Source organism: Miscanthus floridulus, chromosome 5 (genome assembly GCF_019320115.1).
Source record: "Miscanthus floridulus cultivar M001 chromosome 5, ASM1932011v1, whole genome shotgun sequence".
Lineage (NCBI taxonomy): Eukaryota > Viridiplantae > Streptophyta > Magnoliopsida > Poales > Poaceae > Miscanthus > Miscanthus floridulus.
Window position 1 is genome coordinate 15,200,662 of NC_089584.1, and position 71,541 is coordinate 15,272,202.

At 46.0% G+C, this 71,541-nt stretch overlaps 4 protein-coding genes, 1 long non-coding RNA gene and 1 pseudogene across 6 annotated transcripts; 3 read left to right on the forward strand and 3 right to left on the reverse strand.

The window, feature by feature from the left end:
- The first annotated feature begins 15,443 nt into the window (after window positions 1–15,443).
- On the forward strand, window positions 15,444–16,234 carry LOC136449570 (histone H3.2). Its single transcript, XM_066449624.1, has one exon. The coding sequence runs from the start codon at window positions 15,509–15,511 to the stop codon at window positions 15,917–15,919; it is 411 nt and encodes a 136-aa protein (XP_066305721.1). The 5' UTR covers window positions 15,444–15,508; the 3' UTR covers window positions 15,920–16,234.
- A 512-nt stretch (window positions 16,235–16,746) lies between these two features.
- On the forward strand, window positions 16,747–18,796 carry LOC136449572 (uncharacterized). Of its 2 annotated transcripts, none has more exons than XM_066449626.1 (2): window positions 16,747–17,634; window positions 18,659–18,796. In XM_066449626.1, exons 1-2 carry the CDS (start codon window positions 17,318–17,320, stop codon window positions 18,687–18,689), a joined length of 348 nt encoding a protein of 115 aa, XP_066305723.1. In that variant the 5' UTR covers window positions 16,747–17,317; the 3' UTR covers window positions 18,690–18,796. The 2 variants fall into 2 exon arrangements, with proteins under 2 accessions (XP_066305723.1, XP_066305722.1); XM_066449625.1 differs by lacking the exon at window positions 18,659–18,796 and adding an exon at window positions 18,101–18,143.
- LOC136449573 (uncharacterized) lies at window positions 18,371–19,803 on the reverse strand. Its single transcript, XM_066449627.1, has 2 exons — window positions 19,095–19,803; window positions 18,371–19,012 (listed from the first exon to the last, which is right to left on the reverse strand). Exons 1-2 carry the CDS (start codon window positions 19,680–19,682, stop codon window positions 18,371–18,373), a joined length of 1,230 nt encoding a protein of 409 aa, XP_066305724.1. The 5' UTR covers window positions 19,683–19,803.
- Window positions 19,779–21,007, forward strand: LOC136449574 (uncharacterized). Its single transcript, XR_010758050.1, has 4 exons — window positions 19,779–19,907; window positions 20,065–20,278; window positions 20,367–20,528; window positions 20,625–21,007. It is a non-coding gene; the product is annotated as an uncharacterized lncRNA (long non-coding RNA).
- Window positions 21,008–21,661: 654 nt separating this feature from the next.
- On the reverse strand, window positions 21,662–23,065 carry LOC136454296 (uncharacterized). The gene has a single exon (XM_066454762.1). The coding sequence runs from the start codon at window positions 23,063–23,065 to the stop codon at window positions 21,662–21,664; it is 1,404 nt and encodes a 467-aa protein (XP_066310859.1).
- Window positions 23,066–23,965: 900 nt separating this feature from the next.
- On the reverse strand, window positions 23,966–26,374 carry LOC136454297 (G-type lectin S-receptor-like serine/threonine-protein kinase At2g19130; annotated as a pseudogene).
- Window positions 26,375–71,541: the final 45,167 nt, after the last annotated feature.

Sequence of the window (71,541 nt, forward strand, 5' to 3'; positions counted from 1 at the left end):
CCCTACTGGACTTTTATTGATTTTGAAATTTACAGAATTTACAGAGTGCCAACAACTATACTTAGGATACATGGAAGGAAACAAAGAAGATCATGAAAATTATACAAAGCTGTTTAACCATTGGTCTAATATTGGTTGATAATTTCCTTTAGCTCTAAGCTTAACTAGTGCTAACTCCTTTCGAAAAATGAACTTGCAGGAGGCTAATGAGTGCTGAATGCTTCTGAAGATATTGTCATTCCTGGAAGACCAGATAGCCCAACACATAGATATAATTATTTCCATGAAGAAAGGTCTCTGAAGGTGATCTCTGAAGACGGCAAGGGTTTGTAGCAACTCAGACTCCACAAGATGAGCTAACCACAAAGTATTCCAACAAGCCAATGCAAAAGGACAGTGGAAGAACAAATGCATTAGTGTTTCATCCAAAAGACACAGTACGCAGCTGTAGCATTCTAAGGCCATGTTCTTTCTTCTGAGTAAAGATGTACTGATTCTATGTTTGAGTAAAGCGCCTGCCAGCGTAGTCCGATCATCCCGGAAGACCGTGTTGTTCCTGCGTTTCCAGATGTGCCAGCAGCATGAGAGCAAGAATGTTCCAAAATGAGCTTGTGGTATGTGTGGTGGTGGCCTGATCTATTGAATTAGAGAAAGCAGCTGCAATAATTCACGCAAAAAATCAATATCATCATGTTGACTCATCATATACAAAAGATAACTCTATTAAACTTCTTACTTGCCATGAAATCGGCTCAATTATGAGAATCTTCAAATTATAAAAGGAGCTTCAGATATTACATCCCAACCACATCTGTTTGTATCCATTCATAACAAGAATCACATCCGGAACCTCATGTACTTGCCATTCATCAAGCAGCTCCTTAAACACTAGTTGACCTATTCAATTCAGCAGCTTAACCTTCATAATGCAGCACCAGAGGTGTTTGACATCATCGAACAAGACAGGTGGCATGCATAACAAGACGAAATCAATCAGCCTGTTCGTTGGTTGGTTTCTGGGCTGATAAGCCCGGTTGGTGCTGGTTTGTTGTGAGAGGAAAACACTGTTGGCTAGCTGATAAGCCCTGGCTAAAACCAACAAACGAATAGGCTAAATATATCAAGCCAACGGAAGAATCTGCAAGTTTTTTTAAGGAAAAAAGGCAGGAGCATTGATACTGAATTAAGAAAAAGATAAGTTCAGTAGAAGGACATGACGCACTTGCATACCACACAACACCCGGGCCGCTAACACTTGGGGACAAAAACATGCAAAAGATCTGTAAGTTTTTAGAATGGAATGTATAATAAAACTGTGCTTGGGGGTTTTATCTGCAATGCTGCCTGCGTTAAACAAATATTAGATGCATCACACTCCAAGGATTTAAATGTGCAGGCCAGAACCAGAAATTCTATCAGATAGAGACTGCCGACGGCCTATCTCATATATTTATGCAAATCATGAATGGCTTTACGTCATCCAATTACAGGACAAAGTTGTATATAATGCAGGGACAGACAGAGGATCGATTCTATGCCACGAGGGAGAAGAGAAAGGAGGGTGTTATGGCTAGGAAGGATAAGGTGCCAAGAGGGTTCATACCAGTTCTGATAGGACAGGGGGAGGAGAGGGAGAGGATCCTCGTGCATATGGAGCAGTTCAAGCAGCCCTACTTCCTTGAGCTCCTTGATATGGCGGTGCAGGAATTCGGGTATGAGCAGCAGGGAATCCTCCACATCCCCTGCACAACCGAGGTCTTCCGATCCATCATTGGTGCCATCAGAAAGCCCAAGTCCTGACATTTGCTGCTGCTGCTCTCCATTTTTCCTCTTGGTTTCTCTGCAAATGTATTAGCTTAGTTGTGCAGGTTTCTGCTAAACTGTGGTTGTAGGGAGGTTGACCTCCAGCCCTCCACTGTCCACTTGTACAAGTACAAGCAAGGGATGTAACTCATATCAAATCACTGCAATAAGTTGCTATGATGAGATTTTGCAAAAATTATGGCTATTGCACCCATTTCATCAAAAGTGTGCAAAGATCCAGAAAGGGCTAGAAATAGACTTCGGTTCCCTGTACAGGGAGTAGCTACTTCCCTTTATGGCATCTTGTGTTCCCTGTAAGTGTATTTCGTTGCGGCGGTTTAGTCTCTCGTTCATGGCATGTGTATCAGTATGATGAATGGTCGTCATAGAACTTCTCTATGATGATGAAGTAAGCAATCTGCCTGCTGAAACGCTACATCAGGATTTCGTCGAGGTACAAAACTCCTGTCATGCTCTCTATGATTCAGACATTCAGTTAACCGTGGTCGGCTACTCGGCTGGTCGCGGCAAATTTTGTTGTCACTTGTCAAGGAGCTTCTGTCCAGGTTGAGTTTTTTTTATATAGAAATTGTCTAGGTTGAGTTAAGAAGCGCTTTTTTTTGCGACGAAAAAGAATTATATTAGATGAAAGCTAGGTACATTAATACGTTATAAGCACTCTGGATTACATAAATATCCAGAAACTGATTGTCATCTAAATTGTACCCACGCTGTGAATAGCTCTAGATCTCAAAACAAACCTATACGACGCTTTGCAGCATAGATGACCGCACAGGCAAATAATCGGCAAAAAGTATGAGAATAAATACCCAATGAACGACGGCCAACATTTATGTAGGCGGAGTTGAGAAACTTTTTCTTTCTGGTGTCTTCCTCCTTCTTGCTTCTACCACTTAAGACTGAGGAAGACTGATCTGAAACTTATTCTCTTTATATATGTCCATGTAGTTCGCAGCACGACAGCCCGGCACGAAGCCCGTTTTTTAGCCCGACACGAGCATGGCACGACCCGGTGGTGAGCGGACTTGGGCCAGCCCGGCCCGGTGTACAGGATCGTGCCTAGGCAGCTGCTTGGGCACGACGGGCGGCACGACACGGCCCGGTAAAAAGAAGAAGGCCCTGTGGCGCCCCGTTAGATTGGTAACTCCTGGAATTTAGAATTTGGCCTAGCCCATAACTCACATATATAACCTTCTACTTCCTAACCATAGTTTCTCACTTTCTCTCCCCACCCGACCAATGACGTCCTCCTCCTCTCTACTCCGCGAGTCGCGTCGCAACTTCTTCCCCCTCCCCCCCGCGGATCTGCTCCTCCTTCCGCCTCCGACTCTGCGAGCCGCGAGTCGCGTCACAACTTCTTCCCCTCCCCCCACGGCTCTGCTCCTCCCTCCTTCCCCGGTGCCGATCTCCGCGCCGCCTCCCTCGCGGCGCATCTCCCTGCTCGGCGTGGAGGATGGGTGGTGGCGGCTCTCCTTTGTAACACCCCGGTGTTACGATCTTGTTTAGCACCGCGTTTTTTACCTAAGTAAAAATTTCAAAAACGGGTTTCTCGGGTTTTCGATTTAAAACGTACTTGATGCGATGAACGAATCCTGTGCGACCCAGCTTTGTGGACTCGAATCAACGTCCAGGATAAATTTAAGTGCGTAAGAATGTTTAGAAATATCGAACGATAATCCTGACAAATAAATAGCGAACGGTTTGTTCTATTAGCTTAAGCGGGAAAAGCAACTTTTATAAATAAAATAAAATCCATTAATAAATAGAACGATCCATATATATATATATACATACATATATATGTCCGGGTTTATGTTGATAAGCACGAAATGAATGTTACATTGCATGTCACGTTATATTATTTGGTGTCCTAAACGGATTTTTATTTAAACAAAAAGGCTAATAAACGCATGCATGCGAATTTGCTCTTGCTTTCATGTTTGCACGCAAAGCCACGCAAAGTTGTCATCACGTTATTTTGGACGGTGGCCGGCCAACCATTTGAGATGGCCATCTTTATTTTTCATGCACGTGTGAAGGACGAACGGAAGTACAGGCGGTGCCTAACCCACCACTGTGCGGTAGTACGATGCTGGAGCGTCCATGCAAGTTTCGTCATCACTGGCCGCTTTAAGTTCCGAATGCGGTCGCCTCTGCAAGTAGCCTAGCAGCACTCCACTATTTTTCCAGTTAGCCATACTTCCATCGCGCTATTCGGCATCGAGCTAGTAGCAACGTCGACGAACTCCACCGCACCGCGTCCGAGCAAGAAAGCAGAGCAGCTGGAGGTGCGTACTATTGTTGTTAGCTTGTTGACATCAGCATGATGTCATCCCTACGTCACACCTATTTTAGGGCTGCTTTCGTGTAGGAAAATAAATCCAGAATACATTAGAAATACGTTGCTTTGGGCTGCATCCGCGGCCACCTGGGCCAGCTCCCCGCGCCGGGCCACGCTGCCGCGCTCGCCTGCCGCGCTGGCCTCGGTCCGCTGCCACTGGCCTGCGCTCCAGCCTGCCCACACTCGCGTCCGCGCTGGGCGTCCACTGCTCGCGCGCTGGGCCACGTCGCGCTCGCTACTTGTGCGCTGGGCCGCGCCGCCTGCTGCGCGCTGGGCCGTGCCGGCCTGCCCACACTCGCGCTCGCCAGTGGCCTGCGCCCGCTGCTGGGCCGCGTCGTCGCGCTGGGCCGCACCCGCGTTCGCTTTTGCGTTGGGCCACGCCCGCGCCCACCTGCTGCTGCCGCGCCGGCCTGCTCTCACTGCGTCTGCTAGGCCTGCGCATCGCCGTGGCCTACTGCCGCCGCACTGCCATGCCGGGCCGGCCTGCCCGCGCTCGCGTCGCTCGCGCGCGCCCTGCCGCGCTGGGCCGCGCCCGCACGCCCACTGCCGCTGCTGCGCTGGGCCACGCTCGCGCCGCTGGGCCACGCGCCCGCCACTACTAGGCCGCCAGCGCTGTGATCTACGTTTGGGCCACGGCCCCCGCTGGGCCCTCGCGCGCCCATCCGCGTGGGCCACCGCCTATCCGCCGCTGGGCCTGGCTGAACGGGCCACTGGGCCGGCTGATGTCTGTTGGCCCTTTAGTTCTAAGCGATTGCTAATTTAGTCTCGGGAATAAAAATTGTAAAATCAATATAGAATAGTCTAGGGATCCAAAAATGGTGAAACCAGTTTTGTTAGTTTCCTAAAATCAGGATCTACCTGTTAGTATGGTTTGTTCACATAGTGTGATAATACTCTTGGAAGTTATATAATTAAATTAAGATACTTAACATTATAAAAATATAAACCTTGTAGGAATTGTTGTAATCAATTGGTTATAGTGTTAGATCCGAAATTGGTACAGTAGGCTCCTAGAAATATTAGGTACTCGCTGCAAGTTTTGCAGCTCCAAAATAATTAGTTTGCTAAATAGATACTGATGGCTTTTTGCGAATAAGGATTAAATCGATAGAATGAGGTAAAGAAACAACTGTGGTTTATATAACTAAAATAATTATTGGGAAATAATGTCTTATCCGACAACATGTATATGAACCTATGTACGGCCGTCGTTAAAACTAGCTCGTTAGTTTGAGAGGCATAAATCGTATTTTTACAAGTCACCGTTGCAATCGATTAATTATGTCTTTGCATTGCATCGCATTGCATATCATATAGGTACGATGATGGATCAACGGATCGATCGAAGGATGATTGGGAATCCGCGGATGGTGTACTGGTATCCCCTCTAGGAGATGATGCAATGGGCTTGTTATCCAGATGATGGTGGATGATCTGAAGATGCAGATACTAACTTTAAATATACCTTACACAGGCAAGTCCCGGTGCATAACCCTTACTTTTCTACAGTTTAAATTATATTTATGCGTTAAGTTTTAAGGAGTTGAATGAAACCCACTTGCATATATATCTTTATCCTATGAGTCTTACTAGTATGACAGGATCGTGTAGAATGCTATGCTATAGGATTCCGGTAAAAGTCGAGTGATTGCCTGTCACTCGTGAGATATAGGAAATATGTTACTATATTACTATCACTTGGAAAATATAAATGTTGGGAGAGGTAAACTGGTGATCGGGCAGGGATATGGTTTGGGTATTGGTGGGTGTAAGAGGTTGTGTCGCCATGGACGCGGGGCATGACTTAGTTACACTGCTTTCCCTGTCTGGTCGGTTAAGGACCAATCGTTGCATAAGCCATCGAGGCAAGTCACAGATCTTATTATCTTGAGCACATACTTGTGTATGGGCGCTTGGAATACTTGTTGCTCTCTTGTCGCGGATTTGGCTCTTTCCGGACCGACTGTCAAGGTTTTATTTTGGTGGAGGAGGTCCTTGCACCGCACTGAGTCCGGGACTCAGGGGCGGGGGCTTAGAGTCCTAGTTTGGACGGGGACCTGGACACCCAGGACAGGAGAGTGATGGGTTGGTCCTGCTTGTGCCTGGGGTACAAGCGGGGCGTGTGTTTTTGGGGTACCCAGCTAGGGACATTGGTTCACGAATCGCCGCCGAGTCGGTACGGCTTGTCTTATGCCTAGCATCTTAGTAAGAACTGAAGACGAAAGATGGAAAAGGAAATCTGATTGCTTACCACCTACTTGAAAGTAGCACAGGTGCTTACATAGAATGGTTAGTTAATGAACCAATACGGCTATTAATAAAAATCGAACATAAGGACACACGCTTAGTAATGCTTCCTGCAAATGTAATAAACCCACAAACCAAATAGCCTTGCATATCCTTGGAGTCTTTTCTTTTCTCCTATCGGGTAAGTCTTGCTGAGTACAATCGAGTACTCAGAGTTTTATTCCCCCTGTTGCAGGTGACAGGTGGATGCTGGAGCTGACCTTTGTGTGTGGATTCCTCCTGGTGGACTCAGCGAGGATTTCCTTTACGCTGCGATCGTAGTCTTTATTTATAACTCTCACTAAATGCTTTTATAAATGAAAGTTTCATAATCTGTTGTCGTAGTTTATATTTCAATACTTCCTCATGTCATGTTTATATATTTATTTCTGCTGTAACTCTATTCACATGTTTATATTCCGCTGTTTAATTGAATAATTCATAACTCTGATAATATGATTACATTCCGCTATTATAATAATAAATGTTATACTCTAATGTACATGTAAAGTGATGTAAGAACTGGTTAAGAATGATGTAAGCTTTATTCTCTCATTTGTGATCTTGAGGGAAAAATGTGGATTTTTGGGTTCTCCCCTAGGGTGTGCCCGATGGAATCGAGTAATTTGGTGTTCTCCCTTGAGTGCTTAGTGTCTAATGGAAGACGAGCACTCCCGTGAGGCATTAGATTAGGCGGTTCTGACATAGGTGGTATCACAGCTAGTTGAGAAAATACAGCTTTGAAAACCTTTTCTAAGCTAAAATTTGACAACCTGTTTTTACAAAAAGTTGGGGCGTATGTTTGCAAAGTTATATAAGTAGCCCTATTACTATGGTTATGTATCCAGGATAGATGACACTCTGCTAACTTAGGTAGGCTTAATCAAGTTTTCTACAGGTACACTGACTCGAGCATAGTCCGATAGTATCGCCTAGTTACAGGGAGAGAACTATGTGCCATAAATCTGAGAACGGTTGCCCTATATGTTGGCAACAGTGAAAGGGCGTATAGGACGTGCATTCATGCATATCCTGTTTGTGAATTATAGTGTTGTATTGCTGGTAGATACGTCATCCATAAGTGTCACGCGTGTCGTATTGTGCACGAATGACTCGTCCCTGTTCCAGAGTTAGGTCTACACTGTGGCTTCATGTTTCGCATTCGTCCGTGGTTCACGCCGGTTGTGACCCACGTCTCCCCGTACCCCTTTTCTATGCTCTTGTCGGACCCTTGCCCTACAGTCGTACTAGTCAGTAATGGCATCGCACGTCGCTCGCCTCGAATGCGCGGGAATTGGTCGATTCGTCGTAGTGACCCCGCGCAGGAACCCTAGTGAACCGTGCCAGGACCACTGAACGCTCCGCCTTTATAAGTAGAGCCTAGCTTAGCCATTGGTACCACCACTCGGCGCACTTTAGCTCGCTTAGTTTTTCCTTTGAGCCAGCTTTTCGCTCAGCCTTCCTTGCAACCACCGCCAGAGATGGCAGCAGCCTAGGTTAGCACCTACTGCCTGAATGTTGAGGGGTTTCCCAAAATCCTGCATGCCACCCTGCAAAAGCTCGGAGTCAAAGATCGTCCCGAGTATGAGGGCCGTGAGTATGAGAAGCATGGCACTGATCAGTGTGAAGTTACTATCTACATTGGGAAGAGTGAAGAGTTCCCCGATGTCACTGAAGCCTAGAGTGTGACCGCAACCGGGTGTAGCTTCGCCGACACCTATCAGGTTGTGGCCCGTAAAGCCTTGCGGTACCTCTGCCAGATCTATAAAGAGCCCATTGCCCATACTCCCATGCGGTTCTTTCCACCTTTGGATAGGAATCGACGGGCATGGAAGGCTCGCATGGAGGCTTTGCAAGGGCAGGTTGCGCAAGAGGATAGTCCAACCGTGGTGTCCTTGACCATGTACCTGCTTGCTTTGGATGAGCAGTATGACCGACAAGCCTTGGAGCTGAGGGCGTGCCTTCGGCGTGCCGAGGAAGTCGAGATCTTCAATAGGATGCTCCAGGTGCAGCTTGCCGAAGCACATGCCAGTGCTATAGCTACTGAGAGCCGAGAGGCTGCCATGGAGGAAGCTCTGAAGGAGGCTAAAGATCGGCATGTCCATCAGCTACGGGTGGCCTATCTTGTCACCAGGGCCGAGCGGAGGACGTTGGCTGCTAAAGGGCAGGATGCCCTAATCTTGGAAGGGATCCCTATCCACCCGTCAGAGAGAAGAAGAACCGGTGTTGCAGCACCGCCCGCACCTCCACCCTCGGAAGTGTCAGAAGAAGAACCCTTGATTCCTCTCGCTCAGCCGTTGTCTCGCGAGGATGTAGACTAGTTGCCTTGGGGCGCTGTACCCATAGTAGTAGTGTTTTTCGTTGCTGTCCCCCTATATTGTACTCTTGCCGTTGTTGTCGTCCGTAGTTGTTGAGATCGTTCGACCGTAGGTGAATGCTATGCTGTGAATGTGAGCCTGAATGCTTGTATGTTGTACCCGTATAAGACCGTTGGAACATGCATTTTATTTATTCACTGTGTTTATTGCGTTCATCTACCTTAAGTTCATTAGGTGTGCTTAAGAGTTTCATGGGTGATATCAAGTGGGTTACAAGAGAAGTTGTCACTTAGATACCAGTAGATCAGCCATGATTAGATAATATAGGACACTGTATCGGCTAATTGTGGATGTCCCAACAGAACACTTGAATCTTTTTAAAAAACAAATCCATCGTTGGATTTGAATTCCTTATCCCTTGTTGTGGAGGGAAACCTTTGTTGTTGATTTTTTCCCTTGCGATACCCCCTTACTCTGTGGTCTATGACCCCACCGCCTTCATGGTGTATAAGTTGGTAATAGTTGCCTGGTTAAAAGCTTATGGTGTCGTGACGAAACCGAGGGCTCCCTATGGAACAGCTGCCACATGTGACGCTGCTCGGCATGCACTGGTATCGAGGTTTTTGGCCAAGTACCTTTGCCGAGTTACACCGCCGTACCATTTTGTTTTAAAAATTTTCTCCTTGGAAATGTTCAGGTGTTCACATGGGAATTCCACAACGGGTTGATGCAGAAGTGTTCTCTCAAGGTAAACAAGAGATGGTTTGGAGAAAGAAAGTATGACATGGTCTCAGTCTACATGAAAGACGGATGTGGTCGAGTAAAGGAAAGAAAAGGAAGAGTAGTAAGGAAGGTTAACCTTGGGGAGCCAGGAGTAATAGAAAAGCCTGAGTGGACGTCATGCTCCAACCCTGTTTTTAGTTGACCGTGCTTCGCATGCTGGGTCATTTCACTGCGTGCCCTGCGAATGCCGCCTGTGTCGGGATCTGTAGCACCCCATTTTCGCGTGGCCGCGGCATCATGCAGTGCTCACCGTCCTTGTGCACTGTGCACTTTTCCTTTCCTAGCGTCCGGTCGGCTCTCTGCCCCGCACCGTCGTTCCCCGTACCAGACCACCCCCCTCATTTCCCCTTCCCTCTCCTTCTTTCTTCTTTTGGTGACACGACCGCCGCACGCCTGCCTCGTCGAGCGGACCCATCCCCCTCTCCTCTCCTTTATTTCCCCCTCTGCCGCTCACGTAGGAAGCGCACCATGTCCGACCTTATCTCCACAGTATGCACCGTCTGTGTATCCCATCCCCACCGCCTCCGCCATCGGTGTATTGCTTTCCCCTCTCCGTTTGCCTCTATAAGTTACCCTTGGTCCTTGCTCTTCTTCTTCATCCCCATTCCTCTCGCTTTCACAGTAGAACTACGAAGTCTAGGCGACGTTGTAAAGCTCGGTTCGTCTATCTGAGGTGATGGTGTGAGCTAAGAAGAAGAAAGGATCCGGTGCGTCGAAGAAGTTCAAGTTCTCTTGGTTAGTTGGCCTTAGGATTCACGATGTTTTACTTCCTAGTCGACTGTTTCTGGATTTGTTGGTGCTACGCCATGTTTTGGATAATCATCTTCTTGTTGATTCTCCATTGTCCTCGTCTATCCCAACTTTGGGAGTAGGTCTTGGGTGTATCAAGTTGCTCTTAACCAGGTATCCCTAGATCCCCGTGTGGTTTAGTATTCGAAGTCGTGTAATCTTTCGTGTAATCCCTAATCTACGAAATGTAATCACGTTTCCCCTCTTTTAGTTCTTGCTTCGAATCTCGGGACGAGATTCTTTTTAAGGGGGGTTGATTGTAACACCCCGGTGTTACGATCTTGTTTAGCACCGCATTTTTTACCTAAGTAAAAATTTCAAAAAACAGGTTTCTCGGGTTTTCGATTTAAAATGTACTTGATGCGATGAACGAATCCTGTGCGACCCAGCTTTGTGGACTCGAATCAACACCAGGATAAATTTAAGTGCGTAAGAATGTTTAGAAATATCGAACGATAATCCTGACAAATAAATAGCGAACGGTTTGTTCTATTAGCTTAAGCGGGAAAAGCAACTTTTATAAATAAAAAAAATCCATTAATAAATAGAACGATCCATATATATATATATATATATATATATATGTATATATATATATATATATGTATATATATATATATATGTCCGGGTTTATGTTGATAAGCACGAAATGAATGTTACATTGCATGCCACGTTATATTATTTGGTGTCCTAAACGGATTTTTATTTAAATAAAAAGGCTAATGAACGTATGCATGTGAATTTGCTCTTGCTTTCATGTTTGCACGCAAAGCCATGCAAAGTTGTCATCACGTTATTTTGGATGGTGGCCGGCCAACCATTTGAGATGGCCATCTTTATTTTTCATGCACGTGTGAAGGACGAACGGAAGTACAGGCGGTGCCTAACCCACCACTGTGCGGTAGTACGATGCTGGAGTGTCCATGCAAGTTTCGTCATCACCGGTCGTTTTAAGTTCCGAACGCGGTCGCCTCTGCAAGTAGCTTAGCAGCACTCCACCATTTTTCCAGTTAGCCATACTTCCATCGCGCTATTCGGCATCGAGCTAGTAGCAATGCCGACGAACTCCACCGCACCGCGTCCGAGCAAGAAAGCAGAGCAGCTGGAGGTGCATACTGTTGTTGTTAGCTTGTTGACATCAGCATGATGTCATCCCTATGTCACACCTATTTTAGGGCCGCTTTTGTGTAGGAAAATAAATCCAGAATACATTAGAAATACATCGCTTTGGGTTGCATCCGCGGCCACCTGGGCCAGCTCCCCGCGCTGGGCCACGCTGCCGTGCTCGCCTGCCGCGCTGGCCTCGTTCCGCTGCCGCTGGCCTGCGCTCCAGCCTGCCCGCACTCGCGTTCGCGCTGGGCGTCCACTGCTCGCGTGCTGGGCAACGTCGCGCTCGCTACTTGTGCGCTGGGCCGCGCCGGCCTACCCACACTCGCGCTCGCCAGTGGCCTGCGCCCGCTGCTTGGCCGCGTCGTCGTGCTGGGCCACACCCGCTCGCGCCCGCGTTCGCTTTCGCGTTGGGCCACGCCCGCGCCCACCTACTGCTGCCGCGCCGGCCTACTCGCACTGCGTCCGCTGGGCCTGCACATCGCCGTGGCCTGCTGCTGCCGCGCTGCCATGCCGGGCCGGCCTGCCCGCGCTCGCGCCGCTCGCGCGTGCCCCGCCGTGCTGGGCTGCGCCCGCACGCCCGCTGCCGCTGCTGGGCCGCTACTGTGCTGGGCCACGCTCGCGCCGCTGCGCCGCGCGCCGCTGCCGGGCCGCGCGCGCGCTCTCCCGCACTGGGCCGCTGCCACTACTAGGCCGCCAGCGCTGTGATCTGCGTTTGGGCCACGGCCCCCGCTGGGCCCCGGCGCGCCCATCCGCCTGGGCCACCGCCTGTCCGCCGCTGGGCCTGGCCGAACGGGCCACTGGGCCGGCTGATGTCTGTTGGCCCTTTAGTTCTAAGCGATTGCTAATTTAGTCTCGGGAATAAAAATTGTAAAATCAATATAGAATAGTCTAGGGATCCAAAAATGGTGAAATCAGTTTTGTTAGTCTCCTAAAATCAGGATCTACCTGTTAGTATGGTTTGTTCACATAGTGTGATAATACTCTTGGAAGTTATATAATTAAATTAAGATACTTAACATTATAAAAATATAAACCTTGCAGGAATTGTTGTAATCAGTTGGTTATAGTGTTAGATCTGAAATTGGTACAGTAAGCTCCTAGAAATATTAGGTACTCGCTGTAAGTTTTGCAGCTCCAAAATAATTAGTTTGCTAAATAGATACTGATGGCTTTTTGTGAATAAGGATTAAATCGATAGAATGAGGTAAAGAAACAACTGTGGTTTATATAACTAAAATAATTATTGGGAAATAACGTCTTATCCAACAACGTGTATATGAACCTAAGTACGGCCGTCGTTAAAACTAGCTCATTAGTTTGAGAGGCGTAAATCGTATTTTTACAAGTCACCGTTGCGATCGATTAATTATGTCTTTGTATTGCATCGCATTGCATATCATATAGGTACGATGATGGATCAACGGATCGATCGAAGGATGATTGGGAATCCGCGGATGGTGTACTGGTATCCCCTCTAGGAGATGATGCAATGGGCTTGTTATCCAGCTGATGGTGGATGATCTGAAGATGCAGATACTAACTTTAAATATATCTTACCCAGGCAAGCCCCGGTGCATAACCCCTACTTTTCTGCAGTTTAAATTATATTTGTGCATTAAATTTTAAGGAGTTGAATGAAACCCACTTGCATATATATCTTTATCCTATGAATCTTACTAGTATGACAGGATCGTGTAGAATGCTATGCTATAGGATTCCGGTAAAAGTCGAGTGATTGCCTGTCACTTGCGAGATATAGAAAATATGTTACTATATTACTATCACTTGGAAAATATAAATGTTGGGAGAGGTAAATTGGTGATCGGGCAGGGATATAGTTTGGGTATTGGTGGGTGTAAGAGGTTGTGTCGCCATGGACGTGGGGCATGACTTGGTTACACTGCTTTCCCTGTCTGGTCGGTTAAGGACCAATCGTTGCATAAGCCATCGAGGCAAGTCACAGATCTTATTATCTCGAGCACATACTTGTGTATAAGCACTGGGAAGACTTGTTGCTCTCTTGTCGCGGATCCAGCTCTTTCCGGACCGACTCTCAGGGTTTTATTTTGGTGGAGGAGGTCCTTGCACCGCACTGATTCCAAGACTCAGGGGCGGGGGCTTGGAGTCCCAGTTTGGACGGGGACATAGACACCCGGGATAGGAGAGTGATGGGTTGGTCCTGCTTATGCTTGGGGTACAAGCAGAGTGTGTGTTTTCGGGGTACCCAGCTGGGGACATTGGTTCGCGAATCATCGCCAAGTCGGTATGGCTTGTCTTATGCCTAGCATCGTAGTAAGAACTGAAGACGAAAGATGGAAAAGGAAATCTGATTGCTTACCACCTGCTTGAAAGTAGCACAGGTGCTTACATAGAATGGTTAGTTAATGAACCAATACGGCTATTAATAAAAATCGAACATAAGGTCGCACGCTTAGTAATGCTTCCTGCAAATGTAATAAACCCACAAACCAAATAGCCTTGCATATCCTTGGAGTCTTTTCTTTTCTCCTGTCGGGTAAGTCTTGCTGAGTACAATAGAGTACTCAGGGTTTTATTCCCCCTGTTGTAGGTGACAGGTGGATGCTAGAGCTGACCTTTGTGTGTGGATTCCTCCTGGTGGGCTCAGCGAGGATTTCCTTTACGCTATGATCGTAGTCTTTATTTATAACTCTCACTAAATGCTTTTATAAACGAAAGTTTCATAATCTGTCGTCGTAGTTTATATTTCAATACTTCCTCATGTCATGTTTATATATTTATTTCTGCTGTAACTCTATTCACATGTTTATATTCCGCTGTTTAATTGAATGATTCATAACTCTGATAATATGATTTCATTCCGCTATTATAATAATAAATGTTATACTCTGATGTACATGTAAAGTGATGTAAGAACTGGTTAAGAATGATGTAAGCTTTATTCTCTCATTTGTGATCCTGAGGAAAAAAATGTGGATTTTTGGGTTCTCCCCTGGGGTGTGCCCGACGGAATCGAGTAATTTGGTGTTCTCCCTCGAGTGCTTAGTGTCTAATGAAAGACGAGCACTCCCGTGAGGCATTAGATTAGGCGGTTCTGCCACATCCTTCATATGAGCATCTCCATCGCGCGCGGCGGCGGCGCTCTCCCACACCTCCGCTCCTCCCTTGTGATGTGACGGTGATGCTTCCCCGCGTCTCAGCTCTCCTTCCTCCTTTCCGATGCGGCGGCGGAGCTCAGCGCAATGGAGATGCGGGCCTCGGGCTGGCCCGGCCTGCTGAAGAGGCCGTGTTTTTCGGGCCAGCTCGGCCCAAAAATTAGGCCGAAGGGCCGTGCCTGGGCCGATGGCCAGGCACAAAGCACGTCCTAATCCTAAATACTCGATCTACTAGAAAAAGTTATTAAAAATAATGGATCCGCACTCCCTCCGGCCTCCGGCGATATCACCGGAGGAGGAAGGGAGGGGACCAACGGTGGTGGAGACAAGGGCGGCGGCGCTCGGCTCGAGTCGCGAGACCCTGTTCAGGTCAGGGGTCACTATTGTATTGCATCACGTGTCACGATGTGCTGTACTCCATGGGCCCCAGTATTTATCCCCCTAGTGTTGGGCTTCATAGAAGAGAGCGGCGTGCCTAAGCGGGCTACCATTTCGGCCGCAAAGTCTCTAAGGTCCGAATCACGCTCCACGATGGGCTGTGTGAAGCCCATCACACAGCCTGTTAACATTCGTGGAACTGACTGGTGGGAATTGGGCGCTAACCGTGACCGAAATCACTAGGTGGGGCCAGGGATCCTCACCGAAGCCATCCCAGCCAATCAGATCGCAGATCACCGAGCACGCGGATCGTCCCCGCCAGCATCGCTACCCTCACCGTCCATCCCAATCCAACGGCCCCAATTTCCCCGCCGCCCGCGCCAGCGCCTCCCGAAAATTTTCGGCATCCCTCCGTGGCCGCCCAAGAACACCCTCTATCACCAGTATAAATAAACGCAAATCCTCTTCCCACGGCAGACCGCATCGCAGCTTGCAATCCCCCATCCCCCGCCCAAATCCTCCTCCAATCTCTCAAGCCGGCACCGATGGCCCGCACGAAGCAGACGGCGCGCAAGTCGACAGGCGGCAAGGCGCCGCGGAAGCAGCTGGCGACGAAGGCGGCGCGCAAGTCGGCCCCCGCCACGGGCGGCGTGAAGAAGCCGCACCGGTTTCGCCCGGGCACGGTGGCGCTGCGTGAGATCCGCAAGTACCAGAAGAGCACGGAGCTGCTGATCCGGAAGCTCCCCTTCCAGCGGCTGGTGCGGGAGATCGCGCAGGACTTCAAGACGGACCTCCGGTTCCAGTCCTCCGCCGTGGCGGCGCTGCAGGAGGCCGCCGAGGCATACCTCGTGGGCCTCTTCGAGGACACCAACCTCTGCGCCATCCACGCCAAGCGCGTCACCATCATGCCCAAGGACATCCAGCTCGCCCGCCGCATCAGGGGCGAGAGGGCCTGAGCTGCTGCCCCTGTTGCGTTTCCTTCGGGCCTTTCTGGTTCTGCAGTGCGAAGAACTACTGCTGTAGCCTGTCGATGGGACAATCGTTCGTTCCTTGTCGCGTCCTATCTTGCAGTAGAAATGTTCTGGATGATGTGTTGGTCTCGATGCAATGCAATGTGATTGGTTTCTGATTCTTACAAGAGCTGCCATGTGATACTGTCATCCGTGCTGCTTGTTCTGTTCTTACTGCTAAGAATGTGATTGTTACTATTAATGCATTATGAACTGGACGGGTTGTACCCGCTAATTCAGATTTGGGATTAGTGGTGCGGCTGATTGTAAACATCTGCCTGCCGAACTGACGGTGTTTCAGACTATCAGCGTTTGTTTCTGCATATCTGCTTCTGAATCGAATCAACGCTCTCCAATGGTTTAGTGGCTGTGAAACCACACATCTGCCTCATCTAGTTTACTGCTTTATCTTTCAAAATGATACAAGTCTGCTACTGTGCTATGCTGGTAAAATGAAACCGTTTAATCCATTCTCTCGATTATCTTTTCTCCTTTTTAAATCAAAGCCTTTTAATTCAACAAGGCAGTAAACCACAGCAGGCAAAGGTTTAGTTGCAGACACGTGAACTCACACACGACTGTAGAGAAACTACTTTTAGCTAATTCTCGATGGTGTTCTGGGGCTGGCTGGCTGGACTATTCACGTGAACCAGCTAACAGTACTCTTTCTCACATAAACGAACCAGCAACGATATGAACCGGCCAACTCTACGAGGAGTAGCCGGAGTCACGATCCCTGGTAGGAGTAAGTCGCAACCGTTTCCACATACTACCTCCGTCCCATGAAAAAACGCAATTCAGGAGTTTAAATTTTTTCTCACAAAAAACGCTAAAGTAGCCTACCAGCCTACTACACCAGGGAGGGGGACCCACACAGACTGCTGCTAGCTTACTGCACGCACCAGACTTCTCATCATTAAATAAAAAAAAGAAAAATTCATACCAAACACGCTTTCACTCTCCTCCACTCGTTTCGGCAGGAGGCCACCAGCAGCAGCCGCATGCCCGCATCCTCCACTACCGCACAAGCACTGCACCGGAAAAAAAGAAAGAAAGAAATCGACCGCACCTTTCCTCATCCTCACGCGCAGGCGCCCTCTCCTCATCCACTCCTTTTCTCTGCTGCATCGCATCCTCCGCCCAAGCCTCCCCCACCGACCCTGTTCAGTCTCTATCCGGAGCTCCCAACCCTTCCCATATCGAGCCCCATCTCTCCAGATCTGGTTCCCTCGTTCCTCTTCTAGTCTTCCTGTTACAGTTCTCGTCCTTGTTCCGGCATGTCTGGTGGTGGCAGGTGCCCGAGGCATCACCGGTGGAACCGCCGCCGATGGAGGCGCCGCCGGCATGAGGGTGGCCCGCGACGATGATGATGGTGTGGAGTGTGTGCTCGACTCCGAGGATGAAGACTCTGGCATGGAGGTCGACGCGGACGGCGTAGGGGTGGCCGCCGAAGGTGCCGCGACCGCGAGCGGGGCGGATCTGTCCATGGAGAGGCCCCCGGTGTCCGGTGCCGGGGCTGCCGGCGAGGATCTGCCCCTCGGCCCTCCGGTGGTGGCCCCAGACGACGCTTCCGGGATGGACCTGGCCCCAGAAGTGGCTGCACGTTTGAAGGAGGTGCTTGCTAACATGGATCCCATCTACTATGAGGTCTTCATCAGCATGTATAAGATTTTGGTACCTATTTTCTTCCGTCTCCAGTTTATATGGCTTTATTTGTGTCATAGAATGCTTATGATAAATGCTCTTGATGTGGGAATGCTTTTGTTCTGGGATTATGGACTCCTATATAAGATTTAGGTTAGCTGTGACATATCTTGTTATTTAGGTGTGGGATAGTACGTTGAACTGCTGTACAGGTTACTACTTGTGATACTGAACTGTGGTTTAGGTGTCGGATGTCATGAACTGATGTGTAATGGTACCTATCGTAAGACTTATCCTAGCTATTGAATTTGTTGTTCTTATAAATCTGTACGACATTATTTGGTTATGTCTAGTTTAATGCCCTTTTTGCAATCATTTAACAGTATAATGTCATGCCCAATTTAGTTTCTGCGTATCACTAGTACAACCTATTATGTGTACGAGGGCTGATGCTACTGTTGCGTGTTGTTCCTGTGCGTGCAGCGAACAATGCAGAGCGAAAAAAGCCGATGTTGCTTCTCCTTAAGCTGCAGCGAACACTCACTTTGTATCTCTATATGCAAACTACACCGAACTTGTCAATATGATTAATATTGGGATAACCATCATAGTCAATAGTAGCGACTAGCGACACACCATACAAAGTTACAACTTCATTTAATTAGAGCAGTACCAAATGGTCATGACTTTATATTACATGACTAGCAAAATGCTCATGACTTTATATTACATCAGCAGCTACATACTCATTGCTTATATTACAGCATCACCAAAATACTCGTGAGGAATATACGGGTCCACATGTACATGATTGTGTCCCAAGGATGCGACCACATCCTCATATAGCTGTCGGTCACAACTAAGGGTTTTAGGGAGTATGCTTAGCGCCTCCAGCCTGTCTTTGTCCATGTGTGGAATTTTGTATCTGTTTCCTCCTCCATCTTTCATGACCTCAATCATACACCCTTGTAGTGTTAGGAACACCCTATTTAAAGTATTTGGATCATAGTTATCAAACTCATTTTTGACATTCTGAATCAGGTCATCCAAGTTCCTAGAGATCCTTTCATAGGTCAAGGACTGAAGAGAAGCAAAGAATCCTAGGTCTAGTACATTCAAATCTGGAGAATTTGCAGGTTGGTTGATGAGTCGTATGTCCAGCCCTGTATGTGCTATAGCCCTAGCAAATTCTTCATCATCTTCTGGAACATGTGAAGGGGCATTGTCTTGCTGAATGTATATGGTTTGTCCTCTAAGTTCTCGTGGCCACTGTCGAACAATAGCTTTTAGAACTTTACCAATTAGGTACGACCGCATAGTTGCTCGATCTACCTTAATAGGCTTGGTGACTTCGGTCCCTCTCCCCCTATTACGGCTTCTTCTTTTTGCTTGCTCCTAGAGTCAATGAAAAGAGAATTAAGGATCAAAAGTGTTAGCACAAACTAATGTAAGAAAGTGAAACAAGTTGGTGATGTACCTTTCTAACAAATGGCCACAATCCTATCTTCCCATCAAAGATGCAATTAGCTGCATCATCGTATATAGGTCTTCCTAATGCCGACAAGAACATAACTTTGCCAATACGATTCTTATTTTGCACGGTCCTATGTGGGTCGTCCTCTCCTGGAAGCATATAATACTTCGTGTACTTTGAAGTGGTGTTGAACCACTTCTCGTCCATGTGGATGATGTTTTGCATTGCCCTGAACTTGGGTTCATGTGGTAGTGTCCGAGGATCTAACATGGAAAGACACCATTGGAGCCTGTCTCTTTTGTTTTGTTCTGTCAATAGAGGCTTTAGTGTGCTAGAGTGACGTCGTAGTAGCCCTTTCTTGAACCACCTATGCAGAGTGCTCTTTTTGACACCAATGGCTTCCGCTAGAGATCGAATAGTGCTTCTTCTATGCAACGGAACACTAAGAACCTCAGATAGGTCTATTTGCAACTTTTTGCGGCCACTTCTCTTAGGCTTCCTTGATCTAACATCAACTGGAATTCCTTGGGCACGACATTGTTTTGCTCGCTGCCAAATGCGCTGCACTTTATACCTGCTCACCTGGAACATTTGTGCTACTATAGTTGTAGCTTTCCTTTTTAGTCTTCCACGATCACTTCTCTCAAGCAATGCTGCATAGATTTGTTGTCGTTCAGTTTCTGTCAAATTTCTGGACTGACATGCATTGTTTTCATTTGCATGGTGATCTTCGTCGACATCCGAGCCCTCCAACTCCTCGAGCGTAAACACCATAGTCATGCATGTCTTCCATCATGCCTACAAAAGAATTAAATGGTGAGTTTTGGAGCAATTGGTGCAGATTTGTAAGTGTTATTTTTTTTAGAATTGTGGTTCAACATGAGTGTAAGAATCTGGGTCTACAATATTTTTTATATGGTAGACAGACATTAACTAGTTGAAAAATCTTTTGTTGAATGGACTATAACCGCAGGCCTTTTCATCCATTAAAAAGGAAAAGGGTAGCTGGTCGTTAGTTTACCGTGCATCTGCTGCTGCAGATCAGAAGGTGCAAAGTTTAGATCAAATTGATGTGGTGGACCGTCAAAGTTGAGACATGCAGCCTGTGGATGCTCTTCCTCTACTCCAATTACTGCAATGACATGAGGCACAATATTTAGTTCAAGTTTGATTTTAGTTGGAAATAGGTAATTCGAACTGAGCTTGGTCTTACTGCTGTCCAGATGCAATGAAGAGAAAAAGAATCACCTTGATGATGTTCTTGTTCTCCCGCAGAACCAGCAACATTGAGATCAATGACATGCAAACCAAGGTGTTCATTGTGATCAAGATGTACGGGCTGACCTTGGAGATGGGCTTCGTCTTCATAAAGTTGATCTTCCTGGAGATGAGTGATTTCATCTTCTTGCTCATACACAGGGTTTTCATTGAGATCAGGTAAGAGGTGTCCATGTTGATCTTGGAGATGGGCTTCATCTTCATAAAGTTGATCTTGCTGGAGACTCATGATTTCATCTTCTTGCTCATACGCAGGCTGTTCATTGAGATCAAGTAGGACCTCTCCATGAGGATATGAAAGAGTGTTTAGATCTATGGGCATGGCTGATGATGGAAATGGCTTCCAGGCTGATGGAGTGGGTGGTCTCGTGTGTCCTGCAATTATATGAGGGAAGGAGGGGTGTGGCACAGGCGAGAAATCCCCTGGCGCGGTGGTTCAAATTTTGCATTCGTTGCCGTAAACTGTGGGCAAGCTTTCTGTAATGACGTGTAATGGACGTGTCTCTAGAGTGTTCTCTGATTACACGTGTAATACCGGCTGCAATTGCTACTGCCAGACTCTTGTTGTTTACAATGATTACAAACAAGTCAAATCAGTTCATAGAGGTATTCTGGTAATTTTGTATGCTGCATTGGTATATGTGTCCGGTCTTCCGATTGCATTTTTTTGTGGGACGGAGGGAGTAGGCACAAGGTGACTACAATGTTTTCAACGGCTTTTATTGTGGTCTCCCAAAGATTGTTTCAATCGACGACCTGGGCAACGGTGCCATGTTGCGACTAGTGACATTTGGTGGGTCCAGGGAAAGTTAAATTGGATTTTCTTTGTTCCATTAATTAGTCTTTCTAGTTCATGAACATTGGATGAAATGCAATCAGATCATTTTTTTAATGAGACTCAGCCAGCACAATGAGCTTTTCTCCGTAGTAACGGGAGCTTTGTTTTACGCTAAAAACTAATTTTGTGATGAGAAAATTTCTTCATTGCCATTGAAAACTATAACAATCCCTTCCTTGCCATTCAAAATTACATCTTCCTTGCCATTCAAAATTACATGTTTCCTTTACTGCCATCAGTTTTAGATTTTTCGTTCCCTCGTTGCCACTGCTGTGACAGAGCAGTCACGGTGTGACTTACCCAACGTCCAGACACCATCCGATGGTTAAAAAGTACTTCTCTGTTCTCGGCAGCGCATTCACTCATCTCCCCGTTTCCCAACCGGCCTCTTACTATAGCAGCGCATTCACTCGCTCCTCCGGCTGTCATCGTTACCCAAGCAGACCACCTTAGCTCATCTCCACGCCTCCTCTGTCCAAGGCAGGAGGAAGCTTGGTGGCGGCGGCATTGGGCAGCGGCGGCTGCTGCAATGGTGGACGTGGACCGATGGATGGCCGGCCTCACCCTCACCCCGGCGGCGCACGCGGCGGGGCTGCGCCGCCTGTCCACGCGCGCCGCGGCGCGTCTTTCCTCCTCGGCGTCGGCTGCCTCCCCGCGTGCTGGCAAGGACCCCTAGCTTGCGGAGCATGCCCGCATCCTGCGGGCAACGGACCAGGCCCTCCATCCGCGCTACGTGCGCCGTCACGCACACGCCGTGCTCCCAGTAGAAGTGTTTCTCGAAGGCCAGGAGGTTGTGGAGCACGGCCGCGCTGTACTCGTGGACGTGGAAGCACGGGATGCTCATCACGGCCACGGGGCTCGCCGGGTGTCGCCAGAACCACATGTCCAGGTCGCCGCAGCTCGACGATGCCTCGCGGAACCACACCGCTGACCTCCGAAGCTCCATGGAGCAGGGGAACAGCCGCTCCGATTCCTTCTTGATCTTGAGGAGCGTCCATGGCGTCGAGAGGACGAAGTACTTGTCCTTGGGCACGCGGGACCAGTGGAAGAGGTGCAGGAAGTGATGGAACTCGCCGCCGCCAGCCACGCTGTCGCCGGCGCGGCGCGCGTGCTTGGGGCACATGTCGTCGAAGCATCCGAGCACGAGCTCCTCGACGGAGTTCCGGAGCTTGAGCCCGGGGCACGACGCGGCGAGAAGCTTTACGGCTCCGAAGGGGACCTGGTTCTCGAGCACGAGCATGTCAAGCTTGATGTCGTCGGCGTGCTGCGCCACGGCCATGTGCAGTATGAAGTAATCCTTGCTGATGGACGCCGCCCGCGTCACGCTGTCGGCGGCGTTGCCTGTGCTGGTCTTGCTGAGCATCAAGCTCACCACCAGGACGAAGCAGCTGTCCAGCAGCAGCATCTCCAACAGCTTCTCCTCGTTCTCCAGAATCTCTACGGCGGCCCCGTCCGAGTCGTCGTCGGCGCCGAACTCATCGCGGATGCGGTCGCGCTCCAGGGAGAGCACCGCGACATAGCCATCCACGTCGAGGCCACACTGGTCCTGCAGGTACCGCATGAACGGGAGCTTGGCGTCGTCGGGGAAGGGGAGGCCGCGGTCGGCGCGGTGGAACGGGCCGATGGCCACGGCACGCACCGCGTGCAGCGCCTCCACTGGCTCGCGCCGGGCGCACGGCCGGAAGATTGTTCCCGTCCTCTCGCCGAGGTACCACAGCATGGGCGTCCGCGAGATGAGGTCTCGGAGCACCGCGCGCTCCGCCATCCGACGCGCGCCGCTGCTCGTGCCGCTCTTCGACCGCTGCTTCCTCCACTTCTTCGTCACCGACGACCGCGTCCTCTGCGTCGGCCTCGACATCCTCCACTTCTTCACCCTCGAGGCCTGCTTCCAGCCGCTGGACCCGCGGGCGGTGCCGACACCGGTGGCGCCGCAGCAGCAGCACGCCGGCGAGGCCGCCACGACAACGCCGTGCACGCGCCGCAGCCTCAACGCGGCGTGCGGCGGCAAGGCACCGCGCTGGATCGAGTTCTAGAGCGACGCGGCGTCCGACCGCCGCCGCCGCGACTCGTCCTCGTCGGAGGCGTCCACCGCGTCGTCGCGGTCCTCCGGGTGCGCGTCGCTGCCGCCGGTGGCCAGGCGGTCCAGGACCCCGCACTGGGTGGACAGCTACCTTGACCGGCTGGGCCACGTGCTGAGGCAGGGCGGGTGGAGGGACACGGAGGTGGCGGAGATGGTCGAGGTGGCGGCCTCCGGGGGTGTGTTCGACGGCGAGGAGGCCGCCCCCGCCGCGGTGGATTCAGACACGGTGCTCGACGCGCTCCTGCTCAAGGCCGACTGGTGCTCTGACTCGCTCCGACGGGCCGGGTGGAGCTCTGAGGACGTGACGGACGCGCTGGGGCTGGACCTCCGCCATTGCAAGGAGCGGCCGCGCCCCGCCGTGCGGGTGCCGCCGGAGATCGCAGTCAAGGTCGAGCGGCTCGCGCAGTCGGTGGGGGCGCGCCCCTGACTGACTGACGGACTGACCTACCTCTCGCCGCCGTCACCACAGCCGTGGCAGCATGGTGACGTCAGCCCAGCCGCCGCTGGGAAGCACTTTTTTAGAACCGTCGGATGGTGTCTGGACGTCGGGAACGGGAGCGAAGTCACGCCGTGACTCGTCTGCAACAGCAGTGGCAATGAGGAAACAAAAAATCTAAAACTGATGATAACTAAGGAATCATGTAATTTTGAATGGCAAAGAAGGGATGGTTATAGTTTTTAATGGCAATGAAGGAATTTTCTCTTTTGTGATCCACTAGTAAATGGTCCTGATGACGTTGACGTGTCTGAAGCCGTAGTTGTGTGTTGCTCTGTTGACGAGTGCGGCCTCCCAAAGATGGTCGCCAGCAACCTCGGCAGCGGTGGCATGTCGCAGTCCAAGACGCCCTCCAGCACCTGAACCACTTCCGCCATGGTCGGCCGGTCAGCCTCGTCGTCCTGGATGCAGTGGCGGACCCAGAATTTTAGAGCAGGGTATGCCCATGGCAAGAAAATATTTGGATGAACAACATAAAAAGTTCACAAGAGCCAAGACATTTGAATTTTGATTACCTCTGAACGAAAAAATCAAATCGAGGTACTAGAGCAGTCGGGCTCGCCGGCTCCTGCGGCTCGGGTTGTGCCGAGCGAGCAGCTCTGGCTCCGCAACTGCCGGGGGGAGCGGGGCGGCAGGGGGGGACGGGGGGGGGGGGGCGCTGGCGCCGCGAGCGGCGGCGCGGGCGGACGGCCTGGCGGCGGCGCGGCGCGATTCCGCGTCCGTCGAACTCGAACGTTCCAAGCTGCTGGCTGCCCTACCCCTACGGCAGCCTCCTGATGGGTTTGAGGAGTGGGGAATTGGAGATTAGGGAGTGGGAAGGCCAGATGGGCCATTGGGCCGTCCGGTTAGCTGTGACCTGTGGGCTGCTTTTCAGTTAAATGCGAATTACAGACAGAAAATAGTGAAGAGTCACAATTTTGAGACATTAACTATATTTTACATGTATATACCTCTTTTCCAAAAATATTGGGACATGCCCGGGAATACCCGGGCACAACTGTAGGTCCGCCTATGCCTGGATGCACCAGCAAGCCACCTTGCAGGCTCTCTCCACCTCCACGAGATCGGCATCGCCGCAGAGCTTATCATCCAGCAGACTGCTGACGCTGACTACGCCGGGCCCCTTGACCAGCTCCCTCGCAGCTTTCATGGGGAAGAACGCGAGCTCCTCCCCGGCGTCGCCGCTGGTCGTGCGGTACTCCTCGCCGGCGGCATTCCTCCTCCCTGACACGAGCTCTAGCAGCACCATGCCGTAGCTGTACACATCGACCTTGGGCGTGACGGCCGTGCCGCTGATCCACTCCGGCGCGAGGTAGCCCTTGGTGCCCCTCACCGTGGTGAGCATCCAGCTGAAGTCCCTCCCGACGAACTTGGCCATCCCGAAGTCGGCGATCTTTGGGAGCAGTGACGCGCCCAGCAGGATGTTCTCCGGCTTCACGTCGCAGTGGATGATGCGGTCCCGGCGCCCACGGCGATCTGGTACTGGGTGCCCCAGTCCAGGAACACGCCGCCGCCGCTCTGGAACAGGTGGATGTCGAGGGACCGGTTCGGCATGTGCTCGTAGACGAGGAACCGGCTCTCGCCCTCGCAGCAGAAGCCCACCAGCCTCACCAGGTTGACGTGCTGGATGACGCCGAAGGAGCTCACTTCCGCTCTGAACTGCTTCTCTCCATGGAAGCTCCCGTCCAGCCTCTTCATCCGCGACGGCGGTGGAGTCGCGCAGCTGCCCCTTGAAGACGGCGCCGATGCCACCTTGCCCGAGCTTTTCGGAGAAATTCTTGGTCGCGGAACGCAGCTCTCTGTATGAAAGGCCGTGAGCCCAGCCCACCACCCGCAGCAGCTCCTCGATCGTCGTTCTTGGTTTTCTTCCTCCTCCGGATGATCAATGCTGTTGCCAGCACCAGCAAAACCAAAGCAGCAGTGCACGCACCGGCCACGGCGCCGACGATCACTCCTCGTTTCCTGCCTCCTGATGTCTGAAATTCTCTTGCAGCGAGACGAAGATAGAGAGTTTCTACGTCAGAAACAGAATCGCCGCCGTTGCTTTGCGGTTGTTCCGCGTCGAGCAACCCATCCTGCCAAACCAGGCAGCCCTGGCTGCCACCATAGGAATACGCAGTGCACGAGCAGTTGTTCAGGCAGGCCGTCGAGCATTCAGCTGAACTCCTCACATTCTGCAAGGTACGCCCGTTGTCAGGCAGCACAATGCTGGGCATGGGGAAGAACCCATCAGTTGAAGACGGTGCAGTACTACACTACTACCATTGCTGCTACCAGCACTACAATCCAGTGGAGCATCTCTGACGCATCCTCCTGTCCGGTCACCCTGCTCCCAGTTCCACCTGCGACCTCACCGAGAAGCCCTTCATGCAGCTACAGAGCTGCACCGCAGTGTAGCTGCAGACCGTGAACGGCCCGCAGGCGGCGTACACGTCACACTGCGCCTTGGGCCCCGCGTAGAGCGTCAGCCAACCCTTGGACGCGCCGAGCCACACCTGGTGCCTGTTCTGCCCGGTGACGTCGACGAAGTTCCGCGTCACCGTCGCCTCCGTGGTGACGTTGAACTGGAGGTACTCTTGATCTCCACCCATTAGGCCCAATGGTCAATTAGGCTTTTGACTCGTACTCTGATCGGGAGCGTCCGGCCGCTCTCCTGGTTGGTGGCCTCCGTCACGCAGCGCTATGAATAGGTGGTGGGGGCTGGGGCTCAGGGCACGAGGTTCACCGCAGCCGCCAGTTCACCACCGAGTCTAACCCTAGTCCAATCTAGAGAACGCGCTGTGAGCGACGGGAAGCTCCACCATCGTCTTCGCCACCGCCACTGGACCGCGCCTACACGGCTTCCCCTACTCCGATACTAGTGGCCACGTCACTGCGGCGCCATGGCCGCAACAGCGCTTGACGACCCAAGTATTCTATCTAAGCTAAGTATTACCCACTGATCTACGCCTAGAAGTACTTTCAGATCCATCAATGGCATCAAGAGCTAGGTTCTAGTGCGAGATTTAGACAGGTGTAGAAAAGTGAAAAGAAATTAGAAAGAGAACCTAACCCTAACCCTAACCCTAGAGAGAGAGAAGCAAGGACGGAGAGGGGGGTTCCTAACTGGGGCCCGGCCATCTCGTCGCCACCGCCGGCCGTTGTCTGGACGCCGCGCGAGAAGAAAAGCTAAGAAAGAAGAAGGGAACGGATAGAAGGGGTTCCTACCTGGGGCTCGGCCGTCCCGTCGCCACCGCTGGCCGTCATCTGGACGCTGCGCGGGAAGAAAACTCGAGCTGTCCGGGGGAGCGAGGTCTCGCCACCGGCGCGCTTTCCGCCTCGGGCCATAGGGCACCACCAATGAGCCACTTGACGACGCCGCGCGCGGCTCCGGCCGTACGCGTGCGCCGACGAGCGGTACCACGGCGGTGCATCACCTTCCGCGCCGTCACATTTTTTCTCAGGTGCGAGCGGCCACGGCAGCTGCAATGGGCGGCGAAGAGAGCGAAAAAGCTAGGGTTTAGGGCGAGCAAGGGCACCGTCGCCCAGACCGCTCGACGGCAGCGCAGTCTGCCAAGGGCGAGCGCGCGCGTCGGCAAGTGAACCAACGGCGGCGCTGAGGAGGTGAGAGAAAGGGAACGGGGAAATGAAACTAGGGTTTCGGGTAAGACGGCCGCAACGTCATTTTGATCTCGCGCAAATGATGGCTGACCGTCCGATCGCGTAGCTCGGGCTTCTTTTAGCCCAGGCGGGGTTGGAGATTCCTGACCCAGGCCTAGGTTGCGGCCTAGGCGCGGGGGAGCGGGCGCGTACTGTTTCGCCAGCCCGGGCTGAATGAATAGTAAACACAGAGTCAATTGTTTTATTATTTTCAGAAGCAAATTTTGATGATTTTTGTCTAGTTTAAATCTCTGTCAAAATTTGAACCAACGGTATAATTTTTTCAGAGAGTAGATGAGTACAGTAAAATGGTTCTGAAAAGTAGATAATGAATTTTTTCATGTTTTCCGCTGCAAAGTTTAATATTGATTATCTTCTAATTAAATTCGAACCAACGGGAGAAGTTAATTCGAAGAGCAGTTATATTTAGTAAATTATGATTATGTTTATCCTCTAATTAAATTGGAACCAACGAGAAAATTTAAATTAGAGGAATAGTCTGATTTGTTTATGTTAAATTATGATAATGCTATTTTCTGACCAACATTGATGATAACAATATCATAATGAATTTAAGCTTGAAGTTTAAATCTCTGATAAATTTTACACGAACATGGTCAATTTTTCAGAGAGTAGATAAGGACCAAGAAATGCTCCTGAACCAATAGAATGCATTTTATTATCATGTTTTCGCTTCAATGATGTTGATTATCTTCTAATTAAATTCGAACCAATGGGAGAATTTAGTTTTGAAGAGTACTTACATGTTTTTAAGTTAATTTATACGTTTTATGCATTAATTCTATTTTCTGCCCAACGGTGATATAGAATTGATGTAGAAGCACCTTGTAGGTTTTGATTTTAGACGAGATCACTCGGCTGCATGTCAACGGGCTGCAATGCTGGGCTATGTGAATGAAAAGGCTTGAGTTAGTTCAGGACTGTTTTTTGTTAGTTTACTAATTTTATAATTAAATTAAAATCAACGGGAAGATTTAATTAGAAAATGAAGTCTAAGTGAATGTTTTATGATAAGAGTTGCAATAAGTAACATGCATGTCTAATTTGACAAACACTAGATTGAGCATGCATGTTTGTATATAGATTTATCCCACATGGGGAAAAGTTTGACATATTACTTATGCTAGTCAATCCTACATGGTGGAAGAAGTTTTGTGATGACTCATATGTTATTGTATCCCGCATAGCGAGAGAAGTTTGGGTAGCTCTTATGCTATCCTAGTATTTACCATGGCACAATAGAAATGCACCGTTCATGGTCAATACTAATCAAATGACAAGAAAAAGATGCAAGCGTGACTTGCAAAAGTACAGTTAATAAAAGACCTCATTGAGTTCTTGAAGTGAAATGAGGAAAGAGTACTCCTATATGGATTAAGAAATAACTTTATTTTTATGGCATAATCATGTGAATGAAGTAAGTCATAAGTGTCGCCTCATTCACGGTATTTTTGAATAGTTCTCGAAATTATGGCAGTAAAGTTCATGCCATATTTCTAGGGAGAGTATTGTGAGATGAAATAAGAGTAAGAATTAAGATCAATTAAGGAAACTACTCTTCATTAAGAGTGAGATAAAGATATTGATGTATGTGTACTCAGTAAGAGTTAAGATCAATTAAGAAACTACTCTTCATTAAGAGTGAGATAAAGATGTTGATGAACAGTGTACTCTTCATTAAGAGTGAGATAAAGTTTTTGATGAATGTGACCATCGGTCTTAACAATGACACCCCTAAGCAGAGAAATAGCTAAATTCCTTGAATTTTTAAAGTTCTGATAGGAAGATAGCGTAGTCAGCCTCAAAGATATTAAGGCGGTGCTTAAAGCGCCAAATAAGGTTTTAACAAATTAAACCCAAATAAGAAATTTAAAGATACACTATCTCTATAGAAGATGGAATAATCTGGGAGAGCATGGTATGTAGAGACCTATGACTTGAAGAGAAGCGGGACTACGTGTCTACTTCAATGATTCAAAAACAACGAATTTCTCAATACCTGTTGATGTTGTATGATTTATACAACACCTGTTGTTGGCTCTTCGAAGAAGATGAATAATGTAAATAAGGATCTTGTGATACAGGAGCCTATATAATCAATTGCCTTTTGGCAATGAAGAGCAACAACAGCCCCACATGAAAGTGCCAGTAGCTGAGGCCCCCAAAAGGTCTCAAAGAATGAGTAAACCAATTTTTCTGATGACTATGAAGTCTATGTTAGTGAAGAAACTCAAATGGAGGGTGATCCCCCTCATTTGAAGAAGCCATGAGAAGCGTTTACTCGTCTAAATGGCAAGAAGCTATGGAAGTTGAAATGAATTCAATGAATACCAATGATATTTGGGACTTAGAAGAAATTTCCTAATGGAGCCAAAACAGTAAGCTGTAAATGAGTCTACAAGATAAAATATGACTCCAAAGGGAATGTGGAAAGATATAAATCATGACTTGTAGCAAAAGGCTTTACGCAAAGAGAATGAATAGATTATGATGAGGGTTTTCTCTCTAGTCTCATGGAAGGATTCTTTTAGAATCATAATGGTGTTATTAGCATATTATAATTTAGAGTTACATTAGATGGATGTAAAGACGACATTCCTCAACGGGGATTTGTATGAAAATGTTTACATGGCACAACCCAAAGGTTTTGTCATGGAAGAAAAAGAACATATGTGATGCTGCCTGTAGAAATCCATTTATGGGTTAAAACAAGTCTCTAGATAGTAGCATTTGAAGTTGATGAAACAATGAGAAAGTTTGGGGTTTTAAAGAAAATGAGAAGGACAATAGCGTTTAGTGCGAAGTTCAAGAATGGAAAATTCTTTTTCCGCATCCTATGGATAGATGACATCCTACTCACTAGTAGTGATGTTAATCTGCCATTAGAGAAGAAGATGTTCATGTCTTCAAGTTTGTAGGATCTCTGGTTGGCCTAGAGGGGGGGGGGGTGAATTGGGTTGTTAATACAAACACTTAAACTTTTATCAAATTCACTCAGCGGCACTGCCGGGACAGAACAGCGGCACCACTGTACCTGTAGACAACTTCAAATCATAATTCGAAATCCATGAATGAAAACTTAGATCGGAGAAATTTCCTAACTTACTGCAGGTGTGACAATCACAGATCAAGAGCTAGAAGTGGTAGGAACACCACACATAAGTAGATCGACTAAAAATCCTAGTAATCATCTCAATCACAATATGTCATGCAAGTAATATAAATCAAGCATAAGTGACACAATGATTTATTCCATGGTTCGGCTAGCTACCAAGGCTTGCCTACCTCCATGTTGTTGAGGTTAGCCACTAAGGCTTAGAGCTTTCCAACCCTTCCTCGTTCTCAAATCAAGAGACTTAACTCTTAAGATGAGGGGTGAGTTTACTAACTTCAAGAGATGGTTATAAACCTCCTGAGGCTGCCACATAAGTTGGCAAGCTCCATGGGCGACGCTCTAGCCGGCTAGGAGCCAAGCTTCAAGAGTAACAAACATAACCGCTGACCAAAACATGAACCAATTGCTCTTTAGAGTTGGAGAATGAATAGAGCTGCTCTCTAATCAAGTTTTGGACCCTTTTCCCTCAAAGATTGATGGAGAAATCAATGGATTTGTTTGGGGGCTTGAGGTCAACAATGGAGGAAGTGAGAGAGAGCTCTTACTCTGTTTTGGGCATGCTAAAGTGAGGAAGAAGAGGCAGAGAGCCGGTGGGAAGAAGGGGAAAGATATATATAAACCCCAGCCCCCAACGGTCATTGCACCCAAGGGGTCAGGCGAGACAGAGCCTGTGGCTTCGAGATCGGGTGAGACGGAGCCCGCTGCCTCGAGGTCGGGCGAGATAGAACCTGTATCCTTGGGGTCAGGCGAGACGGAGCCCGCAGCCTCGAGGTCGGGTGAGACGGAGCCCGTAGCCTCGAGGTCGGGCGAGACGGAGCCTGTGGCCTCGATGTTGGGTGAGATGAAGCCCACGACCTTGGGGGTCGGGCGTGACCTTTTAATACGTCTTGAGCCATCCGGGGAAGTCAATTTGGGCGCTAACTTATGCCGCGACTCAAGTGCGGCAGTGCCTCTCTTGAAGTGCGGTAGTGCCACACCACGTAAGACAACAAGGGTAATAGTGAAGTGTAGACTGTCTTGGCTATGAATTTGAGGATGCATGTGGTTGTTTGAGCACTTGGTAGCACATATTAGCTTAAGCATTGTGCCCCCCTTTATAGTACGGCTTGTCCTATACTCAAATTCAAAATATAAAAAAATTTAAACATCCTTTGAGTTTGAAGCCGTCTATATTTGTAATTGGGGGCTCCTCCATTTCATGTAGCATCCTCGAATATAAATTCCCTACTTGTCATCTCAATAAATCTCATTAGTTCTCTAATCGCGTGGTCATTGTCACCAAAACCCACAATACAAAGATATAAAATAAATACTGAGATTTTTGAGCCTCCCCCTAAATGTGTGAATAGAGAATTGAATTCTCAAATTGGCATAAGAAGCCAAGATTCATATTTTAGTGAAAATGATGGGGCTCTCCCTACATCCATGCTCCTATAGGGTGCTGCATACTATGTCTGGTATGTAAAACGTGATGCAAATGACATTTTATGCACAACATGGTTTGGTGTTGCAGTTGGGTGCGGCATTGCCGCACCAGAGTGCGGCACTGCCGCACTTGCTGTAACAACACCGATCAGAACAGACACCACACAACATGTGATACATATAAAGATATATATTCTGGCACAATTGTATCACAAGCAGCAACATAGATTAATATATGTCCATATCCCACACATATATAAAGTATTTAAGTAGTATTATTACCTAAATAGAGTTTCTAATGGACTCTCAAACTCTCACCTAACGAAGACTACTCTAAACGGATACGAACATAACTCTAGCTGCAACAACATCCTCTCCATGGCATTGAAGCATCAAAAAGGTTGTTGACCCCTCTAATTTTCTCCCCCTTTGGCATAAAACCCCAAAAAGAGAAGAAAAGAAGAAAGACCAACACTCACTCCTTATCTTCTTGGATCATGTCCCAATCAACATCATCGCCACCGGTAGCTCCACTAGCACCTACGACGTCCTCCTCTCCACCATCATCATCATCATCATCGGAGGAGGAGGAGGAAGAAGAAGACACCACCGCCCTCCCTTGGCGATGATTGGTCGAAATGTGGCACTCACGCCTGGTGCTCCTCCTCATGGACTACAAGGTGGACCTCAAACTTCCTCCTCCTCTAAATTTCATCAGTGTAGATGCTATAGAAGAAAGTGGCATGGAACTAGGCTAGAACTTCCTCATTCCAATTATTTCTGAAACTCATAATATCAGCGAGGCCAAACAACTCACAAACCTTGATCACCTTATTGAATTCTGGCACATTCTTTGCCTTCATCTCCTCCTAATCAACATACTACATCTTGACAACTTTGGATTTCTTGGAGTTAAAGTTCACAGATGCATAAAAGTTGGAATGAAACTCATTCCAAAACCTATAGTCTATCTCTAAATCCTTTGGCTGCTCATAGGGATTGTTCTCATGTGCTTCCTCCACCATCTTAAGCTTTCTCGCAAAGTTAAGCATGGGATGAGCACGTGTGTCAATAGGACACCTCATGACTACATCCTCAAAATACTCTCTGATGTAGCTCCTGTCAAACTCCTCAAGATGGGGTAGAGTAACTGGGCAAGCACCTAGAGGAATGGTGGGGTCAGCCCTCTCAAGATTCTCCTCCTGGATCATCTGATCTCTCCTCCCCCTATCTCTGGCAACATCTCTGCCTGCTGCACTGCTGCTGCTCCTGTGGTCCTACCACGACCATGACGAGGCATTTGCTTGTCCCGAGGCTCTGTCATCTTCCACTTCCCCCTCTGGTCATCATCACCTCCGGAGGCCATCTTGGTTCATGCGGATTGAGGAGGAAAGAGATGAATTGGCTCCATCCATGAGCTAGGGCTGCTACTGATGACGACGTAGAAGAACAACAGTAGGCCACGACAATGTCGGAGGTGACAGCATGGCTGGACAGATCGACAACGATGGCTGTGCGCGCGTGGAGGAGAAGAGAGTCGGTGGCTAGGAGATAAGAGAGGAGAGGGTTACCTGGGGCCAGATAAAATAGATAGAAAAGATGGCCCCCATGGTAACAACTGATATGGGCCAAATTTCAGTTGAAATTCAAAGTGTAGCACTGCCGCTCGCCACATGTGGCACTGCCGTAGGGCAGGCACGACACAGCCGCACTCCCCAGTACAACAAATATAGCTACTAACTAAATACCTCTATATATAGGATATGGACACATATCTCAAGCACACTATGATTTGCAACAAATAATCAATACAAACAGTGATCACAATGCACTTGTTTCTTATGATAAAACATTTTAAGCACAATATTTATACTTTTGTAATTCTTTCTCCTATCCATGCTAGTTCATCAATCAAGGTGTGCTATAGTTCAAACCACGTTATGAGAATCTAGAATATTTAGCTCACTACGCAAAGCACAAAACTTTGACTCATCAAGAGGCTTAGTGGATATATCGACTAGTTGCTTTTTGGTGCTCACGTGGCAAATTTTGATATCTTCTTTGGCTTCATGGTCTCTCAAGAAATGATGTTGGATGTCTATGTGCTTAGTTATTGAGTGGCTTCTGGGATTGTTGGCTAACTTTATGGCACTTTCATTGTCACACCAGAGTAGGATTTTAGTGAAGTGACATCCAAAATCTTGAAGGGTTTGCCTCATCTAAAGTAGTTGAGCACAACATGCATCGGCTGCAACATACTCAGCCATGGTGGTGGAAAGGGCTATACATTTTTGCTTTTTAGAACTCCAAGATACTAGGGACCGTCCAAGGAATTGATATGTCTCTGAAGTGCTTTTTCGATCTACTTTGCAACCGACGTAATCAGAATACGAATACCCAAGTAGATCAAACCTAGAGCTCTTAGGATACCATAAGCCAAGGTTAGGAGTGTGTGCTAAATATCTCAGGATTCTCTTAATGGCCACTAAGTGACACTCTTTCAGGTTAGCTTGAAATCTAGCACACATGCACACACTAAGCATAATATCAGGCCTAGATGCGCACAAATAAAGTAGAGAGCCGATCATGGAGCGATATACCTTAGTATCCATGGCTTTTCCTTCATCATTGAGATCTTGATGTCCATTGATTGGCATGGGAGTTTTGATAGGATTAGCATTCACCATGTCAAACTTCTTGAGCATATCATGGGTGTACTTCATTTGGCAAATAAAAGTTTCATCCTTCACTTGCTTGATTTGAAATCTAAGGAAGAACTTCAATTCACCCATCATGGACATCTCAAATCTCTTGGTCATGATCCTACTAAATTCCTCACAAAAAGAATGATTAGTACTACCAAATATTATGTCATCAACATATATTTGGCACACAAATATATCTTTACCAATTTTGTGAGTGAAAAGGGTAGGTTCGGCTTTGCCTATTTCAAAGCCTTGTTTAAGCAAGAATTCCTTAAAGCATTTATACCATGCTCTTGGTGCTTGCTTAAGCCTATAGACCGCCTTTTGGAGTTTGTAGATATGGTTGGGAAACTTGTGATCTTCAAAGCCCGGTGGTTGCTCAACATAGACAAGTTCTTGAATGGGGCCGTTGAGAAATACACTCTTCACATCCATTTGATATAGCTTGAAGTTGTGATAAGCGGCATAGGCTAGAAGTATTTAGATTGCTTCAAGCCTTACCATCGGTGTATATGTTTCTTCAAAGTCCAAGCCCTCTACTTGAGTGAAACCTTGAGCAACCAACATTGCCTTGTTCCTTGTCACCACTCCATTCTCATCTTGCTTGTTGTGGAAGACCCACTCGGTACCAATGACATTGGTATTGAGTCATTCCACCAAAGTCCACACTTGGTTTCTTTTGAAGTTATTGAGCTCTTCTTGCATGGCCATCACCCAATCTAGGTCTCCAAGTGCTTGTTCTACCTTAAGAGGCTCCAGAGAGGAAACAAACGAGCAATATTGACAAAAGTTTGCTAAATGTGAATGAGTTGTTACCCCCTTTCGAAGACTCCCAAGGATGTTATCAACGGGATAATACCGTTGTATGGTTTGCCTTAGCCTTGGATGCTCAATGGCATCTTGTTTATCTTCTGGATCTTCATCATCATCTTGCTCAAACATGGGTTCTAGGTTTTGTCCATGAGCTGGAGTCGAATCAGCTATTGCTGACTGTGTAGGTGCAGCACTGCTGCCCTCAAGTGTGGCACTATCGCGCTCTAGAGTTGTAGCAGGTGTTTGCTGTAGTGTAGCATCAGGTACGTCAGTGGAAATAGGTGCAACAGCAACTTGAGGAACCTCCACTTTAGTGGCTTCATCTTCTTGTGGTCTAATATCACCAATTGCTAATTGCTTGATTGCTTCACATGGTGGATCCTCCTTTCCTACAACACTTGAATCAACTTGCTCCACTTAAGAGCCATTAGATTCATCAAATATCATATCTACCACAATCTCAACTCTCCTAGAGGTTTTGTTGAAGACACGGTAGGCATGCTCATTTGATCCATAACCAAGAAGAAAACCTTCATCAACTTTAGGTGCAAACTTAGAGATTTTGGGTTTCTTATTAAGTATGAAACATTTGCACCCAAACACTCTAAAGTAGGACACCTTAGGCTTATTACCGATTAGAAGCTCATATGAATTTTTCTTCAACTTCTTGTGTAGGTAGAGGCGGTTGATGGCATGACAAGCGGTGTTGAAGGCATCACACTAAAAGATGTCCGGCATCTTGTACTCATCTAGCATTGTTCTTGCCATATCAATGAGTGTACGGTTCTTCCTCTCTACTACACTATTTTGTTGAGGGGTGTATGGAGTTGAAAACTCATGCTTGATGCCCTCTTCATCAAGAAACTCCTCAACTAGAGTATTCTTGAATTTAGTCCCATTGTCGCTTCTCACTTTCTTGATGGGAAGACCAAACTCCTTTTGGGCTCTTCTAACAAATATCTTCACCTTCTCTTGAACTTGGCACTTGTCATACAAGAAAAATACCCAAGTGAAACCAGAATAGTCATCAACAATAACAAGACCATATTTGTTACCCCCAATACTTAGGTAGGCGATCGGTCTAAAGAGATCCATATGTATTAGCTCCAATGGTTGCTTGGTGGTCATGATGCTCTTTGGTGGGTGAGGTGCTCCAACTTGCTTTCTGGCTTGACAAGCGCTACAAATCCTATCTTTCTCAAAGTGAACATTTGTTAGTCCAAGGATGTGTTCATCTTTTAGAAGTTTGGCTAAGTTCGTCATCCCAACATGGGCTAGTCAGCGATGCTAAATCAAACCCATGCTAGATTTTGCCACTAAACAAGTCTCAAACTTAGCTTTACTTTTGTTAAAATCAACAAAGTAAAGTTTGTTCTTTAATTGACCCGTAAAGACAATAGAGGAATCCTCCCTTCTAAAGACTTCCACACCCTTATCCGAAAAGAGATAATTGTAGCCCATCTCACACAATTGAGAAACGGACAACAAATTGTAACTCAATGAATCAACATGTAATACATTTGTAATTGAATGTTCAAGGGTTATAGCAACTTTACCAAGACCAATCACATCCCCCTTTGAATTGTCTCCAAAGACAATATTTTCATTTGAGTGCGTCATCGGGGAATATGATGAGAACATACTCCTTTCTCCGGTCATATGACTTGTACATCCACTATCAAGCACCCAACTTGATCCACCGGAGGAGTATGCCTACAAAACAAGTTTAGTTGATAGATTTAGGTCCCCAATTTGACTTGGGGCCTTGCATGTTAGTCACAAGAATCTTAGAAATCCAAATAGAAGTATTGCTATATATGTTGGTTTCCTTTCCAACATATTTTGCAACCACTTTTCCACTGCTGTTGTTCCTCAAAACAAAGCATGATGTCAAGCTTTGTCGAGGTGCATAAGTCTTCGGTTGATAGGCATACTTATTCATGGTGGCCCACACTGATTCATTAGACTTCTAGAAAACCTATTTCTCCTGGTACACCTTCTTCTTGGGCTTAGTTTGATTAGGAGCAGAATTGGTAGCCTTCTTATTTTTGCAGGGCACGGCACTGCCGCCCTTCACTGTGGCACTACCGCTCGGGGACGCTGCATTGCCATGGTCTGTGCAGGCTGATCTGTACCAATTTTGTCCTTTCTCTCAAACTACACACACTCATAGCCATTCACTATCCTTCTTACATTTGTCTTGGCTCCTTTTATGTGTCCAAGCCCATACTTGATTGAGGGATGCCTTCCTTCCTTGAATTGTGGCCCTTTTGATTCATCATCCTTCTTGTCATTAGATTGGGTCTCACCCATCCACCCTTTTCCAATGATTTCATTGAGCCTAGCAATCTCCTTTCTCATAGCCTCCATGTTTATAAGATTAGTGGAATAGGCATTCAAATCAAGATTAAAACATTTTTCACAACCTTGACTAATGGAGGGAGTAGAGGTTTCCTTTGCCTTAGGGAGATGTGAGTTGTTATCCCAAAGAATGCCATATTGCATCTCAAGTTCTTTGTACTTTTCATCCAAGTCACAATACTTTTTCTTGAGAGCTTTAGTTGCTTTCTTTGTAATAGCATGGTCCTCTTGCTTTTTGGCCAAAGCCTTGCGCAAGGATTCTACCTCACTTATCTCTAATGCAAGAGCTTCTTTGCTAGCAATGTAGAGATCCTCTTATTGGATAAGAGTCTCTTCTCTAGATTCTAGCTTGGCTTGGACACTCTCTAAATCCTCTATTAGCTTAGTGATGAATAATTTAGTCTTTCCATCCAAATTTTTAGTTATCATGTTTATTTCTTTATGACTAGATTCATCATCACTAGAGCTATCACTAATATCACAACTAGAGATATCACTAGGAGGTGGACGAGATTTGGCATTCGATTTGGATTTTACCTTCTCACCCATTGCCATGAGACAAATATGAGGGGAGTGGTAGGCATCATCAGACATGTCGTTGAAGAGCCTTGGTGTAGGGGATGACTTGTGAATAGCAAGAGTTGCAATCTTCTCATCCTCTTCACTTGTGCTCTCTTTAGTTGAGTCCCATTCATGCCCAATGTCGGCCTTCTCCTCTTTCTTGTCCTTTTTGTATTTGTTGTCCTTGATCTCACATGAACACTTGACAATGAAGTGATCGATGCTTCCAAAATTATAGCATGTCCTCTTTTTCTTGTTTGGAAAGCTTCTCTTCACTACCTTGTAGCCTTGCTTCTTTAGCCCCTTGTGATACCTCTTCATAAAGAGAGCAACATCATCAACTTTCTCATATTGATCATCATCATTTTCACTTTCACTTGAAGATGATATGGTCTCTACTCTTTCTTGAACTTGCGTGCTTGCTTTGGGCTTGCTAGTTGAAGCTTGTTTGTTGATCTTGGACTTGCTTGTAGAGCCTTGATTGCTTGATTTGTTGGCCTTGAGAGGTACATCTTTGATCTTGATGTCCTCTAGCTTTGCTTGCAATTCTCCAAGTTTCTTCCTCTCATTTGCTTCTTCTCTTTGCATGTCAAAGGTCAAGATCCTCCCAAGTACATTATTTGGTGTGAAGTACTCAAACTTCTTCTTGTCACAAATTAGAGTCAATATGGTCTCATTTCTAGATGAATAAGCCTCCAACATAATCTTGACAACTTTATGATCATCTAGCTCATCACAACCATAGCCTTTAATCTTTCCCACCATTGTCATCAACCTATCAAACGTCTCTTGTGGCCCCTCTCCATCCAAGATTACAAACCGATTGAGGTTTGACATCAATAAGTCAATTCTTGCCTTTCTCACTTTGCCAACCCCTTCATGTGCTAGGTGCAAAGTGTCCCATATTTGCTTGGCAACATCAACTCCAATCACTCTATTGTACTCATCAGCATCCAAGGCACTAAGCAACACACTTGTGGCTTGACCATTGAGGTGAATGATTCTCATCTCTTCTAGTGTTAGGTTCTTGGGATCAACCCGTGGCTCAAATTCATTGCAAACAATCTCCCAAATGCCAGGGTGAAGACCTATAAGATAGGCTCTCATCAAGTGCTTCCACTTGGCAAAGTTAGTCCCATTGAAATGAGGTAACTTGCCCATGGGCACATTGATGAAAGACCTCCGATCATGGTTATTCATAGACCAAAGAAATTTTCTAGCTTACTGCAGGTGTGACAATCATAGATCAAGAGCTAGAAGTGGTAGGAACACCACACACAAGTAGATCCACTAGAAACCCTAGTAATCACCTCAACCATAATATGTCATGCAAGTAATATAAATTAAGCACAAGTGACTCAATGATTTATCCCATGGTTTGGCTCGCCACCAAGGCTTGCCAACCTCCACGTTGTTGAGGTTAGCAACTAAGGCTTAGGGCGTTCCAACCCTTCCTTGTTCTCAAATCAAGAGACTTAACTCTTGAGATGAGGGGTGAGTTTACTAACTTCAAGAGATGGTTATAAACCTCCTGGGGTTGCCACACAAGTTGGCAAGCTCCATGGGCGACGCTCTAGCTAGCTAGGAGCCAAGCTCTAAGAGTAACAAACACAACCGCTGGCCAAAATATAAACCAAGTGCTCTTTAGAGTTGGGGAATCAATGGAGCTGCTCTCTAATCGAGTTTTGGACCATTTTCCCTTAAGGATTGATGGGAAAATCAATGAATTTGCTTGGGGGCGTGAGGTCAACAATGAAGGGAGAGAGAGCTCCTCCTCTATTTTGGGTGTGCTAAAGTGAGGAAGAAGAGGCAGAGAGCCATTGGGAAGGAAGGGGAAAGGTATATATACCCTCCAGCCTCCAACGGTCACTGCACCCAAGGAGTCAGGTGAGACGAAGCCCACGGCCTCGAGGTCGGGCGAGATGGAGCCCGTGGTCTCGAGGTCAGGCGAGATGGAACCCATGACCTTGGGGTCGGGCGAGACCTTTTAATACATCTTGAGCCATCTAGGGAAGTTAGTGTGGGTGCTAACTTTCTTGTGCCACGTCTCAAGTGTGGCTTATAATTTGGAATGGAGGGAGTATGATTTTTGTAAATATGGTGTTTTCTTTATAACAGTCCATCCACAATCTAGCCATTTGAATCTGTAGGATCTCTGGTTAGCCTAGAGGGGGGTGAATAGACCTATCAAAACAAACACTCAAATTTTCATCAAACTCAACCTACGGCACTATCGCTCTGTGCCCACGGCACTGCCACACCTACAAACAACTTCGTGGCACAATTCAAAAACTATGAATGGAAACTTGAATCGAATAAATTACTAAGCTTCTTGTAGGTATATGTAACACTGATCAACAGTTAGAAGTGATAAAAACACTACACACAAGTAGATCGGCCACAAACCCTAGAAATCACTTCAACAGTAATATTAAAAGCAAGTGATGTAAATCAAGCACAAGGTGACACGATGATTTATCTCGTGGTTCAGCTCGCCACCAAGGCTTGCCTACGTCTATGTTGTTGAGGTTATCCACTAAGGCTTAGGGCTTTGCAACCCTTCCTCATTCTTAAGTCAAGAGACTCAACTATTGAGATGAGGGGTGAGTTTACTAGCTTCAAGAGATGGTTACAAACCTCCCTGGGCTGCCACATAAGTTGGCAATCTCCATGGGTGACGCTCTAGCCGGCTAAAAGCAAAGCTCCAAGAGTAATAAACACAACCACCGGCCAAAATGTGAACCAAGTGCTCTTTTGAGTTGAGGAATCAAATGATCTGCTCTCTAATTGAGTTTGGGACCTTTTTCTCTCAAGGATTGATGGGAAAATCAATGGAGAAGCTTGGGAGCTCAAGGTCACCAATAGAGGAAAGAGAGAAGAGCTCTTTTCTAGTTCTGGTCGAGCTGAATGATTGGGAAAGAAGAGAGATGTTAGGGAGGAAGGGGAAGGGTATAAATACCCCCAGCCCCCAATGGTCACTTAAGTCGCGGTAGTGCCATGGCTCAAGTGCGGCAGTGCCACTCTACGGCAATGCATCTCTCTAGGTGCGGCAGTGTCATATCAGGCAAGACAACAAGGCTAAGAGTGAAGTCCTGGCTATCTTGGCTGAGTAACTAAGGATGTATGTGTAAGATTGAGCACTTGGTAGCACATGTTAGCTTAAGCATTGTGTCCCCCTTTATAGTATGGCTTTTTCTATACTCAAATTCAAAATATAAAAGAATTTAAACCTCCTTTGAGTTTGAAGCCATCAACAATTGTAATTGGGGGCTCCTCTATTTCATATAACATTCTTGAATATAGATTCTCTGCTTGTCATCTTGATAAATCTCATTAGTTCTCTAATTACGTGGTCATTATCACCAAAACCCCACAATTAGGGCTTGATTGCACTTTCAATCTCCCCCTTTTTGGTGATTGATGACAACGCAATTAGAGCTTACAAAAGATATAAAATAAATACTGAGATTTTTTGAGCCATGGGTGTAGAGCCTCCCCCTAAATATGTGAATAGACAATTGAATTCTCAAATTGGTATAAGAAGCCAAGATTCACATTTTAGTGAAAGTGATGGGGCTCCTCCTACATCCATGTTTATGTGGGGTGCTGCACACTGTGTCAGGTATGTAGACGTGATGCGAATGATAGTTCATGCACAACAAGTTTTGCTATAACAGCTGGGAACGACATTGCCACTCCATAGCCATAGCACTATCGCAGAGCGGCACTACCGGGCCTGGGTGCGGTACTACCGCACTTGCTGCAACAACACAGATAAGAACAGGCACCACACAACATGTAACACATATAAAGAAGTACATTATAGCACAATTTTATCATAAACTATAGCATAGATTAATACATGTTCATATCCTACACATATAAAAGTACTTAGGTAGCATTATTATATAAATAGAGTTTTAATCGCCTCTCAAACTCTCAACCTAACAAAGTCTACTCTCAACGGATAAGAATATGAAGCTCTTGCTGCAGCAACCTCACCATGGCATCAAAAAAAGTTGTTGACCCCTCTAATTTTCTCCCCCTTTGGCATAAAACACCAAAAAGAGAAGAAAAGAAGAAAGACCAACAAAGTCACTCTTCATCTTCTTGGATGGTGTCCCAATCGACATCATTGCCACCAGTAGCTCCAACAGCACCTATAGTATCCTCCTCACCACCACTACCATCATCATCATCGTCGTCGTCGGAGGAGGACACCACTACCCTCCCTTGGCGATGGGTGGTTGAAGTGTGGCGCTCACGCCTGGTGCTCCTCCTCAAGGACTGTAAGGAAGAGCTCAACATCATGTAGGGGTCAATCTCCGGCTGCTCCTACTGCTCCTCCTCCTCCTCCTCCTCTAAATTCATGCCGGAGAGGCTAGGGAGGTTGTTAAACCTCGGTGGTGACTGAGCTGGAGAAAGAGGTGACAGCCCTGCACACTCTCTAGCCTCTCGGTTGGCCTCATGGTTCTCCAACTGGTCCTCATATGTGGTCCTCGCTGTATAGGTGCAAGTAGTGAAAATGACCTTGATACATTTCCCAAACTTCCCCATCTTCTTGTCCTTGCGAGGCCTAGAGCGAGAGTACTCAGGCATGTCTTCAACTGACAGGGAGCATCTCACTACCTTGCTAGCACCTACAGCTTGGGTCTTCTCAATCTTTTAGATGGTGTGGAGACCATCTTTATCAAACTTGTACCTAGTGACCCTCTCAATCATGAACATGAGATAAGGGGCATAGGGCAACCTTTTTCTCCCATCATACATGGCATTTCTCAGCTCATGCCACATGAAGTGAGGGACATTGAACTTGTCACCTCTAGGAGCAAACCTAGCAAGCACATTTCTCACATACCCATTAAGATCTGAAGCTGCTCCATCCTTAGGATTGATAGTGTGTCTGATTAGGTTGTTTAAGATGTAGTAGTAGCTTTTCAAGTCACTAACCTTGCCATCTACACCTCTCCTATCAATCCATATGTATGCAATCTCATAGATCTTAGCTCTAGCCTCATCATGGATATAAGTGAAGCTCTGTTCCTCCTCTCCAAAACCAAGGATCCGGCTAAAAGTCACAGAGTCAATCCAATAGTGCCGCCCCTCAGTCATCTAGTGAATCTCATCAGTATAGATGTCATAGAAGAAGGTGGCATGAAACTAGACTAGCACATCCTTATTCCAATTATACTGGAAGCTCATGATGTCAGTGAGGCCAAAAAGCTCACAAGCCTTGATTACTTTGTTGAATTCTGGCTCACTCTTCTCCTTCATTTCCTCCTAGTCAACATACTGCATCTTGACAATCTTGGACTTCTTGGAGTTGAATATCATAGAGGCATAAAAGTTGGAATGAAACTAATTCCAAAATCTATAGTCCACTCCCAAATCCTTTGGCTGCTCAAAAGGATTATTCTCATGTGTTTCCTCCACCATCTTCTGCTTTCCCACATAGTTGAGCATGGGATGAGCACATGTGTCAACAGGATTCCTCATGATCACCTCCTTAGAATACTCTCTAATATAGCCTCTATCAAACTCCTCGAGGTGAGGTGGAGTATATGGGCAAGCACCGGGAGGAATGGTGCAGCCAACCCTTTCCAAGTTCTCCTCCTCCTAGATCAACTATTCCTTCCTCCCCCTGTCTCTAGCATCATCTCTACCTGTTGCACTGCTGCTGCCTCCTGTTTTCTACCACGACCACGATGAGGCATCTACTTGTCATGAGGCTCGATCAACTTCCTCTTCCCCCTCCGATCATCATCACCTCTAGAGGCCATCTATGCAAACAAATATAGGTCTAAATAAGAAACTATATATAAGGGGTATAGAAGAACACTAGAAAAACACTCTAAATAGATGAGATGATTCAAATCTCAAGTTAGGAAAGCACCCTAAACCAATCCTAGTCAGAGGGTGCGGTGGGCGGCACTGCCGCACCTAGTGCTTCACCTTTCTCATGATTCATTTCTCCTCAACTATTTAGACTATTTCTCAATCATTCTTCTAAACCACTAGACAATCTCAGAAGGAGTAGACCTAATAGAATACATGGAGTTGTCTACAATGTAGGTAAAGTAGCTACATGTTTAAGATAGAAATAAATATGGTGCACAAATCCAACTAAAATAGAGAATCATCGATTGAACATCATCTAGATTTGCATAACATGCTGTTGTGCGCTGCACTGCCGCACCCAACATGCGGCACTGCCGCACCCAACATGCGGCACTGCCATGGGTACAGATGATGCTCTACCAATGAATCTATGTTTTGATTCAATTCATCCATCAAACTTGCTTTTACCCTAATCATGCAGTCACTAGAAACCATTTTCCAATCAAAGTAGAACTCCATGACATAGATCGGGATGGATTAGGGTTTCACCTTTGATTTCACATGGATTGAGGAGGAAAGGAATGAAGTGGCTCTGCCCTAGAGCTTCAGCAGCCCACTAGTGATGAGGGAGAGAACCGGTGTCGACGAAATCTAGTCGGCAATCTACCGAGGGGTATACCCACAGTAGTAGATTTTTTGGTGGAGATGCACGTAATAGGAACTGGACGGTGACACGGGCGCAGATACAGCGATTTAGATAGGTTCAGGCCGTCTGATCGACATAATACCCTACGTCCTGTGTCTTTGGTGGATTGTATTGAATATGAGATGAATTCGAGGGGGTCCCTACCCACCTTATATAGTCTGAAGGGTAGGGTTATAAGTCGGTTTAGGTTTAGATCTATTCGGCTATATGGTAAGTATTTAAAAGGAATACGATATCTATCATACCCGAACATATCTTCCTTCATCGCTAAGATGTCTTCTGATTGCCTTGTTGTTCACGCTGACCAGAGCCGAGCACCATAGGCCTTGATCTTATGGGTTGGACCTCCCCTGGTGGTGTGGCCCATGTCCATTGCCATGGGTACCTAGGGTTATACCCCCCACAGCTAGTCCTCGAGCGCCTTACATCCGCTAAGTAACGCCGTCTTGAGCAAGTTCGAGCAGTTTAACTTGGAGTCAAATAGTAAATCTGGTAATCTGACCAGTTTAACTGGTCATCCAATCAACAAAATGAAGTGCCGACCGGTTAAACTGGTCAAACTAGTAATCCAACCAGTTTAACCGGTAATCCAATCATCAAAATGAAGTGTCGATCAGTTTAACTAGTCAAGTGGCCTCGGACATACTCAATTAAGGCTTGCCAGAAGGATGTAAGGAGCTCGAGTTTAAAATTTAAAAAATTCTCCACCTTAGGTGAAGTGTACACACTCAGGCTTCGTTGGCGAAGTCAGATGATCACCATCCATGACTTAGTCAAAGAGGATGTTAGTATTGATACATGCGCCGCAAGGTGCAATGTATACATTATAGTTCCCGAGCTTGACAGTAGGTGAAGAAGACACCTGGTGTTAGGATCAAAGAATATCAATGATTGAGAAAGAAAATGGGAACTTAGCCAACCGTTAAATATGATACAAGCACCGCTAGGTGCAATGTATACATTGTAGTCCCCGAGCCTGACAGTAGGTGAAGAATGCACCTGGTGTCAGGATCAAAGAATTACAACGATCAGTTAGTCAGAATAACTGAGTCCCAGCTTAGTTGAGCACACAACCAGTCCCTAGCTTAGCTAAAGACCAGTAAGAAGAAAAACAATACACTCACCACTAGGTGAAGTGTATACACTTAGTCCCCGAGTCTGCTATAAGATTGAGCAGCATCTTGTAGCAGGATCAAAGAAATAAGTACAAAGGACAAAATCCTCGTGCTTAGCACTGGACATTGAGTAAAATTTGGAGAGTGATTAGCACTTAACCATGGAGAAATTGGAGAGTGCTTAGCACTATGCCATGGAGAACATTGGAGAGTGCTTAGCACTTGACCGTGGCAAAATTTGGAGAGTGCTTAGCACTATATCAGGGCAAAATTTAGAGAGTGCTTAGCACTATACCATGGAGAACATGGAGAGTGCTTAGCACTATGCCGTGTGGAACATTGGAGAGTGCTTAGCACTATGCCGTGGAGGACATTGGAGAGTGCTTAGCACTTAAACCATGGAGAACATGGAGAGTGCTTAGCACTATATCATGGAGAAATTGGAGTGTCTAGCACTTAAACTGTGGAGAACATGGAGAGTGCTTAGCACTATATCGTGGAGAAATTGGAGAGTGCTTAGCACTATATCAGGGCAAAATTTGGAGAGTGCTTAGCACTTAACCATGGAGAAATTGGAGAGTGCTTAGCACTATACCGTGGAGAACATGGACAGTGCTTAGCACTATACCATGGAGAAATTGGAGGGTGCTTAGCACTTGACCATGGAGAATATTGAAGAGTGCTTAGCACTTGACCGTGGAGAAATTGGAGAGTGCTTAGCACTTAAATCGTGGAGAAATTAGAGAGTGCTTAGCACTTGACCATGGAGAACATTGGAGAGTGCTTAGCACTTGACCGTGGAGAACATTAGAGAGTGCTTAGCACTTAACCATGGAGAAATTGGAGAGTGCTTAGCACTTAAACCGTGGAGAAATTGGAGAGTGCTTAGCACTTGACCGTGGAGAACATTGGAGAGATAAATCGGCAAAAATTGGAGAGGTAAACCGACGAAGCAGGCTCAACCATTCAGTATGCCCAGAGGCCCATGAAACCGTCCCAATTGTAAGGAAAATGGACCCTTGGCTCATATACTTTGGATTTTGGTGTTTGATGACTAACACAACCAAATTGGACTAATGAATTTGTAAGTGTTTGTTTTGTAGTTCAATAGGGTGCAAGACGTAACTTGGATGAAGGCAACGTGATGATCCGATGATCAACACCTCAAGCAAGACCTTAGGAGCACAAGAGAAGACCTAAGAGATCAAGCAAAGTCCAAGCATGAAGATTGGAACCAAGCCGTACGCAAGATCGTGAAGAAACACGCTCGCAAAGGCGATCGGACGCTGGACCGGACGCTGGTGGCTCGATAGTCAGGATGACTAGATGCTGGACCGGTGGCTCGATAGTCAATATAACCGGACACTAGACTTGTGGCTCTGTAGTTGGGACAACCGGACGCTGGACCGGTGGCTCTACAGTTGGGACGACCGGACGCGGGTGGCGAAACTAACCGGACGCAAGGAAGCAGCGTTCGATCAAGTACAGTAAGGTTCCAGAGCGGCAAATCTATGACCAGACGTGTCTGGTGATAGGCGACTAGATGCTAGCCAACATCTGATCAGTATATTGCTGGCTCAATGGTCGGGACAACCGGATGTGTCCGGTCAGGATGATTCAGCGTCCGGTTAGTAGCAGTTTCACGGGAATTTGACCTCAACGGCTACTTTCTTAGTGGGGCTTATAAATACAACCTTTACCAGCCATTTGAGTGTAGTGGAGCTGAGAAAACATACCAAGGGTGTTGATACACCATTTTAGTGATCTCCACTTGCATAGAGCTTAGTGATTCATTAGGTGATTAGCGTAGGTGCTTTGCGAAGTGCTTAGGTTGATTAGACCACCGCTCATGCGCTTGCTCTAGGTTTAGGCCTAGTGTTTAGTGAGGTTTGCATACCTCTTACCACTCGGTGCTTGCGAGCATCATTGTTGTACATCGGAGGGGCTTGAAGTCTTGTGAGATCACACCAACCGTGTTTGTGGTGTGGCCGCCACCGTGTACCGGAGGGAACAAGGCCCACGGTGTTTCGGCCGGAAGCTTGATAGTGAAGACGGCGGGGAGCATCCAAGAAAGCGTGGTGGGCCCATAACCCACAGGTCCCAGGATCGAAACCTGGCTCTGATATCAGCCGTAACAGAACCAACCAAATCATAAGAATGTAAGTACAAAAACAATCACCGGAGTGATCAAATTCCTGTACTTAAGCTCCCATAATCCTGGTAGTCTGGAATCACGAAGGATTTCAACCAACTCTCGACATACAAACCAAGACCATAGTGATTCAACACAACACATCATTAGTTACAACATTTCACAAGTAGCATTCAGATTACATCCATCAGAGTTCAAATAAAATATTACAAACCAAGTTCAAATTTGCGGAAGCAACATAGTTTAGTACATAACTTCATAGTTTCAAATACATTGCTAGATCTTAGTCACGTCCCACAAAAGCATCTTCAGATATGAGAACTAGGAGAGACCGTGTCCAACAGTCTAGTCTTCATCCCCAGCCGAGAGAAGGCAATACTTGCAGCAACCAAAGTAGAACTGGTCATCTGCAACAGGTGGGAGATAAACCCTGAGTACAAGAAGGTACTCAGCTAGACTTACCCATCAAAACCAGAAATAAAAGACACCAAGGGTCATGCAAGGCTTATGAGGTGGGCTAGCTGGACACAGTTGCATAAAAGAGCTTATGAATATAGTAACTAATTTAAACTTCGCATCAAGTTATCATCATTTACCTATCCACTAGATTTGCACCTGTACTAGAGCACTCACTTATTAGGAGCAAACAATATTAACCATAGCAGGTATAATAAGGTTGTCATCATCATATCATTATTTCCGAACCATTATGTTATTTAGTGTATCTACTTTGGAGATAAGCCCGTCAAGTTCTCACTAACCGGGAGAGACGGCAACTCGAATCGAATTACAACACAGCTGAGGGGGTATTCCTAACTCTCACCTTGGCATACTTTGCAAGGGTAGCCATGGGTCACCTTTGGGACAACTCAGGAACCAAATTCGTGGGTTCGATCATCGCTAGCGCTCTTAGGGATTACCCTTCTGCCAGGACGATCAGGACTTTTAAATCACCTACCCTTGGACTCACGCCTATGACTCCCTTCCGAGGCGTACTTTATACTTATCGACTCCCGACCTGAGGTGAGCTACTCGGCTTCGTGGTCGGTCTTTGGACACGGCCAACTAAGAGAGAGGCATGCGTTCAACATGAATAGGAAAGGCTCCAAGATTCAGTCCTTAAGCGACACAGATGGAGTCACTACAAACTGGCAAGCCTCCGCCCGGTCTTTATTTCAAATTAAGACAGGTTCTTTTCCACGATAGCAAATATAGCCAACCATGCCACATGTATATCCCTATATCTTGCAAGTGACAGGAAATCACCTGACTTCTACCGCGTTTAAGCAGGGCTAAGCACTACATGAACTTGAGCTACATAGGATTTAGGGTATCAATATCTAGACAAGGATTGGATAACCAATGCAGCAAATGTTTGCATCCAACACCTAAACTTAATGTAACAATATATATATATGTAACAATAATACTTTAACTGCATTTCAGAAATTAGGAGGCTTAATATGCTCCAGGGCTTGCCTTTCACAAAGTTGCATGGACGGTGATCTGGGCACTCAACGGTGACCTCGTCTGGCACTTCTCCCGAGGGCTGCACCTCCTGAACCTCTGGTGTTGGCTGCTGCTGCTCCCCGCTCGGTTCCTCGAATTCCAGCAGTGTCACACCTTCCGGTACACCTATTGCATGCTGATGCACATGATAAATATCATGGATGCATAAGGAATGACATGATGCTCACGATGAATGGATCACAGTAAGTGTTTATGAAAACATCACTGGACACTCGTTTACCGATTAGGAATAGCTCTATTCAAATCACTTTAAAACATGTATCTAACTTAACTTGAAGAACAAGATCAACTTACCTAACTTGCATAACCTAAGATAAAGATGCTCATCTTCAGTTAAAGGCCTAACACCTAGGAACATTACCACAAGCTTAGGAATAGTAAAGGCATACTTAAATCAACAGTTAAAGTTTCATATGCAAACGAGCAGTTCCTTAATTTAATCACAACAAGAGTTCTACAATTTCAAATGACTTGCAAGAGGATATTCTAGAAAGCTTATGAAATTCTCTACAAATCATCTATAAACATCAAAGCATGATTCTTACGTTAACCAAATCGAATTAAGGTAAACACAGAATCTATACAGAAATGATAGGTTTACTAAATTAATTATTTAGTGATGATGCAAAAGCATAATTGGATCAAACCAAGTTTACCAACTTGTTGTGTATACCAGAGGAACATCAGAAAGTATAATGCCAACTCCTAAATAAATTATTTAATGCCCTTTTCTAATTTATTTAGTTAATTAGGTGATTAAAGCAATATATAGTAAAACTATTCAGAAAAATCTACAAAAATTATAGTAGCTATCTCATGCTTCACATAGACTACCATAAAAATTTCAAAGCCATTGGGCAAGCAAAACTTGCTGTACCCAAAATAACAGGTGGCATGTCTATTTCTAGCATAATTAGGAAATGCTAATAAAAAGTGTCAAGCAACAGATTTCACATTTTTCCTAGCATAATTCTAGCATAAGAATATCACTCACCAAATTTTACCTTTACTGGATCTGTAGAAAAATTATGAAAATTCACACAAGATCCATCCATGCAAACAAGAGAATTTCCTATCTCCTACATACAGTGTCCAAAATATATGAAAATTTAACTACAAGCTATTCATGATATGAGCAGTACACCATAAAAATTTCATGCCATTTGGAGCTACATAGAAAAAGATATAATTACCCCTATTTCCTTCATGATTAAAAGAGATAATTAACAACTCCATTTTTCATAACAGAACATGGCATAAATTATATTTTTAATATAAACTAGACATTATCATGAACTCAACAAAATTGGAACCACATCATTTGAATCTACCAACTAGGAGATACATATTTTTGAAAATGTACACAAATCTGTGAAAAGGAATAAACAAAACAAAAATGAAAACCTAACCCTACTGCTGGGCCGGCCCAAAGGAACACGGTGGCCCACGAAGCATGCGCTGGCGTGGCCCAGAACTTGGCATGGCCCAGGACAGACTCCCGCCTGTGCGCTTCCGCTGACAAGGGGACCCCGCACGTCAGCGAGACAGACAGGGGAGGAAGAAAGACGATGGCGTAGCTCGTCGCCGGTGACAGCTCCGGCGAGGTCATCAGTGCTACGGTGTTCGCCTCACCGATGCGCATCTAGGGACACCCTCAATCATAGCTATTACCGTGGCTAAAGGAAGCGACGACGGTCATGGCGGCACGCGGCCACGGTTTGGCCAGCTCCGGCGAGGCCCGACCCCATAGGGTGTGGCTAAGCTCGATACGAGCTTCCAGAGTTCACTACCAAGCTAAACAAGCAAGGAAGAGGGGATGGGAAGGCCACGGTGGCAGTTGGCCACGTGGAGCGCCAACTTCGGTGAGGTCCCACATGGCGGCGGTGGAAGAAATGGCGAATACGCTCTTACCAAGCCTCAAACGACCCGACAGAAAGGTGGAGGAGGGAGAAGAGATCACGGCGAAGCTAGGGGCAAGATGGCCGATGCATTTTTGTAGTGGCGAGCGTGCAAGGTGATGGCGAAGCTCGGTCAGATATGGAGGAGCCGCTGCGGCTTGTCGCTACGCGCGGTGGAGGCGAAGGAGATGCAAATGGAGCTGACGACCCGGTCGAGCAGGCGCGTGGGGTGCTCATGTCGTGGCCAGCAGTGCTAGGATGCCCGCGGCGCGTGGCAGCGTGGTTAGCCAGCCAATGATGGGTGTCACCCATGTGGTGTTCATTTTCTGAATGCTGTCAGTTACTGTAGTTCCCATTTAGTTACATGATCAGCCTGATAGTGCAACCTCAACGCATTATCATGACTAAACCGTTGATCAATAGCGAAAACTGTGTACATGAAAATTGTAGCCCTACCTTCCATCTCCAACTTCTATTCAAGGATCATAGTCTAATTCTCCATGGATCTAAAGTTACATCAAGCCAAAGTTGGCTCAATCAAACTAAAAATGCAGTTAGGACTTAGAAACATTTTTCAGTGTTGAATCCACCATCAATAATGACTTGTGGGCCCTCTTTTAACATGTTCTAGCTGTTTTCATGAGATGGTCATATTGAGACTTTTGTTCCTTGATAAATTGGCTACAACTTTGGTAATGGGTGCACAGCCATGCAAGATATCTAAGTTGGACTTTTTAATCAGTCAAACAGAGTCACTCTATGGGTCATTTCAAGTCAAACCTCCCCTAAAGGGCAATTTGGTCATTTTGGTCCACATAAACAATGTCCCATCAATTACCCTAAGTGTAGTTAAGGTGTATTAGACCATAATCAACCACTTTACACAAATGCTATACCAACTTCTAATGATCACATGTGATGAAGCAACAAAACAATCCATTTCACTCTAATGTTGCAAATCCATGTTTCACATGTTTCATGACTTTGTTGTTATTTTATACTTGTCATATTACTACCATGTTGCCATGTTTCAAGGTATGAGAAACTCATGTTGCATTCACATGTTGCACTACTACCATTCACAAGCAAATCAAGTATGAAACAAACAGAATTGCAAATGTTGCATATGTATGTTTCAGTGATAATGGCATGATGAGATAGATGATGCATATATTTATGAAATGAAATGCACTTTAGTGGAAGCCAAACACCTAGGGTGTTACAGAGAGGCTTGCTGGAAGGCACGTCGGAGACCCACTTGCGTGTGGGGAAGGCCCGAGGCTATTCACGGAGTTACCCGACCGGGAGCTTGGCCCTTGCGAGGGGCTCCAACGAGGACTAGGGGAAGCTGGCACGCTTCTCGATACCTCGGTAAAAATACTAGAGTCATCGACGGGAGTTTGCATATCTCTACCTTGCTCTTTAGCTTCCGCATTTATATTGCTTACATTACTTGTTTTGCGGTAGAGATAGCAACTCACTAGCAAAACCATAGTTGCACATTTAGATAGTTCATCTTTTGCATAGGTTTTGCTAGAGTTAAAAAAAGAGGCCATAGTTTAGAGTTAGAACTTTTAAGTTGCCTAATTCACCCCCCCCTCTTAGGCGTCACAGTCCCTTCAATTGGTATCAGAGCCAGGTTGGCTCAATTTGGACCTTTGGCTTAACCGCCGTTGAGCCGACGCTATTTAGAGTGGTTGGAATGGATACCGCTAGGCCTCCGCACTTTGACGGCACTAACTTCCCATACTATAAAGCTAGAATGGCTTGCCACCTTGTGGCAGTTGATTTGGGTGTATGGAGAGTCACTCGTGACGGGATGAAACCCATCAAGAATTCTGAAAAACCCACAAAGAGTGATGAAAAAGAAACGCACTTCAATGCTAGAGCTAAAAATTGCTTGTTTGAATCACTTAGTATGGATGTTTTTAACTAAGTATTCACTTTAAACATGGCACATGAAATTTAGTTAAAACTCTAAGAGCTCCATGACGGCACAAGCAATGTTCGTGAGCAAAAACATTGTCTAGCAAAGCAAAACTATGATTCCTTCACTATGAATGATGATAAGCTTGTTCATGATATGTATTCTCGTTTGAATCTAATTATCAATGAGCTCCATTCTATAGGATTATTAAAGCTAGATGATGCGGACATCATAAGGAAGATCATCTCCGTGCTACCACAAAATAAATATGTAAGCATCATCACCATCCTTCACAACATGGAGGACTTGAGCAACATGACCACGGGCATAGCCATTAGCAAGTTAGTGGCATTTGAAATGTCACATAAGATGGGTCAAGAAGAAGCTTCTTCATCAAGCAAAGGCAAAGCTCTTGCTTGTAGTGAGAAAAAGAAGATGAAGGGCAAGCAAGTTGAGACAAGCTCAAGCTCAAGTTCCTCAAGTGAAGATGAAGAAGAAGATGAGGACGATGATGATGATGATGATGATGAAGAAGATTCAAGTGATGATCAATCTTCCTCCTCCACCTTCGATCTTGATGAAGAATCAATCAAAGTGATCAACAAGGTGGAGAAGATGATCCAAAGGCTCAATGTTAAGGGTGTGCCCATCCAAATTCAAGATTTCATTTTCACAAATCAAAGAAATGAGCAAAGAAAGAGAGGATGCTATGGATGCAGCGAGTTGGGGCACTTTGTGGAAGTTTGTCCAAACAAGCCCACACCCAAGACAAAGAAGAAGGCATGCAAGAACCAAGCTCTCACATCAATAAGATCATGGGATGACTCTTTAAGTGAAGAAGAACCCCATCACAAGAGGCAAGGCCACAAGCACTCATCATCAAGCTCTTCTCATGTGTGCCTTATGGCACGAGGTAACAAAAGCTCTTCCTCTAGTGAGAGTGATAGTGATGATGATATGCCTTCTTATCATGAACTTGTGCAAGAAAATCTTAATTATGTTAAAGCTTGCACTAGTCAACAAAAGAAGCTCAAAAGTTTAAAAGAAAAGCTAGATAGTTCACAAAAAGCATACAAAACCTTGCTTGAACAATATGAGAACTTTGCTAATCTCAATGTTGAACTATCTACTAAAATTGAGAAACTTGATACTAGTGCAACAACAAATGCATGCACAATCAATGATGAGCAACTCTTAAAGAAAAATGAAAAATTAAAAGAAAAGTTAGCTAGCTCACAAGAAGCATATAATAGTTTGCTTGCTAAAATGGAAACCATGTGCAAACATTGTGATGAGCTAACTAATAAAGTTGCTAATCTTGAAGCCGTTAGCACAACCCCCACCAAGGCATCTAAAAGGAAAAGTTCTATCTTTAACATGTCTAAAAAGGATGCCTCTACTTCTTGTAATGATTTATGTTTAGACTCACCTTTATGCAACCAAGTTTGTGTTGAGAAAGTTGTTGTAGATACATGCACACAAGAGGTCGCAAAGGAGAATGGGCAACTCAAGCAAAAAGTAGCTCGCCTCACCAAGGACTTGACTCAAGTGAAAGGCAAGGCGAAGCAAACCCAACTTCATCAAGATAACACCGTCAAGGGAGTGAAGAAGCTTGATGAATGACAAACCGTGGTTTGTTACATGTGCCACAAGGAAGGTCACAAATCCTATGAGTGCAAGGTGAAGAATGGGGGAGGAGCAAAGAAGAAGGAGAAAAAGCAAACAAGCAAGCTCTCCAACACCTACACCAATAAGGTGGACAAGAAGGCCTCCACACCTTATCTCTTGAAGAAGAAGAAAAATGACAAGGTGGTGGCCATCAAGGTGAACAAGCAAGCCAACTATGGGGTCAAACGCTTTTGGGTGCCAAAGGAAATCATTTCAAACATGAAGAGCACCAAGAAGGTTTGGATCCCAAAAGGGAAGTGAGAAGTCCGTCGGACTTCGGGGAATTTGGAGACTTGACAAAGTTTGGGTGCATTTCATGGGGTGCATCATGATGGACAAAGTCAGTGCTAAGTAGGTTAGTGAATACTATGGACCCAAATTCCCCTTCCCATGTTAGGTAACTAGATGTCATTACTTTCAATTAGTATTCATTTCAATTGGTATTGTTTTTCAATTGATATAGTCTTAAAGCATCTAGTTATCTTTCATGCCTATGTTTGCATTTACATGCTTAAATCTTTTGTCATTCATTCAATAGGTATATCATATGGTAGGCTTGCTTAGTTTCATTATCAACCCTTGGAGCAAACCTACATGGTTTAAAATTGTTTAGGACCATGACACATAGCTTGTTTTACAATTATTTATCTAATATGTGCCAAAGTCCAAATTGTAGATAATCTCTCCCAAATATCATCTTTAAAATGGTATTTTGATACTTAAATCAATGTGCACAAATTTTACAAGTATTCAACACTTGTGTGCATAAATTTAGGGGGAGCTTAATCTACAAGTTGGATGCTTTGAGGCTAACACCTTTTCAAGCTTATCTTGAGTGTAGCAGTCTCATTGCAAGGAAAATGGAGTCCCTGGAGGAAAGCATTATACTTCAATTGGTAGAAATCAAATTGATTTTCACATGTGGTATTTCTAAACCAATATCACCATGTTGATCTCTCTTTGATATTTATTTGCTTTCTCCATGCATTATATAGATTAACCTCTCTTGTGCAATAAATTGCTAAATATGCATATGCTTTGCTTTTTATCATATGTATGCATAAATTTAGGGGGAGCTTAGTCTATATAATGTGATAGTCAAGTTTTGTGACCTATTCCATGCTAATAAAATCCTTCATTTGGCTCACAAAGTTTGACCCTCCCTTGTGCTACTAATGTATTCCTTTTTGAGTGTTTGATGTCAAAGGGGGAGAATTTGAAGGACCAAAGACAAGCATTTAGTTATAAGTAGTAATGGTCCGAGAAAGGGAGGAAAGTGAATTATGGATTAATCTAAGTAATGGGAGAATTTTTTAGAAAGCTAGGCTTTAATCCATAATATCACATGGGGACATTTGCAAGGGCAAGACAAGCTTTTAAGTAAAGTTTTAATTGGTATCTATCAATTAGTATCATATAAACTTGCCCTTTGCATTGCATCCTAGCAAGTAGGTAGTTTTTAACTTCCAAATTCTTATTATTTGCTTGCTTTTGGTCGTGTTGGCATCAATCACCAAAAAGGGGGAGATTGTATGGAAAATGGACCCTTAGCCCATTTACTTTGGATTTTGGTGTTTGATGACTAACACAGCCAAATTGGACTAATGAATTTGCAAGTGTTTGTTTTGTAGTTCAATAGGATGCAAGACGTAACTTGGACTAAGGCGACGTGATGATCCAATGATCAACACCTCAAGCAAGACCTTAGGAGCACAAGAGAAGACCCAAGAGATCAAGCAAAGTCCAAGCATGAAGATTGGAACCAAGTCGTACGCAAGATCGCGAAGAAACGCGCTCACAAAGGCGACCGGACGCTGGACCAGACGCTGGTGGCTCGGCAGTCGGGATGACCGAACGCTGGACTGGTGGCTCGACAGTTGGGACAACCGGACGCTAGACCGGTGGCTCTATAGTCAGGACAACCGGATGCTGGACCGGTGGCTCTGCAGTCGAGACGACCAAACGTGGGCGGCAAAACCGACCGGACACAGGGAAGCAACGTCCGATCGAGTACAGTAAGGTTCCAGAGCGACAAATATATGACCGAACGCTTCTGGTGGTAGGCGACCAGATGCTGGCTAGTGTCCAACCAGTATATTGCTGGCTCAATAGTCAGGACAACCAGACGCGTCCAGTCAGGACGATTCAGCGTCCGGTCAGTAGCAGTTTCGTGGGAATTCGACCCCAATGGCTACTTTCTCAGTGGGGCTTATAAATACAACCCCCAACTAGCCATTTGAGTGTAGTGGAGCTGAAGAAACATACCAAGGGTATTGATACACCATTTTAGTGATCTCCACTTGCATAGAGCTTAGTGATTCATTAGGTGATTAACGTAGGTGCTTTGTGAAGTGCTTAGGTTGATTAGACCACCGCTCATGCGCTTGCTCTAGGTTTAGGCCTAGTGTTTAGTGAGGTTTGCATACCTCTTACCACTTGGTGCTTGTGAGCATCATTGTTGTACATCAGAGGGGCTTGAAGTCTTGCGAGATCACACCAACCGCGTTTGTGGTGTGGCCGCCACCGTGTACCAGAGGGAACAAGGCTCGTGGCGTTTCGGCCGGAAGCTTGATAGTGAAGACGGCAGGGAGCATCTAGGAGAGGCTTGCCGGAAGGCACATCAAAGACCCACTTGCATGTGGGAAAGGCCCGAGGCTATCCATGAAGTTACCCGACCGGGAGCTTGGCCCTTGTGAGAGATTCCTTGCGAGGGGCTCCAACGAGGACTAGGGGGAAGCTTACGCGCTTCTCGATACCTTGATAAAAATACCAGAGTCGTCGATGGGAGTTTGCATATCTCTACCTTGCTCTTTAGCTTCCGCATTTACATTGCTTACATTACTTGTTTTGCGGTAGAGATAGCAACTCACTAGCAAAACCGTAGTTGCACATTTAGATAGTTCATCTTTTGCATAGGTTTTGCTAGAGTTAGAAAAGGAGGCCATAGTTTAGAGTTTGAATTTTTAAGTTGCCTAATTCACCCCCCCCCCTCTTAGGCATCACGGTCCCTTCACCAATAACCATTGATGGAGAAGTCAAAGATGCACTAATGATACAGTGAAGTCAGCGCAGTTTCCCAAAAACCCTGAAGATGAAGGGTCAGGGTCGAACCATACAAATCCGCCTGCCACGACGCACTCCCCTCATTCCACTTTGCGCGTCTTCTTCCTTGCAACCACAAAATACTCGATGCTTCGCCTTCTCACACCCTGCTATAGTCGCATTACAACTGTAATGCCTCCTCAATCGAATCTGAGCATAGCCAAATTGAATCAAATCCGATCCATGGTGAAGGGTGGGAAAAAACTCAGCCTCTCGAGCCTGAAGAAGTTAGGGAGGGAGGCGGTGGAGAGTACCGACAAGGTCCACCGCAACCAAGAGTGGGTTAGATCTACCATCACCCGGGAGACCCTAGAAGGAATGGTGTTCGAAGGCATCCTTCAAGATCAAGTAACCGCCGGATGGCGCCCCGCTGTAGGTGAACCATTCTCGACCCCCGATACCAATGAACTTGTTGTATTCGAGGCTTATTTCATTCATGGATTTGGGATTCCTACACATCCTTTCCTGCAGAAGCTTCTTGGCTACTATGGCATTAACCTTTGCCACCTCCATCCCAACAGCATTCTTCATATCTCCCTCTTCATCAATCTGTGCAAAGCATTCATCAGAATCGCCCCACACTTCAACCTCTTTCGCTATTTCTTCTGCCTTAAACCCTTCCTTAGATCTGGGTCCCCCAAAGTGGTCAGTGGAGTTTATCTACTGCTGAGGGATGGCATGGTGAGGGAATACATACAAGTGCCTCTCAACACGTCATTAAAGGAGTGGAATGCTAGGTAGTTCTATATCTGAAATGCTGAACTGAGCCTATCGGCTGACATAGACCACTTAGCAGTGCCAAGCGCAAACTGGTCGGCAAGACCGAATAGTTCGAAGAGGACCTAGGTCAATGAGCTTCTATAGATTCTAGGTCAGATGCGTAACAATCTTGATGGAGTTGGTGCAGCCATCAACTTCATCTTATGCCAGATCCAGTTGAGCAAGGAAAGAGTTCGCCCCGCGTATGAATACGCAAGTAATGAAGATACCGCTCAGGAAGCACCCGAGAAGATAAATAAGGACGATGCCTATGTTCGCCTCCTAGAGCTCTTTTCAAGTAACACCAAACTGAGCAACACAGGGCAGCAAAGGGCATACAGCATCACGAATCCACCACCACGGGTAAGAGTGTACCATCTGTAGTCCTTGTAATGTCAAATCTTGTTGATGTTGAAACGTCTTCTTGAAAACTTGTGGACAGGATCGTGCTGTGTATGTCTTCGATGTGCTGGATGGGACCTGGCCAAAGGGCGTAGATGCTCAAGCAACCCAAGCTCCAGCCGGTCCACCATCGGATAATAGCTTGTCGTCCTCATCCAAGGATGTGGTGGAGAAACCTCCTAGGCATCGGCAGCCGCCGTGTGGGAAACAACCGGCCTGAGCAGAGCCAGTGAAGAAGAAAACAAACACTCCACCATCACACAAGAGTGGTGGAATCTCGATTAGAGAGCCTTTAGCATGCCACCGAGTCATCGTGGACTGGTTGGAGGATGGTGAAGACACAGGCGAGATGTTGCAGCAACGAGCTACATGGATGGCTGCTCCAACATCGACTGCTAGAGCCTCCGACCGGCCAACCCAAGGTGCAGCCGACCAGAGATCCACTCGGGGCAAAGTCCCTGAGCCTAGATGAGGGGCTTCGGCTAGGAGGGCCACTGCGGTGAGGTCAAAAGTGCCAGAGGCAAACCGACCATCTCCTGTGTTCTTAAGATTTGTGCTAGCAATTGAAGGGCAAGGGAGCTCCAACAAGCCTTGGCTATTCAGAGCTACACGCAGGTGGTCCAACAAGTAAGTGTCTCTACCCTAGACTTAGTCCAAGCAAAACCAAAGTGGAAGTATTGATGATACAACATCATGTTGTAGGGAAGCGTCGACCAAGGAACTTCACCCAATCAACATCGGCGATGCTTAGTAGGACACCGAGCCAAGTGCCATGACCACCGGTGCTCAGGGTGCTAGGGTGGGACAGCCAGAAGAAACATGAGAAATACCTAAAAACCAGGCTAGTCCTCGAGCTGAAGTCCCTGAGCACCCGGAGCAAATGAATGAAGACATTGCTACCGAGTCGACCAGTCGCCCAGAGCCAAGGTCCAGTCCTTGGGCTTAGATGCCAGTGATGGATCTTGGTCCCTCCATCTAACCACAAGCCAACCAAGCACCAAGGTAGGTGAGGGAGTCCCCCAAGATGATTAAAGAAATTGAGCGTGAAGCGCCAAATACCCAGGATCCTCCTCCTCAGCTTTTACGGACCTTCGTATGCCACGGAGATACGATGGAGGTGGTGGAGGACGAGGAGGTGAATGAGCAGGTGAAGGAGCTTAGGGCAGCACTAGCATCAGTGTCTGGCCGGATTGAAGTAAGTTAGTCTGCACGACCAATTGAAGTTGTAGATTACGCTAGTTAACTGTTGTTTGCTGCAGGGACTAATGAAGATCTCCAAGAACCATAGGCGGTAGCTAGAGTGGGTGGCTCCATCAATTGCTGAGAACTAGAGGCTGCATGAGTCTATGGAGACTCTAGAGAAGATGCTGGCTGAAGCACACGCCGATCAGGAAAAGTTATGAGCAGAAAAGATGCAACTGGAGGCGGAGAACTAGGAGCTGACGAATTAGCTAGGCAATGGCGTAGACCGGGAGAAAAGTAAGGCCTTAGGACCCATGGTGTATAGCTTTCATATCCTCAATTCGCCCATGCTGATAGTAATCTTTCATTGGTGTAGAGCTTGATGAAGCAAAGAGGTGGGCGGAGACCGAAGCACGCCTAGTGCGTGATGCCAAGCTAGAGGTGGAGACCCAAGCTCTGCTAGCGCATGAAGCCAAAGCGCTAGCAAAGAAAGAAAGAGATGAAGCTCTGATGACAAAAAAATGACTCACTGAAGAACTAAACCATAAGTTATTCCTTATGTCAATACCCATCTTGCTATGAGAAACGTATTTAACACGATTGCTCTTCTTGTCTATAGTGATCCGATCCAATAGTTAGGTGCAATTCTGTGACTTCGAGCTCTGGCTAGAGGCCAGTAACGACAAGGTGAAGGCTATGACCAATGGGATAAAACCCATGCTGGACCTCATTGACCCACAGTTGTTGAAGCCCGATAGGCCACCGCGGTTGGATGTCATCGTGGAGAGGTGCAAGTCGGCGTTGGAGAACTACAAGCAATATGCTCATGGCGTCGCTTGTTCTATTGTGGGCCATGCACTGGTGGTTGTTCGGTCAATGTACCTCTCGATGAAGCTTGAACGAATTAATGGTGGCTTTGCCCGAAATGGTGGATGACTTGGATCTGTTCGGCGATGCTGGTCATCAACCATGATGGATTAGAATGACATGTAACAGATTTGTCTACGTTATGCCAAACAGCTATATATGAAACATTATGTTTAATATGTATAAAGTGTTAATATTTAATATTAACATTGTGTTGTCAGTTTGTTCTTTATCTTGTCATCAGCCCCAGTTATGCCACACCCCATGGCATAAAGAGCTTAGCTCATGTGCACTCTAGAATGGAGAATCAACAGGGACATGATCGTCTTTTATGAGGCCTAACTCAGCTAGGGCTTCGATGAAGAGGATATTGAGGGCACTCCCACTGTCGATGAGGACCTTCTTGAACCACACATTGCGAATGGTGGGATCCAGCACAAGTGGGAAACACCCTAGGTAAGGGATATCTACCCACTGGTCAGCCTTACTAAAAGTGATAGGGTACTCCGACCAGTCCAGATATTTAGGATCGGCGACCATGTCATACTTGGTGATTGACATGACCTGCCGAGCGGTGAGCTTCTGCTGGTGTTTGCTCTCAGAGGTGGCGTACCCTTCGAAGATTGGTGCGATGGTTTTGTTGACATCCTAGAAAGTGGGTCATGCGTCCTTAGGATGCTCCTCCCCCTTGACGTCATCTGACTCGTCGTCCTTGCACGCCTATCGTTTCTGCTCCTCATCATAGAAAGCTTTGGCCATGCCATAGCATTGCCGCATGGTGTGCTTGTTGTTCTTGTGAATTGGGCATGGACCGTCAAGGAGCTTTTCATAGGCAGCATTGAAATTGTGCTTCGCGCGTGGCTGCTCTATGTTGTTGATGAAGTTTTCCGATCGGCGGCGATGGGGTTATGCAGCCCTCGATCCCTCTAGCTAATCATTATGTTGGCATTCACGATCATCATAGCGTCTATCATGATCTAATGCCGTTCTTCGTGGTGATCATCATCACGATGTAGGTGGCAATCCGAGGGGGAAGCATGAGCAACGTCGTCTTTGAACTGCCGATCAGCTTCTTTGGAGTCTGCATTATCCTAGACCTAGATCTAGAGCTAGACATTAACATGGACCTAAGCTACTTTAAGTAGCGCTTGGATCTTGAGTACCTCCGGTGTTGGTGGGAGTCTAGCCAATTCGTGGGTGGCCATAGCCAGATTGGCACTCGACGTCTGCTCCACTTGCTGATTGTCCACCATGAGGAACTCTTGTTGGAGATTACAGTCGAGAGGCGGTGGGCCACTTCTGGCAGCTTGGGTAGCGTTTTATGCTTCTTCATTGTGACATCGTTGGCGATCAGTGTTCCTGGCTTCATGCTCATGGCGCTAGACACTGGTTTCTCCATCAACAGCAACGCTGTCATGGCTAACCATGAAAAGCTCTCTCCCAAAGCCTAGAGGAAAAGATGGGCAGCTATTGGTAGAGCCCTCGGAGTATGGCTCAGGGCTTTCCTCTAGGATGGTGTGGAGCGTTTCAACTGGAAGCTACCGGATTTGCACCATGTTTACCGTTGGCGCAGGTTGGCCCGCCTCAGGGAGATCGATCTGATAGAGGTCATTGACATGGCTACGCTTGGCGTGGTTAGCAAAAAGATGGCACACGTCATCTCGATAGATTAGATCCGCACCCACCAGCTGAAAAGGATAGGGCCTCGGCATGTTCTCCGTCAGGGCAGGGAGTGGTCAGCGTTGAACAATATGCCCGTCCGGAGTTGCCGTGATCACCAGATCTTCATCTTGCCACCTAGGATGACGTGCATGAGCAGGGTGCTCGGCATTAGTGGCATGGTGACCTTAGAGTGTTGAAGCCTCGTCTCTCTTGGTAGATTGATTTAAAATCGATTCCGCGAGAGACAAGTACTCGGCTAAGCCATTGGTGACCCAATCGACCGATGCGATCAGATCATCCTGATCAATAGATCTCCTTACTCAGTGAGGAGCCAAGATCAGAGCTTTGGGTGCTAGTGCTAGCATGATCGGTGCCGACACATTCAGGGTAGGATTATCCTACATTATCTCCACGATCTCTCTGTTGCCATCGGCGTTGATGACCTAGGTTATGGATCCAATCGTGAATGACTGGCCTAGCACAGAGAAGATCATAGAGCTTGGGAAGTTGACCATCTAGTTGGCCATGGAATCAACACGCACACCCCCTACTTGGTGCGCCACTGTTGATGAAATCTAGTCGGTAGTCTACCGAGGGGTATACCCATGGTAGTAGATGATTGGTGGAGGTGCACGTAATAGGAACCGGATGGTGACACGGGCGTAGAGACAGCGATTTAGACAGGTTCAGGCCATCTGATCGATGTAATACCCCTGTGTCTTTGGTGGACTGTATTGAATATGAGATGAATTCGAGGGGGTCCCTACCCGCCTTATGTAGTCTAGAGAGTAGGGTTACAAGTCGGTTTAGGTCTAGATCTATTCGGCTATATGGTAAGTATTTACAAGGAATACGATATCTATCATACCCAAACATATCTTCCTTTATCGCCAAAATATCTTTTGATTGCCTTGTGGTGCACACCAACCAGAGCTGAGCACCGTAGGCCTTGATCTTATGGGCTAGACCTCCCCTAGTGGTGCGGCCCATATCCATTGTCATGGGTACCTAGGGTTATACCCTCCACAACCGGTGGACGGCGTAGCACTGCCGGACGGTGGCGGCGTGGCGACCGCAGACACGTGAGAGAGAGGGAGGCGATGGTGGCATCAGGTGAAAGGGAGAGAGGGAGTTACCCTAGGGCCAGGTGAAATAAGAGGAAAGGATGGGCCCCACAGTAACAGTCTGTTGTGGGCTGAATTTTGATTGGAATTCAAAGCGTGGCACTACCGCTTGCCACATGTGGCACTGCTGCAAGGCAGGCGCGGCATAGCCACACTTCCTAGAACAGTAAGATTTAGCTACTAGCTAAATAGCTCTATATATAGGACATGGACACATATCTCAAGCACACTATGATCAGCAGCAGATAATCAATACAAACAATGATCATAATGCTCTTGTTTCTTATGATAAATCATTTTGAAGCACAATATTTAAAACTTTGCAATTCATTTCTCCTATCCATGCTAGTTAATCAATCAAGGTGTGCTATAGTTCAAACCATGTTATGAGAATCAAGTATATTTAGCTCACTAAGCAAAGCACAAAACCTTGATTCATCGAGAGGCTTAGTGAAGATATCGGCTAGTTGCTTTTTAGTGCTCACATGGCGAATTTTGATATCTCCTTTAGCTTCATGGTCTCTCAAGAAATGATATCGGATGTCTATGTGCTTAGTTCTTGAGTGGCTTATGGGATTGTTTGCGAGCTTTATGGTACTTTCATTGTCTCACAAGAGTGGGATTTTGGTGAAGTGACATCCAAAATCTTGAAAGGTTTGCCTCATCCAAAGTAGTTGAGCACAACATGCATTGGCTGCAACATACTTGGCCTTGGTGGTGGAAAGGGCTACACAATTTTGCTTCTTAGAACTCCAAGACACTAGGGACTGTCTAAGAAATTGATATGTCCTTGAGGTGTTTGTTGATCTACTTTGCAACCGGTGTAATTGGAATCCAAATACCCAAGTAGATCGAACTTAGAGCCCTTAGGATACCACAAGCCAAGGTTAGGAGTGTGTACTAAATATCTTAAGATTCTCTTAACGGCCACTAAGTGGCACTCTTTTGGATTAGCTTGAAATCTAGCACACATGCACACACTAAGCATAATATCGGGGCTAGATGCGCACAAATAAAGTAGAGAACCGATCATAGAGTGATATACCTTAGCATCCATGGCTTTCCCTTCATCACTAAGATCTAGATGTCCATTGGTTGGCATGGGAGTTTTAATAGGCTTGGCATTCACCATGTCAAACTTCTTGAGCATATCATGGGTGTACTTCGTTTGGCTAATAAAAGTTCCATCCTTTATTTGCTTGATTTGAAATCCAAGGAAGAACTTTAATTCACCAATCATGGACATCTCAAATCTCTTGGTCATGATCCTACTAAATTTCTCATAGAAAGAATGATTAGTACTACCAAATATTATGTCATCGACATATATTTGGCACACAAATATATCTTTGCCAACTTTGTGAGTGAAAAGGGTAGGATCGGCTTTGCCTATTTCAAAGCCTTGTTTAAGCAAGAATTCCTTAAGGCATTCATACCATGCTCTTGGTGCTTGCTTAAGCCCATAGAACGTCTTTTAGAGTTTGTAGACATGGTTGGAAAACTTATGATCTTCAAAGCCCAGTGGTTGCTCAACATAGATAAATTCCTGAATAGGGCCATTGAGAAATGCACTCTTCACATCCATTTGGTATAGCTTGAAGTTGTGATGAGTGGCATAGGCTAGAAGCATTCAGATTACTTCAAGCCTTGCCACCGGTGCATATGTTTCTTCAAAGTCCAAGCCCTCTACTTGAGTGAAACCTTGAGCAACCAATCTTGCCTTGTTCCTTGTCACCACCCCATTCTCATCTTGCTTGTTATGGAAGACCCACTTGATGCCAACGACATTGGTATTGGGTCATTCCACCAAGGTCCACACTTGGTTTCTTTCAAAGTTGTTGAGCTCTTCTTACATGGCCATCACCCAATCCAGGTCTCCAAGTGCTTGTTCTACCTTAAGAGGTTCCAAAGAGGAAACAAACGAGTAATATTAGCAAAAGTTTGCTAAATATGAACAAGTTGTTGCCCCTTTCGAAGACTCCCAAGGATGTTGTCAATGGGATGATCCCGTTGTATTATTTGCCTTAGCCTTGGATGCTCAATGACCTCTTGCTCATTTCTTGCTCAAATATGGGTTGTAGGTCTTGTCCACAAGCTAGAGTCGAATTAGTTGCTGCTGACTATGTAGGCGCTGCACTGCCACTCTCAGGTGCAGCACTACCGTGTGTAGGTGTTGCAGCATGGGTCTACTGCTGTTCAACATCAGGTATGTCAGCGGAAATAGGTGTAGCAGCAACTTGAGGTACCTCCACTTTAGGGACTTCATCTTCTTGTGGTCTAATATCACCAATAGCCAATTGCTTGATTGCTTCACATGGTGGATCCTCCTTTCCTACAATACTTGAATCAACTTGCTCCACTTGAGAGCCATTAGATTCATCAAATATCACGTCTACCACAATCTCACCTCTCCTAGAGGTTTTGTTGAACACACGGTAGTCATGCTCATTTGATCCATAACCAAGAAGAAAACATTCATCAACTTTAGGTGAAAACTTAGAGGTTTTAGGTTTCTTGTTAAGTATGAAATATTTGCACCCAAACACTCTAAAGTAAGACACCTTAGGAATGTTATCGGTTAGAAGCTCATATGAAGTTTTCTTCAACTTCTTGTGTAGGTAGAGGCAGTTAATGGCATGGCAAGCGGTGTTAACGGCATCGCACCAAAAGAGGTCCAACGTCTTGTACTCATCTAGCATTGTCCTTGCCATGTCAATGAGTGTACAATTCTTCCCCTCTACTACACCATTTTGTTGAGGGGTATATAGAGTTGAAAACTCATGCTTGATGCCCTCTTCATCAAGAAATTCCTCAACTAGAGTATTCTTAAATTCGGGCCCATTGTCGCTTCTCACTTTCTTGATGGGAAGACTGAACTCCTTTTGAGCTCTTCTAGCAAATATCTTCAACTTCTCTTGAACTTGGCACTTGTCATACAAGAAAAATACCCAAGTGAAATAGGAATAGTCATCAACAATAACAAGTCCATATTTGTTACCCCCGAGACTTAGGTAGGCGACCGGTCCAAAGAGATCCATATGTATTAGCTCCAATGGTTGTTTGGTGGGCATGATGCTCTTCGGTGAGTGAGGTACGCCAACTTGCTTTCTAGCTTGACAAGCGCTACAAATCCTATCTTTCTCAAAGTGAACATTTGTTAGTCCAAGGATGTGTTCATCTTTTAGAAGTTTGGCCAAGTTCCTCATCCCAACATGGGCTAGTCGGTGATGCCAAAGCCATCCCATGCTAGATTTTGCCACTAAACAAGTCTCAAGCTTAGCTTTACTTTTGTTGAAATCAACTAAGTAAAGCTTGTTCTTTAATCGACCTGTAAAGACAATAGAGAAATCCTCCCTTCTAAAGACTTCTACACCCTTATCCACAAAGAGACAATTGTAGCCCATCTCACACAATTGAGAAACGGACAATGAATTGTAACTTAACGAATCAACATGTAATACATTTATAATTGAATGCTCAAGGGTTATAGCAACTTTATCGAGACCAATCACATACCCCTTTGAATTGTCTCTAAAAACAATATTTTCATTTGAGTGCGTCATCGGGGAATATGATGAGAACATACTCCTTTCTCCGGTCTTATGATTTGTACATCCGCTATCAAGCACCCAACTTGATCCACCAGAGGAGTATGCCTACAAAACAAGTTTAGTGGCTAGATTTAGGTCCCCAATTTGACTTTGGGCCTTGCATGTTAGTCATAAGAAATTTAGGAACCCAAATAGAAGTATTCATATATATGTTGGTTTCCTTTCCAATACATTTGGCAACTACTTTTTCACTGTTGTTGTTCTTTAAAATAAAGCATGATGTCAAGCTTTGTTGAGGTGCATAGGTCTTTGGTTGATAGGCATACTTGTTCTTGGTGCCCCACACTGATTCCTTAGGCTTCTAGAAAACCTATTTCTGCTGGAACACCTTCTTCTTGGGCTTAGTTTGATAAGGAACATAATTGATAGCCTTCCCATTTTTGTGGAGCGCGACACTGCCGCCCTTCACCGAGGCACTACCGCTGCGTGGCATTACCGCTCGGGGGCGCTGCACTGCTACGGGCTGTGCAAGCTGATCTATACCAATTTTGTCCTTCCTCTCAAACTACACACACTCATAGTCGTTCACTATCCTTCTTCCATTTGTCTTGGCTCCTTTTGTGTGTCCAAGCCCATGCTTGATTGAGGGGTGTCTTCCTTGCTTGTATTATGGCCCCTTTTGTTCCTTCTTCTTTTTGCCATTGATTTGATCCATGTCAATCATGCACCATTTATCAATGATCTCATTGAGCCTTGCAATCTCCTTTCTCATAGCCTCCATATTGGCAAGGTTAGTGGAATAGACATTCAAATCAAGATTATAATATTTTCCACAACCTTGACTAGTGGAGGGAGTAGAGGTTTCCTTTGCCTTAGGGAGATGTGAGTAGCTATCCCAAAGAATGTCATATTGCATCTCAAGTTCTTTGTGCTTTTCATCTAAGTCACAATACCTTTTCTTAAGAGCTTTATTTGCTTTCTTTGTAGTAGCATAGTCCTCTTGCTCTTTAGCCAAAGCCTTGCACAAGGATTGCACCTCACTTCTCTCTAATGCAAGAGCTTCTTTGCTAGCAATGTAGAGATCCTCTTGTTGGATAAGAGTCTCTTCTCTAGATTCTAGCTTGGCTTGAACACTCTCTAAATCCTCCATTAGCTTAGTGATGAATAATTTGGTCTTTCCATCCAAATTTTTAGTTATTTGATCAAGTTCTTCATCACTAGATTCATCATCACTAGAGCTATCACTAGTAGAGATCACTAGGAGGTGGAAGAGATTTGGCCTTTGATTTAGATTTTACCTTCTCACCCTTTGCCATGAGATGAATGTGAGGGGAGTAGTAGTAATCATCAGACATGTTGTTGAAGAGTCTTGGTGTAGGGGATGACTTGTGAATGGCAACGGTTGCAACCTTCTCATCCTCTTCACTTGTGCTCTCTTTAGTTGAGTCCCATTCATGCCCAATGTGAGCCTCTCCCATGTACTTCTTGCTCTTTCTATGGTTTGCCTTCTCCTCTTTCTTGTCCTTCTTATATTTATTGTCCTTCATCTCATATGGACACTTGGTAATGAAGTGATCGATGCTACCACAATTATAGCATGTCCTCTTTTTCTTGTTTGAAAACTTTCTCTTCACTATCTTGTAGCCTTGCTTCTTTAGCCCCTTGTGAAACCTCTTCATAAAGAGAGCAACATCATCAACCTTCTCATATTGATCATCATCAATTTCACTTTCACTTGAGGATGATGTGGTTTCTACTCTTTCTTGGACTTGCTTACTTGCTTTGGGCTTGCTAGTTGAAGCTTGCTTGTTGATCTTGGACTTGCTTGTAGATCCTTGCTTGCTTGATTTGTTGGCCTTGAGAGCTACATCCTTGATCTTGATGCCTTCTAGCTTTGCTTGCAATTCTCTAAGCTTCTTCCTTTCATTTGCTTCTTCTTTTTGCATGTCAAAGGTCAAGATCCTCCCAAGTACATCATTTGGTGTGAAGTACTCAAACTTCTTCTTGTCTCTAATTAGAGTCACTATGGTATCATTTCTAAGTGAATAAGCCTCCAACATAATCTTGACAACTTTGTGATCATCTAGCTTATCATAACCATAGCCTCTAATCTTGCCCACCATTGTCATCAACCTATCAAACATCTCTTGTGGCCCCTCTCCATCCAAGATTACAAACCGGTTGAACTTTGACATAAACAAATCAATTCTTGCCTTTCTCACTTTGTTAACCCCTTCATGTGCTAGGTGCAAAGTGTCCCATATTTTCTTGGCAATATCAACCCCAATCACTCTATTGTACTTATCACCATCCAAAGCACTAAGCAACACACTTGTGGCTTGACCATTGAGGTGAATGATTCTTATCTCTTCTAGTGTTAGGTTCTTAGGATCAACCGGTGGCTCAAATCCATTGCAAACAATCTCCTAAATGTCGGGGTGAAGACCTATAAGATATGCTCTCATCAAGTGCTTCCACTTGGCAAAGTTAGTCCCATTGAAATGAGGTAGCTTAACTACAGGCACATTGATGAAAGACCTCCGATCATGGTTAGTCATAGATATAGAAGAATAGTTAAAGGATGTGGCGGCATATTTGTTGTTGTTGGCTTTGCCCTTTCCTTTCTTCTCCTTGTTTCCCTTCGACACTTGGTAGGACTTATCATCATCTCCATCTTTGGAACTACTCGATATGTCACTTGATGATGCATTTGTTGCCTTCTCTTCTTCTTTCTTCTTCTTTCTAGCTTCTCTCCTTTTTCTTCTTGCTTCTCTTTTGAGATTTCTTTCTTCTTTTCTTTGCTTCTTGTCTTCTAACCGTTGTTGCTCCTTCTTCTCTCTTGCTTCTCTTTTGAGCTTTCTTGCTTCCTTCCTTTTTCTTCTCTTGTTATCATTGAGAGCTCTTTTGGCATCGGTAGCCTCAAAATGTGGTAGCGTGGTGTTGCTTGCTGTCGATGTGCTCAACTCGCTGTTGTCGGTGTCTGGATCTACATCCACCGGCTTCACACCACTAGTTCCTCCTCTGGGCTCCATACCTCACGCGGTGAAGCGCACACGAGGTAACTTGCTCTGATACCACTTGTAGGATCTCTAGTTAGCCTAGAGGGGTGAATAGGCCTGTCAAAACAAACACTCAAGTTTTTATCAAATTCAACCTGCGGCACTACCGCACAGAACAGCGGCACTACCGCACCTGCAGACAACTTCGTGGCATAATTCAAAAACTATGAATGAAAACTTGAATCGAATAAATTACTAAGCTTCCTGCATGTATATGTAACACAAATCAACAGCTAGAAGTGATAAAAACACTACACACAAGTAGATCGACCACAAACCCTAGAAATTACTTCAACAACGATATGAAATGCAAGTGATGTAAATCAAGCACAAGGTGACACGATGATTTATCCCATGGTTCAGCTCACCATCAAGGCTTGCCTACGTCCACGTTGTTAAGGTTAGCCACTAAGGCTTAGGGCTTTGCAACCCTTCCTCATTTTCAAGTCAAGAGACTCAACTCTTGAGATGAGGGGTGAGTTTACTAGCTTCAAGAGATGGTTACAAACCTCCTTGGGCTGCCACACAAGTTGGTAATCTCCACGGGCGACGCTCTAGCCGGCTAGGAGCAAAGCT

Bases quoted from the DNA above. Each gene is read 5' to 3' on its own strand.
- LOC136449570 (XM_066449624.1), top strand. From the start codon at position 15,509: ATGGCCCGCACGAAGCAGACGGCGCGCAAGTCGACAGGCGGCAAGGCG.
- LOC136454296 (XM_066454762.1), bottom strand. From the start codon at position 23,065: ATGTCGAGGCCGACGCAGAGGACGCGGTCGTCGGTGACGAAGAAGTGG.
- LOC136449572 (XM_066449625.1), top strand. From the start codon at position 17,318: ATGAGGGTGGCCCGCGACGATGATGATGGTGTGGAGTGTGTGCTCGAC. The intron at 17,635-18,100 runs GTATAAGATTTT...CTGTGCGTGCAG, and splicing joins TATGAGGTCTTCATCAGCAT to CGAACAATGCAGAGCGAAAA.
- LOC136449573 (XM_066449627.1), bottom strand. From the start codon at position 19,682: ATGTTCCAGGTGAGCAGGTATAAAGTGCAGCGCATTTGGCAGCGAGCA. The intron at 19,013-19,094 runs GTACATCACCAA...CATTGACTCTAG, and splicing joins TGTGGCCATTTGTTAGAAAG to GAGCAAGCAAAAAGAAGAAG.